The sequence below is a fragment of the Haplochromis burtoni genome, unplaced genomic scaffold, assembly GCF_018398535.1.
Source record: "Haplochromis burtoni strain Fernald_Lab_line unplaced genomic scaffold, NCSU_Asbu1 Contig_289, whole genome shotgun sequence".
NCBI lineage: Eukaryota > Metazoa > Chordata > Actinopteri > Cichliformes > Cichlidae > Haplochromis > Haplochromis burtoni.
Genome location: NW_024582650.1, coordinates 635,291 through 707,379, shown reverse-complemented (window position 1 = coordinate 707,379; position 72,089 = coordinate 635,291). Strand labels below are relative to the sequence as shown.

The 72,089-nt window shown below is 41.7% G+C and overlaps 2 protein-coding genes across 8 annotated transcripts in view; one reads left to right on the top strand and one right to left on the bottom strand.

Moving 5' to 3' along the window:
- Positions 1–16,329: 16,329 nt before the first annotated feature.
- On the top strand, positions 16,330–29,075 carry irs2b (insulin receptor substrate 2b). Its single transcript, XM_005948834.3, has 2 exons — positions 16,330–19,988; positions 26,645–29,075. The coding sequence occupies exons 1-2, from the start codon at positions 16,682–16,684 to the stop codon at positions 26,647–26,649; spliced, it is 3,312 nt and encodes a 1,103-aa protein (XP_005948896.1). The 5' UTR covers positions 16,330–16,681; the 3' UTR covers positions 26,650–29,075.
- Positions 29,076–56,457: 27,382 nt separating this feature from the next.
- Positions 56,458–72,089, bottom strand: part of myo16 (myosin XVI) — a 105,547-nt gene continuing 89,915 nt past the window's right edge. For 4 of the 7 annotated variants that reach the window (XM_005948832.2, XM_005948833.2, XM_005948831.2 and 1 more), the window contains exons 32-35: positions 71,620–72,089; positions 69,418–69,570; positions 68,381–68,466; positions 56,458–59,828 (exon numbers count right to left, since the gene is read on the bottom strand). The exon at positions 71,620–72,089 is cut by the window's right edge and continues 760 nt beyond it. In XM_005948832.2, coding sequence (XP_005948894.1) covers positions 59,658–59,828; positions 68,381–68,466; positions 69,418–69,570; positions 71,620–72,089 — 880 coding nt within the window. In that variant the 3' untranslated portion in view covers positions 56,458–59,657. Of the gene's footprint in view, positions 59,829–63,189; positions 63,306–68,380; positions 68,467–69,417; positions 69,571–71,619 lie in introns of all 7 variants that reach the window. The other 3 variants (XR_317470.3, XR_317471.3, XM_005948830.3) reach the window with 3 other exon arrangements.

The window sequence follows — 72,089 nt, the reverse complement described above, 5'->3', positions numbered from 1 at the left end:
TGTCTAGTCTGTGTTCATCAAAGGTTGACAGAGTGTAACTGAATAAAGGCAATGGTGCTGATTAAAAAACTGTGAAAGATGGTGGCAAACTCTTCTCCAAGTACCGTCACGCACGAAAGCTCAGATCATCGGCCACTTAATTTCTCGCATATCAAAGCTCCCTTCACACACTATCAGTGTCAGGACTCATCTGGCGAGGATGCAACCTACGAGACTATTATTTTTCAGATTCTAAAGACTGTATGTCCAATGACTTCGCTTCATAGCTTGTATGTAATTTAGTATGTACATAAGGGCATCTATGCATTGACCAAATGCAGATCTCACTTTAATAATTTTCTACACATCACACAGATACACTCTATGCTCAACTGTGCTTTCAGTTCCATCACCCACATACATGTAAATATGTACATACACCCACGAATTCATGTGCAGAAAAACAATGCGTTAACTGAGCAGTTATTAATGTTATTATCTTGTCAGAACCCAATTAAGCAGAGAATGTAATGAGTGAATTGTTGGTATATAATTAAATATAACTGAGGAGCACTGATACAGCCTCGCTCAATCCGAATGGCTACAGACGTTTTCAGTGCTGTGCTCTCTACAAAAAGAAAACATCAATGATGTGACACTCGGGCTCCCTGCCCCCTCAAGTCAAAGCCACAGATGGGGTTTTGTTTACAGCCTGTTCCTCTCTTCATTCTGTTACAAAATCATTATATCGGAAAACTAGAATCGCGCTGAAGGCACAATTAGGCCCTGTCTCATCTTAATTAGTTATGGTCATATAAATGAAGCTATTATTGAGTAAATGATCCAGTGTCCAGTGGTAAATGGATCTAGGTTATAGAATAGTATAACCCATATCCATTTACCACACTGCAGGATGTCATACCTATTGCCAAGATCATCTCCATAATTTTTATTCACTGACTTAAATAGTGTGTCTTTAAAATGACTTTAAAACATAATAGAATGATTAGATAATTTTATAAATCTGACCAAATTTAGCAAAAAGACTAAAACCAGGAATGTGTTGATTAAATAGAAAACCTGTCCACTTACCTTGGCTTTTCTATGGTTACAGCTAGGGATGGGTACCGGTATCCGGTGCCATTATTGCCTGTTATCAGACCCGGAGTTAGCAACATTCCCCAAAAACCCGAAGAATAGAGTCCTGGCCCCTAGCCCTGCCAGTGTAGCAGAAATGATGACGGATGATGATGGCAGCAGCAGCCGTTCTTCTCTGCGTGAGTAGCTTAATGTTGTTCGTGTGTAATTTACGTTGAGTAGGCTAACCACGTTATTACATTAATGCATGTAAGGTGAACTAGCAAACATCATCATAGCTACATGCGGCTGTCTTCTTGTTTGATGGCAGATACTCCCTTCACCCTGGCCAAAAAGGCTAAAATGACCAAAGAAAAAGTGGGAAACAGCTAAACATGAGAGGTTTTTGGACAAAGTTTGTGTTTTCCATTGATTAAGCACTGCTTCCAGCCAAGAGTGATACCATAAATTCCCTATAGCTGCAGGAAAGGCTAACATTGTTATCTTTGTACCAAAAAACAGCTGAACATGAGAGTTTTTTGGACCAATTTTGTGTTTTCCATTCTTTAAGCACCGGTTCGAGCACCGTTTAAGCACGACACCATTTCAAAAGTACCGGTTTGGTACTGGTATCGGATAAAACCTAAACGATACCCATCCCTAGTTACAGCTGAGGACGTAAAGTCTTTGAAAACTGGTTAGAAAAAGTTCATCTTTCTAAGGCGAGGACAGCTGTGCACTGTAGTTTTTGGCAAACCTTTTGTTTGTTAGTGAAGGTTTTGATGGAGTGTGCGGTATTTATGATTTTCACAAATAACATTACCATCTGGTGCAATGATGTGGCTCACTGATGCATTTTTTGGAAAGCAGCGTCAGCCAGTCAAGTCACTTCACTTTGGATCTGCCTGAAATATCTCAACAATTGGTTGGATTGCAGTTAATCTCACTGACTTTGGAGATGCTGTGACCTTTCAGCTTCATCATTAGGCCTCGGTTTGTTTTATAAACCTTTAAAAGTGGTGGTCTGTGTCAGAGTGCTGCTTTACACAAGCAAACCATAACCATGCACTCTTGCTGTTGTTAATGGGAAAAGCAGATGCTATCGATCCAAAAATTATCAGTTCAAAATCTAGCCCAGAGAATTCCTTCACAATAACACGTCCAGCATCTTAAGGATTACTGACTACCTGACAGACAGACTGCAGTACGTGACACTGGGCAGTGCTCTGTTTGGTTTGCTGTGCTCTCTCCATTCCTGTTCACCTTCTGCACCTCTGACTTTCTGCACAGCTTCGAGTCATACCACTGACAGAAATACTGGTTGGATGTCTTAGTGACAGGTAGGAACAGGAGGAGCAGTGGATGATTTTTAACCTGCCTCTGCATATGAATAAGACCAGAGTGATAGCGATCAACTTCGGAAAGAAGAGGATGGCTGCTCATGTTGATGTAGTGAAGGAGTTCAAGTACCTGGGTGGCCACATCAACATCAGACTGAATTGGAAAACCAACATCAAAGCCGCGGTACAAAAAGACTCTACTTCCCAGGGAAGCTGAGGTCCTTCAGTTTGTGCTGCAAAATGATGTAGATTTCCATTTGCAGGTGTATTTTACTGTTGTCCAAGAATCCGAGCTTATGCCACCAATTGACTGGAAAGCATTAGAAAGGCTGGCTCTGTCAATGGTGGCAAATAGGACACTTATGAAGGCCACTGAACAAACTGCTATCCATCATGAATAGTCCCGACCACCCTCTCCACCACTCACTGGACAAGCAGTGAAGCATCTTCTCTATCAAACTGATTCAGCTCTGCTGGCACAAGGAGAGAAACATATTCATGTCACAAGTATAAGCCTCTATAATAGAATATGTCTGTCTGGCAGAGAGACATTTTATTCTTATTTTTAACCTTAACTGCTGTAACAAATTAAGATCCCAAATACAGGCGATCATATCAGTATTTAAAGTTGAATCATTAACTGTTTGGGTGTTTGTGGATGGACTCATTCAGATTTACTGCTCAAGTTGTTCTCACAGATTTCAAGAATTCAAAACTTCTCAGACTTGACTGGTGATCTTTACATTTTACTACAGTTAATGATCACTTGATATGTATGGATGTTTTTCATCAACCAGCAACAGTTTTACAGATTGAAGACCATCAAAGTTGTCCGTCCCACAGAGAGCGTCCAACGCCTGTGGACAATATTTCCTGTGTTCTCTGGTAAGTTGGTCCACCTCCTCATGTCCTCCACCCCCATGGTTCCACAATCACTCCATTACTCCTCTAGTCGCTACCCACACAGACAGCCTCTGACTGACGATGAGGCAGGCAGACAGAATGTTTTACCCTACTACACACATGTGGTCCTCTGTGATCTCCACCCACCACATGCTGAGATAAATATGCCTTTGAATCTTCCAGACTGTTTAAAGATAACGTGTAAGAAAAATCATCTTATTTCTCTGTATGGATGGTGAGTGTCTGGTTCACTGTATGGAAAAGGAAGATGGATGCCGATAATTCTGAAATGTTAAATATTTAAGAGCTGCAGGCCTCTGAGCAATAGAGGTGAGGGAAGAGAGGAAATGGGGGTGGAGAAGTGAGAAAGATGAAGAAGGAGTGGGTATTAAACGCCATCCGTCTAATTTCAGTGTGAACCTCATAACGCATTCATGTGATGGTGTGGTCATTATATATTATGGAGTCCAGCCAGTCGTCTTACATATCATCGTCATATTAATAATTCTAATGCGACATAAAAGCAAATATTCTCACTTTTTAAATTATTTGCTTGAATGCTCTCTCTGGAGTGTTGGATGAATATATTTGCATATGTATGTCTGGTATATGTTATGAGGGAATGAGTGATTCTTTCATTAGCAAAGCTTTCACACATACAGCGACTTGTTTCCATGTGTGTAAATGTGGTTGAGCGCCTATGTGTGTGTGTGTGTGTGTGTGTCTATGTGTGTGGGTGGGTGCATTTTCCACCACATCTGTTTCTCTTCATATACATTTTCATTGCAAATTCTATCAACATCCAATTTATTAGATAGCATGTTGCTGCTGTGTGTGTGTATGTGAGGGACCCTGAACAAATTATTCGTAACACTGTAACAGCATAACAAAGCAATAATGATTATTTTAAGTAAAAAAAAAAAAACAGACTGGCTTGTTAGGTAGTAAGTTGCCTGCCTTTTGCCCTCATGCATATAATGCTGGAGAATAAGAAAATACAGTAACCCTGCTCCTTGCTAACTGGTGGACTATTTTACATGTTTCTGAGACAGTTTGTTCTTCTTTTGGTCGCTCTCTTTGAGCCAAATGTCACCTGTTTGTATTACACATGGTTGTATACTATAAATTCCCTGAGCATTTCAAATGGAAATAAATGGAAATTTATTGTATGTAAATACACTTCTCAAAGAAATTACAGAAAGACTCGAAAGATGTCAATCATGCTGTGTTGGAAATAAAAAGATGCAACACTGTTTGATGGAAATTAAAATTATCAGAGGGTTGACTTCACAGACATCCTGAAAGTCAAAGTGAAAAAAAAAGATGAGGCAGGTGAGTTTATCTTACTGGAATTTCATTGGAGCAACTCAAAATTGTACTCAGTAGGTTTGTACATGTGTGAGCCTCAAACTCGGGTCCTCTAAAAGAGTCCTGATAGTCTGAGAGTTCTGTGAAGAATCTCAGCTGTTCATATAACTTCAAAGCAGCAGTGAAGACCACACCACGTGCCACTCCTGTCAGGTAAGGGGAGATAACTGAGGCTACAGTTCACACAAGCTTAATAAAACTGGACAATAGGAGGCTGGTAGGTTCAGAATTTGCAATAAACATGAACTGTTGCCTTGTGTCAACAGAGTGATCATGGTGGTGTAATAGCAGGGGGGATATTTTCTTGACACACTTCACAGTCACCAGATCCTGATCCAACAGAGTGCCTCTGGGGTGTGGTTTAATGGGAATCTCCCATTACACCATATCCCAGAGTGCCTCTGGGATATGGTGTAATGGGAGATTCCCATCTTGGATGTGGAACTGAAAAGTCTCAGATAAGCTCTTCCAAAAACCACGCTGCTTTTAAAGTGACTTTCTTATATTGACTTTCACCATTTTTCCTCATTCTTATTCTCATTTTGAACTTCAGCAGGATGTCTCGACCAAGAGAATCTAAATGAATGCCCTGTGACTGGCTGATTAGATATTTTAAGAAGCACTTTAACAGGTGTAGCTACCAAAGTGGTTAGCGAGTGCAGATATAAATGCACACACACAATCCATTAACTTGTACAACCAACTTTAGCAGCAAGAACTTGGGGTAATTGTTTCCCGTATGACTTTATAAGTCTTTCATATGATCATGGAGGAATTCTGCTGACTCTTCTTCACAATGTTGCTTCTGTTCATTGAGGTTTGCAGGCACTGATTCACACTCAGCTCTCTAAAGGTCTCATCACAGCATTTCAATTGGGTTTAAGTCTGGACTTAAACGGATTGGACCATTACAATATTCTTGAGTCTTTTCTTTTTCAGCTCTTCTGTTGCAGATTTGCTCCTGTGCTTGGGATCATTGTCCTGTTGCAAGACCTGGTTTAGGCCAAGCTTTAGCTGTCGGACAGATGGCCTCAAATCTGACTGTAGAATACTTTGGCATGCAGAGTAATGCATGGTCGACTCAAGGACTGCGAGGTGCCCAGAACCCATGGCTGCAAAGCAAGCTGTATTCATCAAGCCTCCATCCCTGATCTTGATAGCTGAGGTGTTTGTGCTGATATGGTGTGTTTGATTGTGCAAAGTGTGGCGCTGTGCATTATGTTATCATGACTTTTGTCTTGTCTGTCCAAAGGACATTGTTCCAGATTTCTTGTGGTTTGTTTAGATGTAAACTTAATCCATGCTACCATGTTCTTTGGTAGCATGGAGAAAAAAAATACTTTTTTCTGTCAACCCTTACAAAAAATAAAAATAAAAATAAACAAGCTATTAAGTCTTTTTCTAATTGTACTGCAATGAACTTTAACATTAAACATGCTAACTGAGGCCTAAAGAATCTGACACTAGGTCTTGGGGTTTTTGTGATTTCTCTGAGCACTGCATAGTGCAAGTTTTCTGAGTCAACCACTGCTGGGGATATTGTGACACTGTTAAAAGACACCTGAGTGCTTCAGACCAGCCAGAACGTATGTTTATAGAGGTGATTACGCTCCCTGATGATCAGTTTATCTATTGCATATGATTAGCAGTAACTAGCTGCTTCTAATCCTGTTAATACGCATGTAAACCATGAGGTTGCACTTAAGTCAATTTACCTAAACCTACTGCTGAGTTAAAGACGACCAATCATCTGTCAAAGGCTTACTGTGGGATCACAAATGAAAGATGTACTGTTAAATCACGTGCCTTTAGGAAATAAGTGGCACTGACGAATGGGCTGTGCTCAAATCAGAATGTAAGTTAGTACAAGTGAAAGCATTTTTACTCCTTTCACTGGGCTTCAGATCATGTGTTTTAGAAGCAGTCTATCCTGGAGCAGTCTAGGCGACAGCGTCCTAAACGCCGGGCAGGCATTAAATGTCAATTTACCAAATTGCCTCACTGTGACATTTGCGTGCAAACAAATATATTCTGGTGCATGTAATACTTTTAATGTGGAAATGGGAATGCTCGATGGGTTTTCTTTTTAGTTTTTTGCTTTTATTTATTTATTTATTTTTTAAATGAAGTAAAATTAATTCAAACGTAATGGCAATGTCGGTGAGCAAGTTCCTGAATGTGATGAGGCTGTAATTAAAGCAATATATCAGACGAGCTAATAACCTTCTAATGACATCATTAAAAAAACAAAACAAGAGCTAATTTAAGATAAAAGCATTAACAACATAGTGTACTTCATGATTACCACTTTTTGTTAGTGGGACGGAAAACACGTGCACGAGGCAGATGTAACTGTGTAGATTTCCAGGATGATTTTCTTTATGTTGGGGAAAGCCCTCTTTGACTTAAGACTGCCGTGTTCTCATTTGTGACAAAGACCCATCAACATCTAATAAAAACACTTGATTGGCTAATTACACAACATGCATAATTTAACTTTATGGCCTGTCTCTTTCTTTTTTTTTCTTCATTAAAACTAGGTCCACATACACATGTGCAGGGGTTCAGTGGATTGTAACACCATTCCTGCGCGTAGCAATACATTAGTTTAATTATCATGCACATATACACACATACTGTATAAACAGATGTCGTGTTTGAACAGTGCACTATGTGTGCATTATGCATGCCTTATGGTCAGCAAATTCTCATATGTTTATGCCATGAGCTACATCGTTTTAATATGGTAGCAGTAAGTGAAGGTCACAGAAAGAGCTGGTGTGAGTGAATGCCTGTGAATATACACATGTATGAAAAGCAGGGCAAATGTGGGAACTCAACAGCCTTAAACCCCTTGTAGCTTTGAAAAACCTCAGAAAACTCAAAACCAAAACGGTGTCCTTTTGCCCGTTATGTTCACTAGGAGGCCTGAGGGAACTCGTCTTCTTTGTTTGAATTAGCAAATAAACAATATATTCATGTTCAAACCAATAATCCTGACAGCTGTTGTGACTGGTTAATGAAAGTAACAGAGTTACAGAGTTGTCACAACGAGCACTCCATATGCTGACGCCTTAAGCCTTCAATTGTACATCTGAAGCATCTAGAGGTGGTAAACCTTGACCTTTAACATCATGAGAGCCTAGCTGCTGAGATCATCCTTAACTAGTGCTAACCAGCATAACCTACATGTCTTTTTTGAGCAAACTGCTTGGTTTTACAAGCCTTAGACTCTGCACTTAACTCGTGGCTGCCAAACAAAAAAAAAGCTGTAATCCACATGCAACACTGTAATAACCTTGCAATGTTCCGCATTTTATTATGTTTTTGTGTCTACAAGATTTATGGTAACTGGGCTAAAATCATAACGGAAAAACAATAAAAATATACCTTAAAGTGCAACTTCCCACAGAAAGACCTGAATCATAGTTTCTGTTTTGAACCTTTAAGACCTTGTCCTCCATAACTGTGTACATAGTCATGTTTTACACAGCAGCGCAAAATGAGCTAAACCTTCCATCTACAACTCGAATGCTTGTTAAATGTGTCTCACCAGATCATCAGTAATTGATTGCATCAGTGAGAAAATGGGACTTTCACTTCTAACAATAAGCAAAGCACATTTGCTCTGATCCATTTATCTAGCCAGGGGGTCTGTGGGGATAGGTTTCGCGTGAACACAGTTGGGTCTGGGGGTCCTGCATGAGGTACAGGTTAAAGCATGCTTAAACACTCATTACAGTTGACGTAGTTGCGTTTGAGTGCAGGGGATTCAGCTGCTTTCGTGCTACATCAGTAGCTTATTGATGGCGACTGATTTAAAGAGTTCTTTTTTGGAAGAAAAACTATAAAAACGAACAGAGCAGAGGGCTGACATATGCAATTGCATTATCACATTCCTTCAACAAAAATAACACGGAAAACCAGGATTGAAGCGTTTAGTTCCACAGTCACTACCTGCCTGTGTTTTTCCATTGTAGTAAAGCTGAGGTATGCTATGACCTGCCACAAACAATCAACATGAACTGACATCGAGTATTTTTCCACTGCACCTCACAGCAAGGCAACAGTGTTTACTCTGATTACACGTTGGGGGTGTACTAGTGACAAGCCGCAGTAAAAGCTCGCCACCTGTGCAGCCCCTTCAGCTTTATTAATAATGCTGTAAGGAAAACAAAGCAGAAGACTCCTGATTCTATCACAGTATTTAAGCCTTCAACTGCAATGATAACAGCACTGATTGATCAGCGTTAAACACATCTGTGGTGAACATGTCAGTGTTAAAGACATTGTATTTGATGTGTGGTGTATCCTCAACAGCATCCATTTCTCAATCAAAGGAGAAAGTAGTGTTAACTGTGAAGCAGCAACAGCAGGGAAGGTTTCATATCAGCCGTAACTTCACACAGCTTGGAAGTACAAACAGGAACACAAACTCCTAACCACGAGGACTCACTCAGGAAATATAAAAGTAGTGAGTAGCTGGACACAGACAGAATTTTTAGAAACAGACCTATCTCTCTCCAGCCTCAGACACACAGAGAGCACAGACGCACAAGCGTAGCTGCTGCGGACGCGGCTAAAGGGGTAATCATGGGTTTGTCGTAATCTGCTCCTGCTGCCAAGCAGGACCACGGGAGAGTGGCTCAACTTTCCCCTGCTGTGAGGCTGTTGTGTAAATGCTTGTTATTATGTCTGGTTTGGCTTAGCACGTTGCAGCTAAAACGGATTGACCCAGACCTGCAGAAGTCTGACTCGACTTTGATGTCAAAGATCAAAGTTTGAATGTCATCATGCTACTCTGTGCCCAATCACACTGTAAAGGTGTACAGTTTTTTTGGCTTTTATTGTCCACACCAACACAAATTTCACCCACAACCCACCTGGCTAGCCAGATGTGAGTTGCTGCAACTTTATCCACTTCCCTGAAATGTCACTTGTTTTTACATTGTGTCGAGTGGAAAGCAAAGATATGTCTATGGGAAAGAAAAATACAGTCAGCTGCATCATGATAGAAAATAAAAACACTTGTCAGGTTTCTTTGTACAAAAGTATTCAATTAAAATCTATTTTATTTATATAGCACCAAATCACAACAACAGTCACCTCAGGGCGCTTTATATTAAAAGACAAAACCCCAACAATCCAACGACCCACTTTGAGCAAGCATTTGGTGACAGTGGGAAGGAGTAAACCCCGTTCAACAGGAAGAGACCTCCAGCAGAACCAGGCTTTGGGACGGTCAGTCATCTCAAAGATACACTGTTATTTTCTCAAGAGCTACTTTTTTCTTTTATACTTTTATACTCTTTTTAAAACAAGTATCTGTGCTTCTACTTGAGTGATAATTTGTGTGCCTCTGATGGCAAATGTAACAGCTCAGAATGAAACTTCCTGGGAGAGTTAATAAGTAACAGGAGAGGTAAAAGTAGCCCAGGGACACGACCTTTAGGGGAATGAATTTACATAAGTTCACAGAATTTATTCACAGAACTTTTTTGGTGAAGTTTGCAAACTTTTTTTATGTATTCAAAAGAAAAAAAATTTTGGTGAACCAATTTGCATGCGCAAGTCATTCATTTCGACAGGTACACTCACACGGAGGCCACAGTGGAGCTGGGAATAAACAGTCACCTTAGCAATAAATTCTTCACATAGTTTCTTTACAAAGTTACACCAACAGAAATGCACATCTTTAACTTCCTGGTTGTTTTACAACCAATTTAACATCATCTGGAAATGCTGAGCTGGTCCATGTGAGAGGAGAGTGCTGAGACTCATCAGCGCTGTGATTTACTGCTACAGGAGAGGCACATGCTCAGTAATTTCTTCACTGAAAGGGGCACGCAATGAATATGAGAAGTGAGTGAGAGTGATTCAAGCTGAATTGGCTGCAGCAAGTTTAAAAGCCAAAGCAAACTGTCAGTCAAAAAGCTACAAAGTTATTCACGTCCAGGGTTCATCAACAATACTGAGAACAGGAAATTTTATAACACTGTATTACATAATAAAAGAATTTATCATGTTTTAAAAGTGTCAGCATTTCCTTGTCTGACGTCCCATTCATGAGGAATAAACACAATGCAGTCTTTCTTCAGGCAATTGCTGGGAACACCTTTAAATATGCAATACTTACTGTAATCAGCTTTATTCATATCTGTGCTTTTGCAATTTGATTAGCCATGACACAAAATACTTGTTTGTCTGAAAATAAACCCCAATGCATATCCCTCTATATATGTGGGTAGGGGGTATTTATATCCTTCAAGCTTGGGCCCTGGGAGCTTGAGGGTCCTGCTCTTTGCTGTTCCTAGGACTGCACTCTTCAGGACAGCGATCTAGGAGTTCTTCCTGGGATCTGCTGCATATATACGATATAATATATCTATAATATATATAATATATATATATAGATATATATATATAATATATATATATATATATATGTATATATGTGTGTGTGTGTGTGTGTGTGTGTGTGTGTGTGTGTGTGTGTGTGTGTATGCATAATGTTCTTCAGCATCTTGCTCTGCTGTACTTCCATCTTCCATGTTTATTTATTCATGTTTCACTTGAAACTGAGTCTCTGTGGGATTTTGTCCTGTTAAATAAAGGTTACATTCCAATGCTCTTTGTTTTGGCGGTACAACAGCTTATACTGGGTTATGGTTGGCATTTCTCTGCTAAGATATATGTTTGTAAGCATTTGTGTGCTTGAGTGTAGCATGAATGTGTTTGTAGAGTGAAAAAACAAAACAATAGAGTATGTGTGAGAAAGGAATGAATATTAGATCCGTAAGTCAGTTGAGGCTTAGTTGAAAAAACAATCGATGCATGCTACGCTCTCACACACACACACACACACCACACACACACACCAACACACACACAACACACACACACACACACACACACACACACACACACACACACAGAAATATATCCTCAGTTTATCTTCTACACAGTTCCTTTTTAAAAACTGCTCTGTTCATTTTTGAATAATGTGTACCCACTGTACATTCATTTATCCTTCATTCACTAATATACGTGTGAACTCTCTCTCACTGACCCAAATTAAACAATATCTGCACACTGATGTGTCGTTACGCCATTAGAGGATGACGAAAAGAAATATGCTCCTATTAAGCAAACAGGCCTTCAGCTAATCAATAAATTGCCACATATCACTGTCAGCTGCCTTACTCTCTGGCCTCGGATGATCCAACTGCAGTCTGTTTTCCAAAAAACTGATGATACATTTTCTTGCATGTGAAACACACACACGCACACACATGCACACACTTAATCTGTTTATTTAAAATCCTCCTTCTGTCACAATCACTGGTTTCCCCTGTTCTGACTGAGGCAGACAGACTCATGTATCATTGTCATTTATATCTAAACAGCGACTCCTGATAATGTATAATTATGACAAATAACTGATGATGACATTGCATCTGTTTAATCAAAGCTAAACACAGCTGAGTTTTAGATGGCAGGCCGTGTGTGGCCACAAGAGTAATTTGCCGGGGGACGTGGTGCTCGTTAATAAATATGTTGCCTATGTGTCTCCGGCCTACATAAACATATTATCACTGGTTTCTCTTCTACTCACATATGCACGCTAGAGCTGCGTATGCGCGATATGGCTTCTGCCCTTTCTAATTAGCATAATGAATAAATACCAGTGTCAGTGACCTGTGAAATGAGAAAAACCCTTGTCATTTCTGAGTATCTGCACAACTGAGGTTTAAAATGAAGTCATAACAATGTGTTGAGATAGGGCAGGGATCGTGGCAAAGAGGGAAATTTTCACTCTGCCGTGGAGCGCCACGGTTCTTCATCAAACATGCACAAGCAACATTACACAACACAAGTGGCACATTGATTTCAATATAGCAATCTAGAACTCGAGCGCCACTCTACACATCCATGCATACCCTGTGTCCAACTTGCAGACTGATAATAACAGATAGAACAAGTCCATACCGATGAATTGGCCCACTGAGGTAATCAAAACAGTAATCACTTTTGCCGTAGCTCAATAACACAAAGATTTCCATCAGCGCACGTCATCCTTCCTACGGGTCAGCCCGCCTCAGATCAATCCCGGCAAAAATTAAGAACAAGAGAAATTTCAATTTTACTGAAATTGCTGTATTGATTAGAGAATTGAGTAAATTACTGGTGACAACATGAGACTGAGTGCAGCAATCTATACGATGTGCACCCGAGAGGAGAAAAAACAGCTTCCATTATCATTTCTTGTTAAAAGCATTGGGTTTAAGAAATTAAAGGATCAGTCGAGAATGATGTTTGTAATTAAAAGAAAGGGCAAGTTACCCAAGCTCGACAAGCTAAGAAAGTGATGACCAAGAGTGTTATTTTATTTTATTTTTAGATATTTTTTTAATTTTTCAGTCATTTAAAGGGCTTTTCTGACCTCGTTATGGTAAATATAGTGGCCCCTTCCCCTGTCGCCAACACACCTTTCTCATTTGATGGGCAACATATACCACAGAGGTCTTTCAGTTCGTGTCATGTTGCAAAAGAGACTTATGAACAAATGCTAACTGATGCAGCAAGATAAAATTCACCTCAGGAGAAAGCCATGTGAAATATGACTTTCTAATTGTTATAAAACTTGAATAAGAAGTAGATCTATTCACTGTCTCATGAAAAATAGATTAGCAGATGAGTCTCAGTCGCACGAGTTGGAGCAAAGCTCAAAGTATTCAGTGGCTCACACAACAACTCATGACAAGAAAACTAACAAAACTAAAACCAAAGAACTGTCCTTTACTATGAACAATAAATGACATCAGGATTATATTCAGACCACAAAAATCAAAACAACACCGCCACAACAATATGAGCCAGACACTCCGGGCTTTGACTGTTCATCTGTTTTGCCTTTTGACAAATAAGATGAAGCAAAGACCGGGTGAAGAGTGTGTGTGTGTGTGTGATGTTTAATAAACAGTGTGTGTTTGTACTGTTCATTTGATCAGCTCTTATGTAGCAGTGACTGGAGTATGACTGATCCTAATCTTTACCCCCTCCTCTCCCTCTCCCCCGATCCCTCTCCAGCGCTTGCCCTTAATCCTATCTCGTCATTTCGGTTATTGTAATCTACTTTATGAAAGCTTATGAAACTAATCGTTGCACATGGTGACAGTGCTGGGGTGACTGAGACATTATGAGCTTCTTACTCAGCAAGGGGGCCAAGCGAAGCTCTTTGTATTTGAAGGTGAGCTGAAAGAGTCTAAATGAGATTAGGTCCTCAAAGGCAGTGGCTTCTGAGTGAACTCAGACAATCTATTAGACATATACTCTATAAACTAGACTGTATTATGTCAGTCTTTATTTAACCTCTTGCTGTTGCTTGCTCACTGTTTACACGAGGCAAGGAATATATATCCAGAGGAGAAAGAACCACTCTGCTTGGAGAGTCACGACCTTTTCCATGCCTAAATAAATAAAACTATAAAGATACAATAGGTCCATTGCAGGAGACGATGAGAGGGCCCATTTAAAGCTTTGTAAATCTGATTGGGTTGGCCCTTTAATTAACTTGTAAATTAATGCACCGTGCTGTGTAAATTGGAAGGTGATAAATATTCATGTAGTTACCTAAGAAAAAAGGGCAAGGACATACCACAGACATCACCAGATTGAGTTTGTGAGCAGCATGCTCGGTAAACACCCCTACTGGTATTTTACAGACAGCTAATTTGCATTTCTTATGCTTCATGGGTTATGCAAAAAGAAAGAGTCACTCTGTGCCCCTGTAGTCACTTCATACCACCCCCACTCGGCTTCTGTTTATCTTTCCAATGTCAGGTCAAGCTATTATACAAGGAAAGCTGTCCTGCACTTGAAACACTTCTGAGACTCGATTCATAATTTATCTGAGATTTAAGCAACAGTAAATACTGTAAATGTTACTCAAATTGGCCGTGAAAAGTGTCCATTTGTGTGTGGAGTGTGTGAAAGTTCAGAACCAAGTGTGTGTCTGTCATGTAGGAAACCTAATATCAAGAGCCAGGGAACCCTCCTTATCCAACTGGGAGATATTTGAGCCTAGGACGTTCAGACACTGGACGCTGTTACATCTATTTATATCTATGTCTTCATAGCTGAGGTAAACACAGTTTAGAGTTCAGATAATGAAAGGAACTGCACGGAACACGCACGTTAAAGGTTATTTGAAGGACAGATCACTTGATTTGGCTGCCTGATTGGAATCTTCTCCTCGTGGCAGCAGTAAAATAATTTATCCTGTTGGCATAATTGACCTCTGCAGGGCACGGTAATTGACCTTGCCGCTAAGGAGAGAGTGTTGCTGAGCCAGCACTGTGGGATTTGCAGGAAAACGGGAGTATTAACATGAGGTGGGGGGGGGGGGGGGGGGGGGGGTAGATTTCAATAAGTTATCATCGTGGGATGTGCAGCTATTCAAAAGTGTTACTACAGTGTCACTTTTTACTGTGTTGGCCCAGGATACATAGCTGTCAGGACACACTGTACCTTCTCTTGGCAGCATGACGTTCCTGCTGGACGAGAAAAGAGGAGTTTCAGTCCCACAGGATGTCAAAAAGAGAATGCTGGCTATCCGCAGCAAACTCAGATCACCATCCCGCCACGGTACCCAGTTTGCTCCCGCGTTTTATCATTACGCACATTACCAGCCGCTGACGCATTGAGATCAGGAGAATTTTTTGCGTCATCATGACTGCTGTGTTATATGACCATATATGGGGTACTTTTAGTTTCGTGTACAAGGAGTACTTTTAAGATTTTGTACGCTATAACCTCATATCGCCTTAGATATTTTGGGCATATGTTCACCCCAGAATAACTGTTTTCACACCGCCACGCTCTGTTTCTGAATGGGTTAAGACAAACACAGAGATGAAGCAGTAAAAAACCCACCAAAAAACAAACAAAAAAATTGTAACTGAGCAGCTCTGGCAAACATGAATAAATCAGCAAGCGACCGCATTATGCAATAAAACACACTGCATTCTGTGCGCTCTTGTCATTTCTTGTACTAGTTATTCCGCGCGAACAATTGGGTGCTTTCGCTTAAGAGTAAAAAAGGGGAAGAGGACGGGGGAGAATCCGCTTACACTGTGAATGCAGGCTTTTCTGGCTGAACGGCTAATGGGGAATATTAAATTCATGTGCCAGAGCTGCAGAGTCGACCAGGTGATGCTTGTTTACCAGTTGGAGAACACTGGAACGACTCCCTCTAGAGTTTAAATATGGTCAAAGTGTAGTGAGAGAAAAAACAAACACCCATGGTAAGAAAATTTCCGACAGTGAAACAATACCTGTAAATTATACGTGTATAAAACCAGTTACGCGTCATATATTCGGTCTGTGCATATATGACGCGTAACTGGTTACGCGTCATATAACCTGACCTATACTCAGGTTATATTTTTCATAATCCACCCCGTAACGCCTTAAATGACGCGAATGGTGGTTTTCTGAATCGGGGACATCTCGTTTGAGTAGTTGGGACCGGGCTATATCCTGCTAAAAAAACGTACACTGAAGCCAAACGATGGATCATAGGAATAGGGATGCTATAAATAAAGCTACAGTCCTAACTGACTACACGCAAATGAGTCGGAAGAGGGCAGTGATAGTAGGAGGGCTCTCTCGCTCTCGCTCTCTTTCCTTTCTCACTCCAGCATTCATCCCTTTTCCACCAATAAACCCAATGAGCTGAGTGCGCACCGCCCACTGTTGGTGAGTGCGTATTTTTTTCGTCTCCTTTCCCTTCTTTTTTTTAAAGCCGGAGCTGAATGTGTAGATCGTCACATGTTGTTTCACCCTCTTCGGCCCGGACACCAGCAGACATGTGTTATTTATCGCTCGGCTGTGGGAGAAGACGAATTAACGTGAAACCGGCTCTGGAAGTAGAGGATTAAAAGAAAGCGAGTCGTTTCTTTTACAACTAAAGGGAACGGAAGCATTGTGTCTGATAAGAGGAGGACGCGAGAATGGCGAGTCCGCCGAACACCGGTGATCAGTCGTTATTGGCCAGTAACGCAAACAGCGGCATCAAGAAATGCGGATATCTGAAAAAGCAGAAACACGGACATAAGCGCTTTTTTGTTCTAAAGGAGCCGAGCGAAGGTTTCCCTGCCCGGTTGGAATACTACGAGAGCGAGAAGAAATGGAAAAACAAATCGGCCCCGAAGAGAGTCATCCCTCTGGACTGCTGTCTCAATATCAGCAAGAGAGCGGACGCAAAATACAAATATCTTATTGCTCTTTATACCAAGGATGAGTATTTTGCTTTGGCGACGGAAAACGAGCAGGAACAGGAGAGCTGGTACCGGGTGCTGACGGATTTAATGGCAGAGGGGAAAGTATATGACGGCTCGGCGTCTAACTCTGCGTCCTCGCTGGTTGGCTACGACGAGTCGAGCTACGGTGTAATAACGCCTGTGACCGCCGCCTACAAGGAGGTATGGCAAGTAAATCTAAAATCTAAAGGTCTCGGACAGAGTCGAAATTTAACAGGGGTGTACAGGCTGTGTCTCTCCAGCCGGACTATCAGCTTCGTTAAGCTTAACTCTGATGTTGCCTCAGTCACCTTGCAGCTGATGAATATCCGGAGGTGCGGCCACTCTGACAGCTTTTTCTTCATAGAGGTTGGCCGATCTGCATCCACGGGTCCGGGGGAGCTGTGGATGCAGGCGGATGACTCTGTGGTGGCTCAAAACATTCACGAAACTATCTTGGAGGCCATGAAAGCCATGAAGGAGCTGTCGGAATTCCGCCCGCGCAGCAAAAGCCAGTCCTCTGGTACAAACCCCATCTCTGTACCCTCGCGGAGGCACCTGAATAATCTACCCCCGAGGCAGACCGGGCTTCCCCGGCGGTCGCGTACTGACAGCATGGCTGCGACCTCTCCTGTGAGCAAATGCTCCTCGTGTCGGTTACGCACTGCGAGCGAGGGCGACGGCACCATGGCACGCACTATGTCAGTCACCGGGAGCCCCCTTAGTCCAGGGGTCCACAGGACCCTGCTGAGCAGATCTCATACCATTACTGCACGCCCTTCTCTGACGTTTGAATCTTCCACCCTCCAGCATAGTAAGTCCATGTCTATGCCTCTGTCTCCTTCTCCACCTGTGACCACTGCTTGTCCAAGCCATGCATCTTCCTGCCAAGACAGCGGTGCCCCTCGCCCCTCTAGCTGCAGTGCATCCTTCTCAGGCTCTCCCAGTGATGCTGGCTTTATATCATGTGAGGAATTTGGCTCTAGCCCTGCGGAGGCACGAGACCTCAGGTTACCGCTTACTCTCCGCAGCAACACTCCAGAGTCCCTCAAAGCAGACACCCCCCCATCCCGGGATGGCAGTGAGCTTGATGGCTACATGGTAATGGAGCGTCAGAACCAGAATGGTTACCGGTGGTTACCAGAATTTGACAAGGTGTATCGAAAGCGCACATACTCCCTCACCACCCCCCGTCAACCGAGGGGTCCCCCCCAAGTATCTTCAGCCTCCCTGGATGAGTATACGCTTATGAGGGCAACATACACCAGTGGAAGTCAGTCTTCTCGCAGGTGTCACACCGTGTCTCCTAAAGGGACAAGTCTGGAGGATTACAGAGATGTTCAGATTGCTTCAAATGGTCACCAAGGCGACAGTGGCTATATGCCCATGATGCCTGGTGTGGCTCCTCTCACACCCGGGTCTAAGGATGACCCCTACATGCCCATGAGCCCTATGTGTGTATCTGCTCCAAAGCAAATCATCAACCCTTGTACAAAACCCTCCTCAATGGGGCTGGCCCCGCGCATACACTCCCCCGGGGGTGTTTCTCTGGAGGACAGTGGGTACATGCCCATGTGGTGTGCAACCAAGATGTCAGTGGACAGCAACGATGGGAAGCTCGCCAATGGAGAATACCTGAATATGTCTCCTGTTGACACACAGGTGTCTTTTACACCCCCAGATTATATTCTCAGTCCTACAGGAGATCCCAGCCTCCCGCCAAGCCACAGGCAGCCTTATTCTTGCAGTTCTCTACCAAGATCACTTAAAGGACATTTGCAGCGCAGTGGGTCCACTGACACAGATCAGTATGTGGTGATGAGTTTACAGAGACAACGGATAGAAGAGGAATCCAACTACTGTTCTATCTCTTCAGGAAACTCTGCAACCAATGGCACTGTGGCAAGACCAGCCACTCCATCTTCTACTCCATCTCCTCTCAGAGTGGCTTGGATAGATGGAGGTCTGGTACACCGGAGTAGAGTCTGTCGGCCTACCCGTTTGGCTTTGGAATCCCTTAAAACACTACCATGCATGAGTGAGCACCCTCTTCCTTCAGAGCCACGCAGCCCCGGAGAATACATTAACATAGACTTTAGCAGTGTTAACCACAACACAACCACAGAGTCAAAGAGTCCTGAGTCCTCTGTAACCGCAGAGACGGGATCCCGGTCACTCTCAGGCTATGCTAATATTGATGTCAGCTCCACGGTTCAGCAGGTATCACACCAAACTAACTGTACAGACACAGCTGAACTGTTGACATGCCATAGTCTAGTTACCACTCAGCAGGAAACACAGGGAGTTGAAGAGGAGGAGGTGGAGGAAGATAAAAGCACAGAGGGACAGGAAAAGGAGAGGGGTGTTCCACAGCAAGGAAGCCTTAAGTGTCAGCCTGGTTCAGTCAGTGACGACTACACTGAGATGACCTTTAGTCCTTCTGACCCTTTACCTGCTCTATGCACAACTCCCCGCCCGACCAGCCCTACTGCTTGTGTCCAGAGACTCAGCCTTGAGAGCAGCATAGTAGATGTGGTGCCCCCTGTGCCCGTGGACTCTTTTCTCAAGGGAGGTCCTTCATTATCTGTTACAGTTGTAGATCCACACAGGGGGGCCAAAGTTATCCGGGCCGACCCTCACGGACGTCGTCGTCACAGTTCTGAGACCTTCTCTTCCACAACCACTGTCACACCCGTGTGCCCATCCTTTGCCAACGACACTAAACGGCACAGCTCTGCCTCTGTGGAGAACGTATCTCGCACAGTTCGTAGCTCTGAAGGACTCGGTGAGGAGTACAGCAGTCCCATGTGCAGGGAAACGTCAGCTGGCTATCAAAATGGACTTAACTACATTGCCTTAAACTTGATGGAGGGAAACCTTGGGGGATGCCGGTTAGGGGGCTGTGATGAACTCCTGAGGTTCAAGACAGCTTGTGGCTGCAAGGGGGGGCTGAATGGTTTCAACTCTAGCCCCTATGCCAGCCTGGGATTTAAGGAGACTGCTGCTGCTGCTGTGAAAGGTGAGCATTGTCACACATGTCCCACACACTCATTCATTCAGTGCATTTTCATTCATGAAGGGAGTGGCGTCAGGGTTGGAGTAGGATAGAGATCCGCCTCAGGGCAACTGTGTACTCTGCAGAGATAGGCCACACGTAATGTTGTTTGCAACACTTCTGGGCTCATTTTCAGTCCCAAAGTTGATGATAATTACCTCTAGAGAACAAAAACAGCCTCAGTGGTTTGTCTGCAGGAGTGTCTGTGTGTCTGCCCCTTGCTGTCAGTTTGTCCTTTCCACTGCGAGTTAAAAAGCTGACACTTTATTTTTCTTGAAAGCTCTTTTGTGGCCATATAATCGTGACTGACCATCACTGCAATATCCGAGATAACAGCCTACAGATTTATGTAATCCGGTGTAGTAAACTACAGTAGCTTAGAGAAGCAAACTAGTTGTCAAGATTGCTATTGGGTGTAGGCTGTAATGTTTAGACAGGATTAGTCACCTACTTGTCACACCCAGGACACGCTGACAAATCTCGAGGCTGTGATGTTGATCCTGTTTTTAAAACTGCTTTTATTTTTCTCTCAAATAAAAGCCCTGAATTAGACGATTGAATGAAAGCGGTGCGGCATGCTGAATAACAAATGCATTCTGTGGAGCATGTTGCCTCCTTGTCTTCCTCCCCTCCACACATCCCAGAGGACGCAAACTCCCCTTTATTAAAAAGTAATCTTTCTGCATCATCGCATTTTTTTGAAACTGTTTTATTTTAAAAACTTATGGTTATCTGCCTTCACGTTTGCTGTTCCGTTTATGTGAATGGTCTGTCCTGGTTTCCTCTCAGTGACGCAGTTTTGCACCGCGTCAGTGTTTCAAAAAAACATCTGATCTGATTCAGTGACGCATGCAGCGCTACACATGATGCCTCTATGGAAGCTGCTCGAAGGCGGCAAAGAGCACTCGCTATTAGTAAATCTGAAACGGTGTGTTACACAGACCTCAGAGAACAAAACGAATAAGCAGCAAAATCCCCGAGACTCGAAGGGGAAGAGTTGTTATCAAAATATTACCTTTCGCCTCATTTTCTTTCCTCTTTCCGCTGCATCAGGGGCTTTTCATCCATCTGTAAATGCCAGGGATTATTTACACGGATGGATGACATGGCAGGGACATGTCAGAAGTTGCTGTTGTTTCTAAAGAAAATACAAAGTGTTAAGATCATAGTGACTCAGGAGTCAGTGTTCCTGATGGTGAAATACAAGAGTTTAATTGCTGTTTGCAGTTTCACAACTAAGTTGTCTCTTTGTCTCAGCTGGCTCCCCTGCTGTGAGAGCGCAGCCAGTGTGGAGCTCGGTGCAAGTCATCGGGTTCCCCAGAAAAACAAGTGAGTCAGTTGTTTATCAATTGTCAGGTACTGGGTTTCAGGACTGGAATGTGGGCAGTGTGCAAAGGTTGCTGGGAGAGGTGAACGCTCACTTGTTTTTCTAACCTGCTGGGATGAAATCGGGAGGGGAGGGGTTCTTTCTTTCACTATGAGCAACTTCACAAATTGTCAAATGAGCTGGTGGTTTTGTTGTTTGTTTCTTTTTCTTTCTTTTTTACACAGGAGACTTGTCTGAACACATGTGACTCGTGTGCACCTGAGGCACGCACAGGTATCCGTGAGAATTCGCTGTGATCTGTACGTTTATGGGATTTATGGAATTTTTTTTAACCCGTGGTGCAAGGCTAGAAGAGCAGGGGTGGACGAAGGAGGGAGGTGAAAGAACAATGGTGATGGATGGTTGACTTGTTTTGTTTTTCATGTATAACAAAATGGACTATTGAGCTGCTGGCAGAAGGCAGAGAGTGGGTGAGAAGGAAGAATGGAAGAAAAATGCTGAATGACAGAAAGATCAGTGCCTTCCCAACAAGCAGCCGCTGGCCTTTGCTTTGGTAACTTTAGTACATGTGGCTACAACAGCGAGGAAAGTTGTTGATACTCGCATCCAAATACATAGCATTCCGATACGAGAGGAAAAATAGGGCCCGTCTGTTTACTACAAGATGGCAGGCTATACCACATTCTCACCTTATCACTGAGTGAACCATAGTTTGCATTCCCGGTTGTATATCACACTGTCACAGGTAGATTACGAAATCACCTGTCCTCATTTGGCACTGTGGTGTGAAGGGGAAGCTGAGGGAGGGCGTTATAAAAATGCTTGACTTTCTGTATGAAAATCCTAAAGTATGGCTCAGTTGAGTTTGTGTATTTTAAGCGTTAGAGAGGGAGCGAGAGAGAGAGAGAATTGGGTGGTAGTGGCGCAGTGTGGTGCGTGGCTTTCAGTGCAAGCTTTGGACTAGTGTCAGCTTCTTGAACTTTGGGCTAGTTTTTGTGAGTGGGGGATGTTACCACTGGAGCATTACCACTAATCTAAAGAAAAAGAGAGGCACGTGCACTCCTTTTACAGCTTTTTTTATTTTTGGCTCGTCCTCATATCTACTTTTAGAGTATCTACACTGCCACTTATCATATCACTATAAAAGCCTCTTTATTATCCGCCTGCCGTCTTCTTTTCCCTAACCTGTCCTCATTTATCGAGTGCTCGTCTCTCTGACTGTAAGCAGTCTTGCATGAATGCAGACAGCAGAGAAAGATTCACGCTTTCCATTTGTGGGCCCAGACCCCCCTGCAACCCCCCGAAATACAGACACACGCATTTTGACTTTGTGTGCCTCTCCCATGTGCGTACACACACACACAGGCGTCAGCAGATGGTGGAGGGGTTGGGTGTGGGTGTGCGGTCAGGGGGTTTGCACCTGCCTCGCCAAGCAGTGCTCACTGGTTATCTGGCCCTTCAGAGGAGAGTGACAATACGCTAATGACTGGCCGCCATCTGCTACGACAGCTACGGGAGAAGGTTGTGGGCGTGGCCAAGCACTCTCAAGGAGCTACCAACCCCACACCCCCCCACCCCCCACCTTATCCAATGCATCCCTCCCCCAACCCAAACCCCTTCTTCCTCTCTTCAAGCATTGTTTTTCTTTTCAGTAATCATGTGACACCCCACGGCACACACCTTCTCCATATTGGGGCGTTCACAGGCCTTTTGTTTTTCCTGTTGTTTTGCGACCTTAGTGGGCCGTGTCTGATTGCTGAAGGCCATAAAGGATTACCTAACAATGCACTAAAAAAATTAGCTAATCATGTCTGAGTAGAGCAGCTGACAGGACACTTTACTTCTCTTGCTGCTCGGGAGAAATCCATTACATAAATACTGCAGTTTTTTACGACTTTTATGGCTTTTTTTTTTGTTAATTCCAGTGCATTTAAAAGATGTCATGTGTGGCTCTGGGAAACAGTGGTGACTGTTTTCACTATGAGAAAGAAGAGTTAGTCATAAAAATAATAAACAGTTATAGCCTTAGGACTATGTTATGTTTATGAGCTGGTGGAAAAGTATGACATCTTCATGTCTGACATTTTTTTTGTTGTTGATAAAATTAATTGTGAATCATCATATACATAAAGAATTTCCTGTAGAAAGTGCACAGAGAATACCTTTACTCTGGTTTTTGGCTCCACGCAGCATTTTGAGGAACCCACAGTCTCTGTCCTCACCTGTCCTGTACACCCCTCCCATCTCCTCCCCACGCACATACGCACACAGACACACATGCACAGTGCTCCAGGCTGTCTGATACATAACTCTTTGAGCAAACTAGGGCGGGATGTTCTAGCACTAGATGAAAACAAAGTTAACCTCCCGTATCCTCAGTTTAGCTTGGAGGTAAGAAGGATTACATTCACGTCAGGATTAAGCATTGTTTAGTAGCTTGTGTTTTTTTTTTTTTTTTTTTAGCTTTTTGTTTTTAAATGCAGAGGAAGAGACAGATCCTCTGTGACTGTGAGTGGACATTTTATGGTAATTATACCCACAAGGCACATTAAGTGAGTTTAGTCTTGGCTGCTAGCTAATTATACCTTTTTTCTTTTTTTTTTTCCCCCATCATAAGCAGACCGGCTACTCATGAACTCTTTCCCAACTTTCTGACCTCCCCACTTGGTTTGTTAATGCTCCTCTGTAGAGCTGATAGTCGTACCATTAGTTTCGTTATATTCAGTGGCTTAATTATATAAGCTTTATTTTCTGGTGCTTTTATAAAGGAGTAGTTGAAATAATTCACAAACACGCAGTTTCATATTCTCACAATTATCATTATTATTATTATTATTATTATTATATTCGAGCTAACCGTAAACTGAATGGTTTTGCATTTTTGACATACTAAGCAAAACATCCAAATGTGTCAGCGGAGCTTAGGGAAACTGATTTGCTTTGGTGGTTTTTTTTTCCCCTCCACCTTTTTTTGTAGACCAAATGATTTACTGAGGAACTAATTGCCGGATTAATCAATAATCCACGTGAACTGCTGCAAGTGGATAATGTGACACGATGAGGAATGCCAAAGCTCTGTATGCAATAGTGAGTCAGCTGGATTGCAGAGTTGTGCAGCATTGTTTTTCTTTTTGTTGTTGTTTAGCTGGTCAGACAAAGGTGTGGGAGGTCAGAGGTGAAGTCAGTCAGTCAGTGTTTGTTCACTGAAGATTAGAGTGGAGGTAGTGGGGCAGGAATGTAAACAGAGCAGATCTGAGCCTGCTGATCTCTCCTTGTTTGTCTTTAGGTTCGTTTCCAGTCTACCCCACAATAAAAGCAAAAACAGTTTGCAGTCCACTTCCTTTCTCTTGAATGTTGCTCAGAGTTGCAGTTTGGAGTAGTTCCCTTTAAAGCCTGTTCATTTATCTCATTGACAACATCAAGCTACTCAAGTCTGTGGTGGTTACAGACAGAGTAACTTGTTTACTCTGACTCTGAAGCTCTAGAGAGGAGGCTGCTAATACATGCCTGTGTGTATGTGTGTGTGTCTTATTCCTGAATGGAGCATAGCTAAATTTAGCCTGTGAGAACTAAATAAATAATGAACAGAGCCCAAGTCTATGTGTGTGTGTGTGTGTGTGTGTGTGTGTGTGTGTGTGTGTGTGTGTGTGTGTGGGGGTGTGGTGGGGTGGGTGTGTGGGGGGGGGGTGGGGTTGACAGGGCACAGACAAGAGTGTTTGGGGAGGGGCGGAGGAGGAATGTGTGTCTGTGCTTCAAAAAGAGGAGGGGTAGAAGCCATTGGGTTCATTCCCCCACTAGACCTCTGTCCTCTTCTCTCAATAACATCCCCCTCCCCAAATCTTCCTGCCCACCCACGCTTTCTTCACTCAGATTCTATTTAAATCGCATGTTTCGAACAGAAAATGTGTGTATGCGCAGTCCCTATATGCACTTGCAAGATTGTCCACAAACAAGGAAGTGTGTTTATGTTCATGGCTACACCTGGTTGCTAATCTGAGCTGTTAGTGATTCAACACTCCTTCCCGGCAGATCTCAGTCATTCTCACCTATGTGCCTGCCTATACAGGCCGTCGACTGGCCCAGCCCCTCCAGAAACAGACACACACACACACACTTGACTGTTATGGTCCATCGGTCCCATGACCTCACTGCATTCCCGTTCCTCTCTGTCAGGTTGATTCTGTTACTGTGTTTTTTCCACCCCGTCCCAACACGGCCTTTCCGCTGTATTCTGCCTCTGACACCCGTGGCGATAAAGACACAGAGCTCGCTCAGCGCCAGGTAGCCTCAAGAGTGAAATCATCTCCTCTGTTATTCAAATGAACTCAGTGGTTCCACGGTTTTGCATCACAGACGTCCCCGAGCAGCAGTAAAGGTGCCCTGGCATTAGGTTTAGTTTTTTTTTTTTTTTTTTTGAAGCTTTTGATTGGACATCAGGATCAGCATCAATTTACATTTATAGCCAGTATGTATAGGGAAAAAAGCCCAGAACAGACATGTGCCTGTTTGCGGTGAGAATAGCTGAGGAGGGGGGCTGCAAGGGCTGAATGAAAGGTTTGTTTTAGAGAATGACGATCACATCCAGCTTTGTGAAAACGGCTCTTGTTCACGACTGGGGAAGAGGGAGAGGAGACAGCAAATGAGGGAAGAAATGCAGCCACAGACCGTGTGTGTGTGTCTGTGTGTGTGTGTGCGGGTCACCCAGCCAAGACTTCCGCTCCCATTTGATAGCTCTGCATGCAAATGAAACCTCACAAACATGTACACAGGGGCAAGGGTCAGTGCAGCTTTCCACTGGGAGAAAAGCAACACTCTCAAAGACTCTGGGTTCATGGTATTTGAAAGTACATAGCTGCGGTATGTGTGGGAGCAATTAAGAATACCTGTTTGTTAGTGTGTGGGAGTGTTGTTGGCGTGACGTTTGCCATCACTGGCCTGTTTCAGCTGCACAGTGCTAAATGCCACTCTGCTTTTTTTTTTCCCCCTGCTGTAAAAGCACCTGCCACTTGAGTGTCTACCAGCTGAGGAATACACACACAGACACACATACTCATACACGAAAGCAGGCCTCTTGAAATGCACTCATTCCTTACTTGGTAGCAGAGTGACCTTCCCCTCCCCTCGATTGTTCTGTCCTACATAAAAAATGATGCAAACTGTATGTACACGCTTAGATTAAGTTACTGGGGGGAATATTGACTTTTTTACTTACTTTTCATTTCATTTCTATAAATTACATGATAAGAAACTAACTCTTTTCTTCTTCTTCTTCTTCTTCTTCTTCTTCTTTCAGAATGAAGACTGATGGGTCTTCCCAACTTGCCTCCCCCCCCACCCCTTCCTCCTCTTCTTCTTCCTGTGAATGTAGGATTTCACTTCAGCCAGATGCCGAGGTCGCCAGAGCGACAGCTGGACCTTGCGCTGTAGCCCATGTCCTTTGACCCTTCTGCCGCCTCTGGGGGTTACGGGGACAGCCATCGCCATGGAAACACGGACATTTGACCCTCCCTCCTTTTTTGTGGCACCTAAACATTCTGGTGCCATTGCTGCTGTAGTGCTAGATTTAAACAAACAGAAAACTAAAAACCGACTTTTAATTCTAAGCATAGTTAGGTAACTATGTGTCTAGGTACGTCAGCCTGCAGTATACTATGTTCATCGCTGGTATTGTTATTATCAATTATACAATTTCAACTGGCTTTCTAATGGCTTCAACCAGTAGTTGCCAGACATTCACACCTGAAAACCTGTGAACCAAACTTGGAGAGCATGCGTGCGCAAACATGCACGCAAAACCCTTCATGCATACAGATGACATGTATTTATTTATTTATCGTGTATGTGTGTATGCATTCATTGAAATGTGTGAGAATTTGTAAACAGATTGTACTGCAAAAAGAGACGGCATTTATGAACATATTTAAAATCAAAGGTAACATTTGCTAAAAAAAAATAAACCCTACCTCAGCACCAAGTTACACAGTAGAATTCTATATATATATATATAAAATATTTATTTTCAAAGGTGAATGTTTTTTAAAAAGTCACCGATCCAAAGCCTTACTCCAGCCATCAGCCCCCACCTGATGGATTTTCTTTTCTTTTTTTTTTTTTTAGGTTGGACCTCTAAACACGCAGTATATCAAAGATTTAACTGATCATCACAGTGACTGAATGTTCATTAGAGCCGAATGAGAGCCGACCTCTCTGAGATTAAGTTCCCTCTCTCCCCACATTTATGACTAGATTATGTATTAGAAATCCAGAGTAATATATTTATTATTGTACCTTTAAATGGAGGTATTCATACACACTAAAATAATACTTGGAGGATGTTGGAGAAATAGGTGACGTTGCATTGTAAATGCATGCAGCTGTGACAAATGTAACTGCAGCATGAGCCAGGTCCACCTGGACCTGATCATGTGAAATGTGGCCTGTCTGAGTAAGAGTCTCAGCACCTTTTAAACACTACACCAACTCACCCGCTGTTCACCTAAAATATCCTGCACACCTGACAGGACAAGGGACTGAAACGTGAATGTTTGAAGTTATTTATACAGAGCAACTGGACAGCCCAGTGTCTCACATTTTCTCACCTGATGCCTCATTGTGGAGCTCTGTCACACCACGCCAGGCAGCACTGAGCAATGTGGTACATGCAGGACTGCAGGACTGAGTCTAACTGGCTGTTCAAAAAGCCACTCGATAGCTTGAATCCATGGCCTCCACTGCATGGTCTTGCATTTACAAACTTGTCTAGATTGTAACACAGGACACACTGAATGTAGTACATGCTGTGTTCCGAGACTGGGAGCGCGCAACCCGACAAACACAACAACAGCAACAGTGAAACATGCAGAGGTACCGAATGGGAACTACAACACAGACACAAGCCGAATAAACGAAAGAAACCAGGGGAAGTATCTTATTATTTATCTGAACTCACAGGTACTTAACCTTTGCCTATATACTGTAAATAGCGCAGCGTTACATCGAAAACGTGTAAGCAAATCCTGAGAAACTTCGAGTGTTAAGTTAAATAACTTATGTTATTTTTAATGTACATAGTTAAATATTTGAGTGAACTTTCTGATACAACAGAAGCATTAATTAAGTTATAACGCTAACCAGTATGGTTTGGTTTTGATTTTTTTTTAAAAACTGATTTGGGATGGTCTTGTAAAGTGGATGCCACTATGACGACATTTTCTAATGCTGTAATTCTAAAAAACAAAAACAAGAAAAAAAAAGATTTTAAAGAAATCAATAATACTTGACATAATTAATTCTTGATACTTAGGTACACCACAAATGGCTTATATGCAATATTTACACTTTTAAAAAGAAATTAGTTTACAAGGACGAACCAAATGTATAAATACTGTTAATAATGTTTGTTAAACCTTAATTCAAATTTTTGCTGTTTGTACATTTTTTTTCCTTCAATTTTGAAACGGAAACTTTTTCCTGCTTGTTTTTGCTAATCGAGCCTGTTGGTGTTTTGAGCAGTGTTTTTTGCATTTGGATAATGTTTCCAGTTTTTAATTCAGCATCAAGGTTGCGATATGGGCAATGGCTTACTCTGCTGTGGCTTTTCATTGTAAATATTTCATATCATGCACATTGTGATACTACTAAATGATAATTTAAACTTAGTTCATTGCTTTAGACTGTGTTGATTCGTTATAGACACATGCAATAAATAATATTTAAGAAAGCTATTTCTCTCTGCTGCTGTTCTCTTTCACACCCTGCACGAATAAGCGCTTGTCGGCGAGACTGTTTCCTGCCAGTTTAACAGGAAAAGCTCATTATAAATGAGAAAAGTGAAGAGTGGATACTGTATATCTCACTTGTCTTTCACTTCTCCCCTTGTGTTCTCTGAGTGTGTGTAAATCCATGCTTCTCTTTGAGAAAGACTGCGTCAGAAACCGGGTGTAGGCCTAATCTGGTGTTGCCTCCAGCATTAGCATTGTTATTGTTTTTCTATGCTTGCCTCCTAGTCCCCACCCCCAGCTATGGTAATTAGACCAGCATGTTGAAACAGCCCCCCTGTAACTGGGAGGGGATAAATGACACAGTAGTAAAAGAAAGATTTCTCACCCTCAGCCATATGCTATCGGATTATACATTCTCAAAGATTTGCTAATTAAATGGGTAATTAATGCTGAGAAATAGGTGTGATTGTCTACTGTGACGAGTCATGTGTCTGGAAGAGAAGGGGTAGTTGTTTGTGCAGTTGTAGGGATATGACATGTTTGCAGAGCAAGTCATAAAGCTCAAAATTTGAATTTGAAGAAGGGGCGGGTTACAGAGAAATGCGCAGGTAGACCGAGAGAGGGAGAAACAGAATGATAGCCTGAAGGTAGATTGCTCGTCCCAACAGCATAAGCAGAGGCTACAAGGCTAATGAGAGCAAAATTGTAGAGACCAACGTGTGACATACACTATTCCCTGTAAATCAAATCTCATCCATCACCGAAGTGCTCATTGCTCCTGTTTTCCCTCTTGCTTGACTTGCTCCTAACGTTTAATTAAAGACTGTACTTTATCTCATTAAATAGTAAAGAAGGGATAAAGCGTAAAGCTGCAGGCCAATTGTCCCTCCCTTTCTCCTCTGTTCTTTGCTGTCACAAGAGTCATGTTGTCACTTGAGAGAAGGAGAGGGGAAATAAAAACAGTCCGGCTTTTATTACTGTGTGCTGAAAACGCTGTACACGGAAGAAAGCCTCTCAGCAATACGGGAAACTGGCATGTGCATCCACGATAAAGATGCAAATCACAGTTACAGTAAGATAATGCAAAGTCAATGAACTTGTTTGTGAATATCATCTGCATACTTGCCCTGTGGGTGCATGTGAATATGCATTCGTATCAGCTGGGGTTGAGGCAGCATGTTTGTTCAACAATCAATAGGTCCATATGAGTAACATAAAATATCCAGTTACCCCAGGGAGTCATCAGGCTTATGGGCAGGGACCTGCAGCCGCTCCACAGGAAATGGCTCGCTTCCGGAAAGCTGTCCGGGACACCACCGCTGCATTAGTGGTCGTGTGTGGGTGATTTTAAAAGCTTGCACAGTTTGTGGCCATTTGTGGATGTGTCCCCCACAACGGTCAGGCTTTAATTGGTTCATGTGACCATCTTTGGCCAACATGCAACATATTTTCATGTCAACATAGACAAAAAAAAGAACAAAAATACAGTCACAATGTTACCTAACTAGAAGTGAAATCTATGCAAAACAGAAGCATGTCACATAGCAGATGCTTCAATAAATTCAGTGTCACTAGCATGGCACATGTATTCACGCGTGACATGTGTTGACTGCATGTCATATTAGTGATTCGTGTTTAATAACATGTGTAGTGATCTGTTACAGGCTGTATCAAGGTATGTCAGACGAAAACAAGGAATACCTAGTGCTATAATGCAAACCTGTTCACTCATTTACTAAGGTTGGATTAGCCAGTGTACTCTACTCATTAATGATAAACATGCAGATGACTAATTGGTTTGTAGGCACGGAACATTACAACAGTCACATTTATGCAATTTCATCTAAATAAATGTTTTGACATTGTTTTTTGTACCTTTCTCTGTTTTTTAAAGCTCCAAATCTGTTTGTTGTTGTTACCATGTTTTAAACGGTCCTTTCCAAAGGGAACGCTGGTGTGCACTGTTAGATATTTAAGATTTGTAATATTTTCTCAACTCAAACTTTTAAATACGAATCTCTCTTCTGTAATTATCACTGAACTATTTGGATTTAATCAGTCTTTGTCAAGGCTCCCTGTAGATGCAGTCAGGTGCTGCATGGATTCATCCATATTCAACATCCTGGATGTTTCCCACAGATATAATAAGAAGGAATATGCACGTCTGCATTCAGCAATATTTTTTTTACCATATTTGTATATTGTGTGAAAGATAATAGATGACAGGCTCACGAGAGAGACAGAGTTCATACTTCGAGTTACGGCGCTCCCGTTTTACACTTGTGAGTGTTTAACTGTACGCTTGGAGCCCTGGAACACATTAACACAGTCGAGTCATCCTCTCTGTGTTTTCTGCCAGCAAACCTGCAGTAAACAAGGGATTACTTCCTCTTTCGAGTGTAATGTGAGAATGCAGAAGCGGTTTCTTCCCATCCACTTTATTTACCGTCACACAAACAGCTAGAATTGACATCCTTTGGTTTTTCTTGCCAACTAGTCAAACTGCAGTTTGCATCAATGACATAAATAAGACATTTTTGAGAAGTTTGGAATTCTTCAGTTATATTCACAAAGATGTTTTCAGTTGAGTTGAATCAGTTCATCTTAACAGTTGATGCCAAATTTGAAGAAACGATATCGGCTTCTTTAGAATGAAGAGGACCATTAAACAAGCTGAAAAACAAAAAGTAGCTCCAGCCATCACTTTGAGCATAAAAACAAATGTATACTGTAGAGAACTTGTGTCAGACTTCATATAAACATATAATCAGTATTTGAGACTTTGCAAAACCAGCAAAGTCTTCATTAAGACAGTCCAAGTGTAGAAGGAGAGGGTATAGTGCTGCTAGAAAGTGGGAGTTATTTGTGAATTAGTTAACCCATAATGTTGTTTGGTTCATTCAGAATAATTTCTTTCTCAAAATTACAGGAATTAAATGAAGTTCTGTGCCTGATAACTTAAAGAGAACTTTCCAAGAGGTTCCCAGACTGTGATACAAATAATAAATGAGTCAGTACGGAAGCACCAGTTGAGTTTGACCCAGCATGTTTTGTATAGGACTCTGTGTGTGTGTGTGTGTGTGTGTGTGTGTGTGTGTGTGTGTGTGTGTGTGTGTGTGTGTGTGTGACAGAAGGGGGTTTGCCTGTTGCTTACTCTTCATCTTACTATGCATGTGTGCTTGGTCAGCTTGTTCACTAGAAATTCCCAGCTGTTTTCCAGGTAATGTTCTCACGCTTCTTTTGCATCTCCTGTTTCTCACACTGGCTGCTTTGACTATAATCCCTTCCTACAAGCACACATGCACGCATGCACGCACGTCCGCATGCATGCACACACACATGGCCCTGCCTTTTTAACTGGCCACCAGGTGAACAACAACAACCCACCTCACACACTCAAACAAACTCACACCCTTTCCTGCCTCTGATGATAGAGAAGAAGCCACAACCAAAATGGGATGGGAGCGGGGGAATGAGCACACAAACAAACAAACACACGCACGCAAACACACACACACACACACACACACACAATGGGGGGAGCAAAATGTGAAGCGGGTGAAAAAAGGAAGAGGCAGATGGGAAAGGTGGAAAGACAAAGACTGGGACAGAAGAGAACGTGCGGGAACCAACAGGATGAGCTCATGCCCTCTCCTGGCACTGCACACTTGGTGTGACTCATACCAAGCAGGTGTGTCTGCATGTGTGTTTACATCTGCCGATCAGCTCAGGGTGTGTCCTCACATTATCGTGCCGGTGAACATGTTTTTTCAAGCACAGGTAGAGCTATTCATTACATGAGTGTTTCAGCGGGTTGACTTGTTTATCGTCACTCCGCCTGCATAATCAAAGTGACAATGAGGATAAAGAATGGCTTTTAAAATAGTTTGTCGTTTTCCCCAGAACACAAATTTAGAAAAACAGCAGACCAATGATGTAAGGATTACCAGTTTAGAAACCCCTGACTACTATGTACTTCCTTGAAAGTAACCGCATCCTCCCCGAGAGCAGCAGTATGAGAGAGAGTTTTTTTTGGGAGTGGGCCCCTGCTAAAAGTCTCCTGTTCCCCTCCCTGCTTTTGCCTCAAAGTGATGGATGTGGTTGGTGGAGACAGCACACAACCTGCAGGCAGCCGCCAGCTCCTTAGAAGGAAACTCCATCTGCGTCCGTGGTCGCTGAGTGTCAGCAAGCAGCACGTATACATATGCGTTGAGAGAAAGTTTGATAACGGCACAAGAATCCAACGTCTGCTGTTCATGAAGTGAGTAAATTTGCTGCTCAGATTCATCCCATGGGAAAACGAAAAAGTAATTGTACGACTCTTCGCGGATCACCAGCACCGATGTGTTGAAACCCCAAGTCACGTATACGGACTTCAGTGCATCTCTCAGCACAAGATCAACCATGATGAAATTCCTGTTGGCTAACACTGTGATAATTCCATGTTTTACACACCTCGATAGCACTCATTTATTTAACATCAATATGAAAAATGCATGTTTTCTATTGTATTATAATGGTACAACAGAAAAAGAAGCAAACAAAAGGGTGCACACACCACTGCTAAACCTTCTCATGTGCAAAATGGGATGTTTCTCTTTGATGTTCGAAACACTGAAAAAGGTGTACATGCTAAAGTAACTGCAACAAACCTTCTGTATAAATTCTTGTAAAAAGCTACTTCAGGACTGACAGGACGACCGGAAATAGAGATTGACTTAACTTTTTCTAACATTTCCTGTAGATAATCTGGACCATTGTTCTCGCTTTTTCGGCATAACCTGTAAATAAAATGACCACTAATGTTTCACGTCCTCTAATCTGCATGTCACCTCCATCTACAGTTTTCTTTATCTCTGATGATATTCTGAATTCTCCGGGTTCGTGTCTTATCTCACCCGGTCTCGGCATGACGCACAGAGCTGAGCAAGGTCATACAATTTCTATGCCACGCTGAGATAATGTCCTTGAATAGGAAATCTCAGAATAACTCCATGCTCTTGCTGAATGTTTCTATATTTGAGAGCAATGAATGGACAGCAACAGAGATAGAACACGAGCGAGAACCGAAGGACATTAAATGCGTTCATGTGTCGATTTATACGTTTTTGACTCCTCTGGTCAAAGAGATGTATTGAGCATGTGCTGGCCCTTATGCAAGGTCACTGGTGAGCATGTGACAAAATCTTCTACAAAAACATGAATATCAAACCAGCAGTAAACACAGTAGGTAAGTTGATACAGAAAGCAGAGCTTGTGGCGTGTTAGAGGAGATGTGAGGGGGATGGGAATCTCATTTGGGAATTACCTCATTACTATATGAATGATGTAGGCTGGTAGTGGTGAGGGTAAGATAAATAATTAGCGAAACACACAAGTGAACACAAAAAAGGCTTCTTGTTTTTCGGATTGAAGAGCGAAAAGAGCAAAATCGTTTATAAACCAGAGGGAAGGATTCGTTTTCTCACTGACAAAAGCATTTTGTTATTTCACAGTAACGAAATGGCTCTAGATACAAAAGCGGTTTCCTTGTTTGGCTTCTCCTGTGTCGGTGTAACGAAAGCTGCGTTCCATCAGTGAAATCGCACGACAGGTTTACAGAGTGCTCCAAAGACACTGTCTGGAAGTGGGCCATCGGTTTCCTTCAATCACCTCAACGTGTAATGCCACGAAGCTGACAGCCGTCTGTAGCAGAATGATACCCCCCTCCTGAGCTCTAATAAACAAACACAGTGCCTCCCCGGACTCCCCCAGGTGGTCTCAGTCAACACTCTGAATGGAGCATCTCTCAGTGAAGGATCAAAAGAAAGACCATGTGCCCATCACTCATCTTATCCCTCCACCTCGTCCTCCCAGCTATCCTCTCATTCTTTTCAAGTCTCTCCCTTTCATTGATCCACCTTATTTTCGTTTAGCCTCTGTCTCATCCATCTTGGGTGTTCCTGCCTTTCTCTAAGTTCCAGATGGGCTGTGGGGCTGTAGCTGTCATCCCTCACCTGGCTTTCCCCGCTGGGACTCATGGCTCCCTGAGCATCCTGGTAAAAGACAAACCCATAACACATAGAAACATCTTTTTGTAACTTCTCCTTTGTCTTGAGCTCTCTAGCATGCACTTTTGTTTAGATAAACTAAACACCGGATCTACTTCAATTTATTGGGCTGATGGAAATTTAGGGTCCCAGATAAAGGATCCCCACATAGCAGTTACACCTGCTAAACATTTATCATCCCACCTCTACACTCAGGGTTAACATTATTTCAAATACAGCTATACTGGTGCTTTACTTCATAAAGAAAACCATAGTATGTAACACATGGATGAACTTCTGTGCGATCGCACCAAAGCAGAGTCAAAACAGTCTATCACAATCTCAGAAGAAACACGATGGTATTTTATTCCTGTAGACCAAGATAACACAGTCTGTCATCAATCGTTAGAGTGCTGAATCAAGGCCAACAAGCTCAACCACCAGAAAAAAAAAAAGCAAAAACAAAACACGGACCAAACAAGTGTGTTAAAAATACATTTGCTGCGTTAAATTAAATGAATGAGGTTAGGTCACCTCGGTTGCCTTGGTTACAAAAATAAAGCAAACCTAGTCAGACTGAAAGAACATCTGATTGTTGCTACCTGATTGAACAATGTAAACAAACATTTGTCCATCATGAAAAATTCCTTCTCAGTCCATCCGTTCTGATCTCTTCCTTTAGCATGAGCTGGGACACCAGTTCAAGAATTTAGCCTCTAAAAACACCAAAATCATACCTGATTTAAATTTGATCAAGGTCATGTTCATCTCCGCAGGCCATCTTTTTCCCTTTCACCTACAATGCACTCTGGATTTCCTCCAGTGTATCAAAAATGGTAATCCGTCAACTTGATTTTCATTTTCTGGGAGCTGATAAAGTTGCAGGAAAGCAAGTGAGCAGGGACTGTGTCGGTGCTGGCAAAACAAAAAGCAAAAAAGTTTAAATCCGCAGTACTCGGTTGTTCTCCTGTTACTCCAGTTTTCTCCCATAGTCCAAAGGCATGCTGTTCATGGGGATAGATTGATAGGTGATTATATTCATGGAATATATTACAGAAGGATTTGCAGGTTTCTCTCTATTGATTTCACTTGCAGAGTTTACAAGACAATAAGGAATGCAATAAATTACGTGAAATCACCACTGGCAACTTGTTTTTAATATGCCTGTGTAAACATTAGACAATTTTAGCTATTTTATTGTTTCTGTGTTATTGTTTCTGTTTTATTATGCTTGCCTCTCTCACTTTCAATGGGATTACCTGTATCGATAAAGGTTAAATTACATTTTAAAATGTCCATATGTGTAATCCTCTCGCCCTGTGTCAGCTGGGATAGGCTCCACTCTCCCCGTGACCTTGAATTGGATAAGTGGAAGAGAATCGAATGATGGATGGATGGAGAGGAAATGGGTATCAAAGATGATTGTGTTTAAAGAGGTCTAATGACATCCATCTGAATAGAGAGTCAACTAGAACCACCAGGGCTGGACAAACTAGGAGCATATCTGGGTAATTACGCTTCAGCCAACGTATTTCCCTTTACATGTTTACACCTTTAGACTTAATATAGCTGCATTTCACAGTTGTTTGTAACATTCCCAAACAGCCCAACACTCCAAAGCCTTGTGGTGTCTGGTGAGCAGTAAGAAGCTGAGAACATGAGCACTGTTTAAGCGGCTCTCAGCAAGTGTTATTTTTCGTTCTTCATGCAGATATTTTGAGTGCAACATCGTGAATGCTTTCAAGGAAAGCCTGTGTTGACAGCTGGATGTAGGCCTCACATTTCAGTGCTGCTGCTCGAGCTGATTTCCACTCAGTACTTTGAAAGTGCATTATATATAACTGTACATTAAGGTAGAGAAAATCTAATAGGACCAAAGTTTAGACTAGCAGCCCAATAACAGGCAGGCAGTTATGCAAGTGCTGGCATGGCTGAAGCACAAAGCATCACAACAGCTGTAATGAAAACCAGAAACAGACAGAGAGAGAGAGAGTGAGAGAGAGTGAGGGAGTCAGCCAGTAAAAAGAAGCAAACCTTCCATCACTACTCCAACCACAGGGAAGAGATTTCACTATCCCCTGGTTTACTCTTAACAGTAATGCGCTGTTTGTCTCCAAGTAGTTTTTCCCCCCACTTCTGCATTTCTTTAAGTCCCTATTTCAATCTGTTTCTCCCTGCATGTCTCTCTTGTCTCCCCCTTCTTCCTTGAGCATGATAGGTTGATAGGTTTTTCTCCCTTTGAGCGCTTGCAGAGCAACAACACATTCCTGTCCACATTCCAGCCTCAGGAAAAACAGTGTCCGGAACATAATAAAAGACCAAGCACGTCATTTGTTTTCAAACCCACTTGCACTCATTGGAACAAAACTGTGCTTAGGGCAGGATTGGGCAAATGTGTTTGTGCAAAACAGGCAGTGAAAGGGATGTGTTTGCGATTACAAGAAGCTGTCTGCGTGCGCGTTGTCTGTTTTCCTCTGTGGTAATGAGAATACGATGAGCTTATCCCTCCACTGACAATATATCACACAGATTCCAACAAGTCACAAGAGTACAAATGAAGTACCAATGTTTAGATGAAAAAAAATCGTGGCAGGTTTAAAGTCAATTTGCACTTTATCGGTTTTTGACTTCCATCATCCAACTTTAATTTCGTAATGCACCTTGAGTCACGTGTAAAGCCCCAGGTACACTATGACCTTGTATGGTCTACCTGTACTTTCAGTTATTAGCTGTACAAGCATGCGCACTGGACACCACACAAAGACGAACAGACACACACACACTCAGATATTTGGCTTTACACACAGTAATTACCATTGGGAAGCTGATAACAGGAATACTGGACATTTCGGCGCTGTGTGCACTTTTTGTATTTGTTGCAGAGATGACCTTTCATATCTGCATGGGCATACACACTAAAACCTTGATAATTATCCATGCAAATAACAGTCTCTGACAGTGGTGGCAGGTTCAAGGTTAGGGCAGTTTTAATGTTTTGGCATACTGGCTGTAGTGTGTCCTTGATCAAAGAGCCTCTTGACCTAAAACAATATTGTGTTCACTTCCTCCAGTCTACTTCATTTTCCACAACCCTCTCAAAACTCTCCATTTCTGGCCAATCCATATCACCGCTGACCTTAACCTGCCTTCTATGTGTGCTGCCCCACCACTGCCAGTCCTATCAGCTCTTCAGGAAGCTAATAATCTCCCTCCTGTATCTTACACGTAATGTGGTGTCCAGCAGCAGTGCACACGTGTGAATAGTGCATGTGTCAATGCACATGTGTGTGCGTGACTGCGCGTGTGTGTGCAAGCCCAGTGCACACAATGATTATTCAGCCATAACGGAAGTCATAAAGACTTCCGCTGATTGCTATCAGGGCAGACAGAGGGAGTGGAGAGATCATACAGCCACAGGGTATATACGCAAAACTAGACCAGTGCTGCACAGACACCGAAACAAAGCTGAAGTCTGAGCGGTTAGGAGACTCCACGTGCCATTCATATTATTTGTAAATGTCCCAAGATGACAGTTATAAAATGCTAATAAAAAAACATGGCGTGATAGCTAGGTGGCTACATAATGGTATCATTAGTACACTGCCTTTAAGGTTTTTGTTGTTGTTAAAATACAACAGGTTAGTTGTATTTCCAGTTCGCACAAGCTTACATGGTAAAGTGGCTAAATTGCTATAAATAATTGAAAATAGATAAATAAATAAAATTAGCACAAAAAGTAAGGACATTTTTGTTTGGGTGAGTATTTCTTTGTTGTAACAATGCCAATAAATCTTTATACTGATGAAAAGTCTTTTTATTTATACTTAAATGGGGCCACATTTGTAAGGAAAATGCATTTGTTGGTTCAGTAGCAGAGTTGAACATGAGCTGCGCCCATCAAAACTTGTCAAATCTTCTCTGCCAATGCCAAACATTAACCCTGCTACAGCTTTCAAAGCACGCTTAGCAGTCTTGTCCATTTGCAAATGACCTCAGAGAGATGTCGCACATAAGAAACATCAAAAGGCCAGAGTTTAACAACCCACTAATAAACCAGCAGTTCTTACAACCTGCTTTTATATGACCGCCATATTACACTACTGTGCTATTAGGACTTAAGGGACCAATAACTTGTCATTAATGTCCACAGCTTATCCTGTCTATTGACCTGGACCTCTATCATAAAAAAGGGGGAAGAGAAATCAGCCCCACCCATTTTCTCCACCTTTCAAAGCCAACTCGACTACCAAAACATAACCACGATGTTTCCTGAGGTGTCTCACAGACTCGCAAAGAGACCACATCCGATTAGAGGACATCAGAAAGCTAATTGTTGCTAGGCAGCATCACTTCTTTATTGTTATCGATAACGCCTCTTCCTTGGTTGCAAAAACTATCACTTATATGACTTAATAGTGAACAAGAATAAAAAGATGAAAGGAAAGAAATGAGTATTTGTGCTTTTTGTTTCATTCAGTCTGTTTCCTTCAACCATTGACCTTCTGGTTTTCTTGTAATGGTCTCGATGTCGCAATCCACACCTGGACAGGCGCCAAGCATGTCTGCAGACACCTGTGTCAGAGCTAGTGGGAAAAACAAGAGTGAAAAGAAGATCCCACCCTTACCCCACCCCCACTTACTCATGCTCACTCTTTCTCCCTCTCTGTTTATCAGGGTTTCTACCTCAACTTGAATGGGTCATGTGACTTCCTTCCTGTTGTTTTGACCCTGAGGTCATTCTCCCTAAGGGTCTGTGCCTCCCCCCGACTCCCCACCCCCACCTCTTACAAACAGATGCCCCACCCCCGACCAGCACCACTCCTCTTGTGTATTAAACACAACCTGAAAATCCCAGCCTCTCTCTCCCTCTCTCTCCAGGACACACACACAAAACACAGGTATGAAATGGGGTAGGCTGAGGTAAGAGGCGGGCCCCTGCTGAATCTGATTGAACTTTAGTAGAACTTGATGACCGCGCTCTCCTCAAGCTGATCTTTCTGCCTGTGGATTGCAGCAGACTGTGGGGTGCTGGTCGTCTTGTAATGGCTAACTTCAAAAAAAGAGGACAGGTCCAGACACTGACTGAGCAATAGAGACTTCTATGAACATCAGTCACTCTCTTCCTTTGCACAAACCGAAGTTTATCATCAATTATCTGCCACTAAATGCAGGTCTTTGATGTCAGCATCAGTTGTCCAGTCCACCCATTATTTTTAGATGGTTTAGAAGTCATCAGAATGTAAAGTGCCCCCCAAATCCCTCTGGATGTTTGGTATGTAATCTCCTGAGTTATCAAAGGTCCTGCTATCTCATAGTATTCCCACAGCAGCAGCAGGCTTCTGTTCCTGTCTAAACACCATTCACAACACTTTGCAGATTCAGAGCAAGCGTCAGAGGGGCCACGGTGGATCAAGTATGCTGTCACAGTTGCAGATAAGACTGTGTTATCCAAAAAATTCTAAACAGGAGAGCATCCACTCATGGAATTTCCTATTGCATCTGGTGCCCTGTGGAGCTGTAACCCAACTTTGTTTTTCAGGTAAACTTTATTATTATTATTTTAAACAGAACGGGTAAAGGCAATAGATATTGTTAATTTTTTTACACATTACACTTTAAATATGCAGCAGGAGAGAAATTCACATCTGACAGCAGTCACTACTGACCACTTAAACCAGCACAGAGATGTTGTAATCATCTTTGGATCAAGGCACCACAGTGGGGAATGATTCCTGTTGGAAAGTCTCAGCTGACCAATCAGCATCCTTTGGAAAAAAGCTAGAAATGTACAGCCAAAATCAAGTTCCCTTTAAGAAAAACAAAAAGTCTGCCAAAGAGTGTAGTAATGCAGAGAAGACAGAAATGCAGGGCACCAAGGCAGAGACAAGGTAAAACAAAAATAGCAAGCCAATACCTGACTGATTTAAAAAGCCTCAAAAAAATAAGCAAATGCCACATAAATGGTAATGAAATATACCAACGGGAGATGATCTGACAAGGACAAAGTGGGAGACGATTTATACACTGAGACAGGACTATTAATACACTGGGAAATTAAAGGACACGGGTGTTAACAATCAGGGAATCAGAGGAAGTAAAACAAACATAGGATATCAAAGAAAATTACGTTTAAAGTAAAACAAAAAGTTATCAAAAAACAAACACTAGACACACAGGCAGGACTCACACTCAAACGAGGGAACGGCACTAACAGAAAGATGAGGCAGAGGCAGGAGCAGACAGTGAAACACAGAACTACCGCCAATCAAAATTAAGACAAGCCACATACATTATGTAGCGATAAAACCATCACTAGAATGAGAATTATTATATGTGATACTATATAGCCTATTTGTGGAAAGTGAAGTAGGTGTAATGATAATTTTAGATGTTTGTATCCATTTGCTTTATTCTTTTGGGTCTTTTTCACAAGTAAGGATAATTGAGGAACAATGGGGACACTCACTTCAGCTATGTTCAGCACATGACTGTAACTGTAAAATGGTTTATATGTGTAACTGCCATAAACTTCTGTGTGCACGTCATTAGTGTCAGAGGCTGCAAGAACAGATCTCTCTGCACAATAAAAGCATGCTTAGCAAAGTTTATTCTTATTCCCAGATTTGTCTCTTGCTCCTGTTCACCTACAGGAGCATGGAGGTGAACTACAGGAGTTCACCTCCATAATCTCTCGATGAAAAGCATATCTTCACTTATCAAAAATGGTCCTGTCAAGAGCGGAGCAGTATTTCCCCTGACAGGGGAAAACTCTGTCTTGTTCTGTGTCTGCATGTGTTAAGGGTGAATGCTTCTATCTATGTAGTTCAGCCGACTGAGAGAAAGGCATCCTCTCTGTGCAGCTTTGACAGCTCTGGAGAGCACGGGGTGTTAAGCAGTCCAAATTAAACCCGCCTTCAGCTGCATAACGTTCTGTTCCCAGCCTGGGTACGATGAGCCCCAGGCACAGTGTCAGACGCAAGTTTGAGTTCTTCTCAACACCTCATCTGACCAGAGCAAGGTGACCTACTACTGTCATGTCAGCCAGTTGTGGAACAAGGAGCGATGGGAAAACTTTCTCTCTGTGAATGCAAAGGGTGTGTGTCTTATCACTTTTGATAGCAAAGCAGAGGGAGAGAACGAGTAATGTCAGAGACAGATGAGCTCTTTTATAAATGTGTTAAACTGTACAGTTCAGACCATAAGTATTTGGACAGACACACAGCTTATTCCAGTTTGTTCTTTTAGCTCATTCATTAAAACCCCAATATCTCATTTTTAATACATTAACATTAATAGAACATATGTCACATACTTAAAATGATTCTATGCTGAGCCTAAAAAGCAAAAATTAGGTAATTTTTTTATATGCAGCCCTTTGGACTATATCTATAAAAGCAGTTATTTTCAGGTTATGAACTATGTTATGCAATCCTGGAATAGTTTTATGCAACAAGACTGGATTTAGAAGGTCAGCTAAGAAATGCAACTTCCAGATTTGCCAAGGACCTTAGATAAGGAGGCACTTAAACCGAGTCCTGCTTGTGACATTTCATCTTGTGTCAAAGTTGCTTAATATTTCAATAACCTTTTTTTATTGGATTTGACTAGAAAGCCCATTAATGTCCGTTTCAGTCACAAACACATTAAAGTTATGGCTCTTTTTCCATTTCCTTCACGTGGCTTTAAAAGAAGTTCCCAGATGTGATCCTACATGGCTTACAGTTTCTTTAAGGAAACACAGGGGATTCTTTCATTTCAGTTGCTCTATACATGTAAAAAAAAATAAAAAACCAACAACAACAAAAAACAGAGATGCGTGCCTGTATTAGAAAAACTGTAACAAAAATGCATCTCCAACTCGTCCAACAAAACCTGAACAAATACATAAAACATATGCACACTGCATGTCACTACAGCCAATAAAGTAGAAAGGAAAGACTCCTGTCTTCATTAAGGTTTCTCGATGGTGTGCAGATTCGGTGAACTCAAAAGTGCTGCTGAAAACACTGAAGCAGTAACTAAGATGATGGAAAACCTAGCAACCCAGAGAGTGCTGTGATTATTATGCAGGCAGAACTCAATACACAATATACAAAGCAAGATAACACTTTCGAAAGGCAGACTCACACTTAGAGAACACCATGTGTACAAACATTTCTTCATTTGGGTACACAAACGGGTGTGTGTTTCTTTAATTAACCTCGCTGTTAGTGAGGTATGCGCCTTGTTAAACCCTTCTGTGTTATCAGCCAAATATCTGGCACTGTCTAGAAAAGAAAAAAGACATAGTAATGCTAATTTCCTTGCAAGTGAGCATGCACTACCAACTGTGATGTCTAACAGTTATTTTACTGTGCGTGTTTGAAAGTTTCACACATTATTTAAGCCGTCATCAGTGCAAATATTTCGGGAACTAAACCTCTTAAAGTAATGGAACTTAGTAATGGAACAGTAAGTATTAACTATTTGTGTGTGTGAACACATACACATGCATCTAATATAAAACAGCAAAACACAGCAAATCCCACATAAGTATTTAATCCCAATGCCTTTTTTTCCCCCCACCAATACCCTAGAGAACAGGCATCACAATGTGACACAAATCAGATGACAGAGGATTTTGTCCAGCTTGTGTGTATGTGAGTGTCTCTGTGTGGTGTCCCCCACCTGCTTCTCACAGAGAACTCTTGTGCCATGCCTTCTGTATACTAATACACAGATCTAACAGAGAAACAGAGTGTTCTCATTAGAATATTTGGATCGTATGGGGAGGGGGTGAGACCTATCAAAGGGGAGGACTCGAACTGGGTTGGTGCCAGAAATCCCATCTGAGATGCAGAGTGAATGGATGGACGACTGAATGGTTAAAAAGAAAAATAAGCCTTATTTAGTTGCAGTTTAGTTTGCTTGCTGTAATGTATGCAAACATGTCTTGTGTGTGTTTAAATCTGGATGATTGCATTTGCAGATGTGTACTCAAGGTTGTTATCTACTAAATAGATTTGGCTGTTTTAAATTAACACTGTTATGTCTTTTTTCATTCTTGTATTATTTAACAAAAGCAGAAATCTTCAAGTATAATGAGCAGTAGTGTGCAAAAGCCTCAAGTCACCCCTCATTTCTCTGTATTTTTCCCCCAGGCGCCAGACTTTGGTGAGCTTTTTTTTTAAAGTGGTCTTGAGCAACAGTTTTACTTTGTACACTGGCTAATTTTTCATTATTTTTTGGTCCAGTGTTTGCACTTGACCATTTTTAGAGGAATGTTTTCTGTTTGTTTGTTCACTTAATGCTGAACTATGAATCACATCTTTATATAAATTTGGTATAAACAGGTTATCGCAATTTTTTTTAAAAATTTGTTTCCATTTTGTTAGTTGAAGCTATGAAAAATATTTCAAATAATACAGTTTAACATGTCTGTGAAGGTTCTCAGTCATCCAGGTCATCGTAGTCAAAGGAGCTTGCAAAGAAAAGCGTCTGGACTTCTTTAAGTTACTTGAAGACGTTTCACCTCTCATCCGAGAAGCTTCTTCAGTTCTAAGGTCAAATGGTGGAGACTCCCAGATATAAACCTAGTGGGAGTGTCCCCCACAGAGGGACAAAAGGACCCCCTGATGATCCTCTAATCCCCTGAGCCAAGGTGTGAAACTGGGTGTGGGTCCCAATCAGCCAGAGTTTCGGGTGAGTTCATTGTGAAACCTGGCCCCACCTTATCATGCGAATTCCTGAGATCAGATGGCCCAGGATGTGAGTGGGCGTTAAGGTGTCTGGGAAGGGAGTGAAAGAAGCCATCTATGTCCACTGTGAGCGACCATCTTTGAACAGAGGCGGGTGTTTACGACACCAACTCTCTGCCATCTATAATCCAGTTTTGAGATCCCTTCCCAGGCGCCTTAACGCCCACTCACATCCTGGGCCATCTGATCTCAGGAATTCGCATGATAAGGTGGGGCCAGGTTTCACAATGAACTCACCCGAAACTCTGGCTGATTGGGACCCACACCCAGTTTCACACCTTGGCTCAGGCGATTAGAGGATCATCAGGGGGTCCCTTTGTCCCTCTGTGGGGGGATACTCCCACTAGGTTTATATCTGGGACTCTCCACCATTTGACCTTAGAACTGAAGAAGCTTCTCGGATGAGAGGTGAAACGTCTTCAAGTAACTTAAAGAAGTCCAGACGCTTTTCTTTGCAAGCTCCTTTGACAGTTTAACATGCATACAATTATGTTTTTGCAGCTACAAGGTGATTGTCTGAAAACTTAGCATGTCTCAGCGCGGTGTGGAGGGTGGCCTCAGAGAATTTAACTTGTCAAGTGAATGACAAAAGAAGTGGAAGGCCTACAAAACTATCTACAGCAGATAAGCAGAAATGAAATTAATGTCCTTAAAAAAGAGGATAAAAATCCAACAAAGACCCGAGACATGACCCGAGAGCTGCATCTGCACCTGCATCTTCTCCAACAGGGACAAAAGGCTGATATATGCCAAATTACACACGAGCTGGACTGAAACTCATGGCCAACAGGTCATATGGAGTGAATTCAAGCATCTGATTATTTTTCAACGATGACCCCAAACATGCAGTAAAAATGTATCTAGACAAAACAGCAAACAGTGGAACGCTGTCAGTCATGCATTGGCCTCCCCACAGCCTGGACCTCATCATTTCTGAAGCAGTGTGGGGTCATTTTGACAGAGAACAGAACCAAAAGGCAGTCAAAGCCAAAGAAGAGCTTTCAGTGTCTTTCGAGAAGCCTGGAGAGCTATTCCTGAAAACTACTTAAAGAAAGCTTGCGTAAGAGAGTTCAGGATGTGTTGAAGAACAAAGATGGACACTTTTGATCTTATTCTTGTATTGTATAAACCTTTTTTTGCCTTATATACTATATTTCTCTCTAAAGTAGCCATCTTACACCTACTGCCCTACTCCCGCCCAGCTTTCCACTTAAATGTCATCACATCAGATAAAATGTTTCATATTCATGAAGCTTGTTTGGAGCTCTGGGATTAAGTATGGGGCGGGCGGTGTCATTATTCAATCTCTACTGAATAATGACACCGCCCCAATACAGAAATACGCTTTAACCTAAGCTATTTTAATATTTAATATAAAACATTTTTTATTTATTTAGTCATCATCCAAAAAAAACAACAAAACAGTTCCACACAGTGAGTCACAACCTTTTTTCTGCTATGGGAGAGGTTTGTATACATTTTTACATGTCAGAACTATACCAGGCTGTACCAATGGGCACTTTGGTCCACACCAATTAATAAAATCACAAAATGAAAATATGATGCTGGCCCACAAAGAATATCTACACCTATACATATTATTTCACTAGCTGGGCCCACGTCATCATTTTAGGTTTGACAGTGTTTTAGTAGGTAAAAGTGAATGCTTTGACATGAATTGAGCTGCGGTTTGGGGAAGGCCTCGAAGGGGATTGGCGATGGCTCCCGGGCCTGGCAGTTGCCCACGCACTAACTAGAAATGAAGAAGTTAAAGAACTGAGATCAAGGAGGGAGGGAGGGTGGGGCACATAAACGCGAATGAACACCTTGCAGAACTGGGGGAACCTATATAGATGACAACCGGAAGGAGTGTGTTTGGAGGCGTGATATTGCTCCTGAATTTCCGATACATAATCTCAATATATAAACACACATATTGGAGGTATTGCACACATGCAATACCTCCATGTACTGATGTGCACACATTCTTGTAATGTTTGCTTCTGTGCTTGCCATCTCCTTGTCTTCAGTTTTCTTGACAGATAATAAATGCAGATGACCTACAGGTGACTCAAAAGCAAATTAGGATGGACCGAGCTGCCCGTCATTGCACCACTCTGCATTTCTCCTTTCACCCTTAAAGACAAGCCAGCCATGCTAATTAAATCACTTTTACCTATTAAGTAGGGCAATTACGAGATTTAATTAGTTGGCAAATGGTTGATTAGATAGTTAACTAATAGTTGATTAAAAAGCGCTACAGCACTGTGTGGTTCTGATTGTCATTTGCATTTCGGGGGTGGTTAGTCAAGGGAGGCTGTAACTCAAGATCTTTTTAGGTAAATATGATCAAAAAGAAAATTTCAGGGTATTTCCTACCCACATTTGTCATTGTGTCTCCCTCAGATGTTAAATATAAATGATGTGGGTTTTTCTCTTATCTGTCATTTTGCTGGTGACAGCAGAGACAAATGAAGGATGAAAGCTTGGCCACCACACAAAGGCGAGGTCCACGGAACAAATCGGAGAAGATGGTTTCTCTCTCGTTGGCTTAGCCTATTACATGTACCTAAGATTTTCATGCATAAATATCTTTTCTGAATTCAACAATGCATGTTTAGTCTTACCTCTATGTGTATGTATCCACTGATTAAATAGGCAGTCTCACAAAACCCCTTTTGGGTACACATGTGAGCTGGAGTTACAAGTGCATTTCCTTTGTTTCCACTCCACATAGTCATATAGACTATCTCATCAAGTGGTATGAGTTTACTTGTGGAAGTGGGTTTTTAATGTAAATTTAACATATAACAAACAGAGGCAAAGAAAGGTCCTTAGAAAAGTGACCTGAGGGAGAAAAGCACCATTGCAGCACTGTGGTTACACTGCACTGACAGGGCCTTCAGTTGCTATGGAAACAATACAAAGGTTATTGACATAAATTCAGAGAGTTTCCAGGAATGCTATCTTCAAATTATTTTGCAAGCTGCCTTGATACTAATATAGGGGAGGTGCTCTAGAAGCGCCTGCTACTACCTTTACACAGTTTTAACATATATAAAACATTTGAGCAACTGTGAAGTATCAGACTGGGAGCAGAAATCAGTTTTTAAGTTAACTGCGTTTAAGTTTGTCCTTATTTAATTCACACTACAGTCAGAATGTTTGCAGCCACATTATATAGACTTTACAACAACCCCAACTGGTCACAGCAGATGGTTCTGACAGATGTTTTATCCTGTTAAAAAGGAGTTTTCTCTTCCCACTGTTGCCAAGGGCTTGGTCAGAGCAGGTCATACGATTGTTGAAGTTTTCTCTGATTTAATTTAGGGTCTTTACTGTCACACTGTTTGCTGCTACAGCTACACATGTTTCTTTTTCAGCTATTTATTTATGAGTGAAGTATGTATGTGTATATATGTATATATTGTACTATTCTTATTCTTAGTTAGTGTATTGTCTGTCTTGTCTTAATGTTGGTTTAAAATGGAGCACTGTAACAAAAAATAATTTCCCCCAGGGATTAATAAAGTATTCTGATTCTGATTCTGATTCTGATTACCTTGTTTATATAAGCGAATATGTGTGTCTGATATTGTCAGGAGTATGGAACTCTGTTAACTGCTTTGTTAATCAAAGACAGTCTTAATCTCTGCTGACTAAAAAGAACATAAAAGGAAGATGATTCACTTACTGCCATCTGGATTCTGGGAGGGCGGGGCAGATAGTATTCATCAAGTATTGCTGATTTAATGTCAGTGATTTATCTCTTTGTTTTGCTTTTCTGAAGCTTGAGCGCGTGGGACCATTGTGTTTTTACATTAGAGAGTTAAGTGTATGTTGATCAAGTTTAGATGGGGGAAAGATTTTCTGTGCTGGATATGTTTGATGGAGCTGTTGGCACAATGCATATCTCATCACATGGGCTGATGGAAACCGTGCTTGTGCAATGGTGACATTTCACACTAGCTGTGTGGGTGCTTCAGTGTTTCATTTGGTCAGTGTGTTCCCACAACACCCAAACAGGATTTGGGCTTCCCTGGGCTCCCCACTGTAGGGGGACAATCTAAGACAATCTTCCGTCTAAATACTGCTAACAGTCTGGAGCTCTGATTTAGCAATGAAAAAAGCAAACAAGGAAACAAATGGGAAAAAAACCCCTAGTGATGACTCTTGTCGAAAATCCCCTTCATCCTTGTGAAATCGCCTACTTTACCACCACCTCAAAACCACTGCTTTTCTCATTATTTTTAAAATGCCCCCCACACACCTCAAACTAATTTTTTCTTTTTAGTGGGCGGTGTCACATGCACCTTTTTCTGACCAGCATCCTGGAGCTGCCTGTTCTCATTTGAAAACATGCAATGGATGTTTCTCAGTCTTGATACTTTGATGTGCCTCTCCCAGTTGTCCACTGGGTTCCCTTTTCTCTTTCTGTTCTGGTTAGAAAATACAGTGTTATAAGAGCAGAGTTGTGGTTCATCAAACTAAAGCAACAAAATGAATGTATGCCACTAAAACACTGTATTATTGTCAGGTTGTTCACTACAGGGAACCCTTTTAACATTACATGGACTGTTGCTCTACTGCATGCATAAAGTATTCATAAGTTTACCTTTAAGAAACTTGTCTTAAATATTTTTTTCTGCAGGTTGCATCTTGCAAATTGGGAGCCACTTCATGTGTGTTTGTGTCTAATCTCATGTTTCAAAGGTTGATGTGATGGATGTGTCTGGAGAGACAGACCTCTGAGTCGTTAATTGAAAATTGAGGCAGTGTTGAGATGATGGTATTGATTTTCACGCTCTCAGCCAGCAGTGCATTTAAGGCTATGCCAATGCGTGCGTTGGGTGAAGAGGTGAAGAGGCAACAAGAGTTGGGTCAAAGCAGGATGGTCAAAATGGGATGATGGGAAGAAGAGGAGGTGAAAAATGGGGCTGGCAGCAAAGTGAAGTTGTAAATGAACACTGAAGTGCTTGTCTGTCCTTTTTTATTATAACCCTATAACTAAACCAGGCAAAGAGTCCATTCTGAGTGAAAAACTCACACCAGTGCCTTTTCTTTGTGGCATCGATCAGACTGGAGCAAACCAGTCCCCAGGTTGTTTATGAGTCAACATAAACCTAAAAGCCCCCCCACCAGTGCTCAAATAATCAATAGAGGTGGGAATTGTGTTTACTTCTGTGTTTCATGGCCTTTGAAATGTTGCAGATGGAAGAAATGCCTTCACCTGCTTCCTCTCCACAGATTTCCCCCCCCCCCTTTTTTTAAATTAAATTATATTTACAGATCACCAATTTACAATAACAGTCATCTCATGAAGATCCCCCCTCCTGTTTTTTGTTTTTTTTGCCTCAAGAGAAAACACAAGCACAAACAGACCGTGGACAAGAAATATGACAAAATACTAACTGATACTATCACTTTATTAATGACGTCCGACAGTAAAATATAAATGCCTAGAGTAAAAAATGAGGGGATTTCCCAATTTTAACGATACTGCAGACAAACAAAGGCGGCACTGGTTTAAGATTTGTGAGTTAAAAGGCATAACCTTGTTAAAAAATGACTGCAGGGTTCCTTACAGCAGTACAGGGCACCAACTGGAACCAAATAAACCCACAGACAAATAGTCTATGTGTCCATGGTTGTGGTTTCTAGACTGAAACAAGCATGGATAATCAATCTCTCCTTCCCATTGTGCATGCTACATACGGTAGTCCCCTATTTCCCACCACTCCCACACACTCTGTTGAGCAACCACTCAGTGCTTCCTGGGAACAATAACAATCTGGCATGAGATGATGCAAACATTTTATGCAAATACTGATTGCTAGCATCATTTATTTGTGTTGACTAATGGACAGGGTCCAGAATACTGCGAATGGGAACTTTGTTTTTGAGTTCAGCCAAGCACATACAAAACACAACTCTTGATATGCTCAAAAACAAACACAGCAAAGATCTAAAGTTTATTTATTCAGTCTTAGCGTTGCTTGGCTTGTACTTTTTTGTGGACATTTCCAGGACCTGCAAGTGAACAACAAGATGGAGTCACAGATAAGTTCCAAAAAGTTATCCGTTCGTTGCGTTTTGCTTTACATTCTGTCACGTGTTCGGATGTAAACGCTGTTTCTGGTGTTTAGTTGTTAAACTTGTGTCTCTGACGGAGAGGCAGTCAGCATCCTCATCGCATGATTGATATGTAACATGGACGAGACATGGAACCACATCAGATGACTTGTATTGGCCTTTAACACATTTTTTGCATATGAACATATGAAAAAGTGGTACGATCCAGTACATCCTGGCAGTGTGACAGTGAACCAGGATGTATTAGGACCAGGAACCTGTAACTAAAGTTGATTTTATCCATTATTATCTATTTATAGAGGACACTCTTTTGTACGAGCAGCTGTTTCACAAGCTCAAGTAACTCGGTGCAAAATCTAATACAGCATTTGCCTCATAAGATTTTCACTTGCTTCGCTGAACTTCGGTATTTCGTCAGGCAGACATTTTCCACTTTTGTCCGCATTTAACTGTATTTCTCTCACATACAGCTTGCATACAAACTAGCCAGTTTGGATATTGTACTTTTACCAAATTTTCCTAGATCCAAAGCTTGTTCTTTGATTCCTGTTGAGCAGTGGGATTTAGTAGAGGGTCAGTTGTCAAAATTAAATGTATTTTCTGTCGCTACTATACTTGAAAGTGTCAGATGGTTACCCTGGCCTCACCTCAGTCAGGTTCTTCGCTTGCTGTTGTTTTTAACAAGCCACAAAACTCAGACAAATACTACTATTGGCCATAGATGGGTACAAATTGATCTTCAGGGTATCCTTTGGGGAATAATGAAGAGCAAAGTGAATAAGACAAAACAAAGGATAAATAAAGGCAAACTTGACCACATAGGGACCTAAATGGGAAACAAAGAAAAGGAGGCTTCTTTGATTCAGTGCTAGCTGGTGTACTGTCGAAGGGCTGTTCAGTCTAAATTGCCTCTGGGTCATTTATCCCCTCCTCCCATGTGATGGTGGATCTTTTCAACCCTGAAAAAATAACGGAATGGCCCTCGTGCCACTTATGGTGGAAGAGATAAATTAGAGAAGAGACCTCAGATGCTGGGGAGTAAGATTTAGATTGATGGTCAAACAGTGGATGAGAATACCTCCATTGCCCCTGTGTTAACTCTTAAAGTGGATTTTTTTTAAGAAAAGAAAGGAAGACAAAAAAAGTTGTTTTGCACATTATTGTTGAAATAGTCACAGAACATTAAAAGCTGAGGTTTCATGCATTTTTATTTTGTTATATTACAGAGCGTGTGAAATGAATAATAATGATTTTATTTGTTAAAGGATAATTACAGCAAATGTTCTATAGTGAGTGTGCTTATAGCGTACCTCTTTTACTCATCATTTTAAAGCTTCTTTAGCAATATTAGCATCATAGAACTGTCTTGTGTTTTCTTTCAAAAGCAGAAGTTGAAGTGGTAATTACTATGTTACTAAATTATCAGCTAAGGGTACCTAGCTTGGTTAAAGCAAGCTGCACTAAAATACTGTATGGGGATAATACATACTTTCTAATTATTACTAAGTAACAGACTAATAAAAAACTGGAACACAACTTATCCAAAGTGAGGCACAAACTTCTTGGATGGCTTTACAACACAGCAAGATACAAAAAAAAATTCAGTCAGATAATCTATTGAAATGTTCCAAAAGACACCAACAGCACATATACAGTTCAGAACTTGAGTTTCAGGCATTTTTGCATTGGCTGTGTTTTTTTAACTTCTGAGGTTTTTCCTTGGAAGGTACTCAAGGAAGAAAAAAAATGCCTTAGGCAGAAACAGACTCACTGGAACTTGTCATCAAATGCTACTTGACCTCACATGTACAACGAGTCACTTCTAAGTGACTTATTTGTGATTCACTTGTTATTAGAAATGCCTTTTCACTCTTCAGCATGTTTTGCACACATATAATCAGTTAAAATGGTTCAGCCTGAATCATCCAAACACAAACTGTTTCCCAAACCTTCCAAATCTGATTGTAATTCAAAGTTGATATTTTATCCCCCACAAAGTGGCAACTACAAACATTTTCCGGTTTTTCTACAGGATCCTGCAGTGTGCAAGCAAAAGTTTGTTGAACTGATAATATTTTTGGAGGAATATTCTAGCAGGCATACAGTATGCAAGTTATATCAGGATAAATATTTACAGTTACCATTATCCTTGCGTGCATTAGAAGCAACTAAATGAGCAAATACAAATGAATGTGTGTTTTTCTAAGAGGTTAAGACTGTTCAGTATTCTGCTATTCTGATAAAGAAACACTTGATAAGATCTTCTGCATGACTAAAGAGCTTTGTGAGATTTGTAGGGCTACCATGTAAATATATGTTAAAATATATGTTAAATATAAAACCTCAAACCAATATCTAAAATTGTTTGTATTTGCGTTTGTATGTTTATACGATTGCTACAGAATGAACGAAAACCCCAATGCAGTTCTATTAACAACCAATAATCCAACTATAATAATCCAAAGTTATGCCAGTTTGTTTAACTGGGCAATATAAATTTAATGTGACTTGATGATGACGTTTCTAACTCCAGAGTACACAGTTGACACACCTGGCAGTGCGTGTGTTAGTGCCCTTTGATAGAAGCCGTCTACAGTGATACACACTAAGGCATCAACTTCAAACGCTGGCTCCCCCCCTCTGAGGTGAAGCTTTCCAGTGACGCTTGAGGCAAACACTTTTTTTGGTAGATTGGAAAACAAACAGACAACTGAATCCTGCTTGTCTTGACCTGATTACTAACTGAAAAACCACAGGTTAGTAAATAGCTAGAAGCACACCCTCTCATCATTGGAAATGTCACTTCAACCAAGCATTATGCTCAACACTGCATGTATTGCGCTCCTCTTGTCATAATGTGTGCTTCATGGAAATATTAAGACACACACACACATGCGCACACATAAAAAAAGCCCCACCAAAGTACATCACTGGAAACACTGGACAAATATTGGACTTTAATTACTAATCACTGTATTACGTTGTACTTATACTTCTTTACGGATTCATTGCTTTTATTTGCTTACTTAAGCAGCTACATTGCAGCATTGTGGTCATACATAAAAATGTTTAACTCACTAGAAAGTTTATAAAGTATCAGAACCATCTCAACTATGTTTCTGGTGCCTTTTGGAGCATTTTTACTGTCATCATTTGACAAATAATATGGCTTGCTATGGAATCCAAAAAGTCAAAGTAATTTTATTGGTGTGGTACTTGTCACCAGCTAGTGTCTGTGACACCCAGGACAGGAATTGACAGGGGAGTGCGAGGGGATGGGAGGTTTCCAGCACAAAAAAACAATAAAGTGAGAAATGACTATCACTTTTAATATCTGGTGATCCCTTGAGAGCAGAGAGGACATGTCAGGGGTCTGGGATGATCTGTATCCCATTCTGTTCACATTTTTCATTATGTCACCCCACCACTACTACTTTTTGAACTTGAAAACTACCCCTATTTAAATAAAAGAGAAATCAACAGGAATCATAGTCAAACGTGACTAAATTCCATAGAAAGTTGAATGCTGTAGCTTTTTATTTGAAATTGCAGTTATGCAGAGCATCTTGCACAGTTTGTTGATTTCGCAAGTGATGGAGTAATGGGCTGACAAGAGAGGAACTGTCTGGAGGCTTGCAGATGTGGGTTTAAAAAAAAAGGTTACACATTGTAGCAAGCGGAAAAATCTTTTGTCAAAACAGACTTTTTATTTTTAGAAATATGCTTTATCTGAACTTTTATTTATTCTTTCCTGAAACTGATTTTGTGCCGATGCTCAAGTGACAATGCAAGTAGAAGGGAGATTTAAATCTGGCATCTTAAAACAGTTGTACAGGGAGTGCAGAATTATTAGGCAAGTTGTATTTTTGAGGAATAATTTTATTATTGAGCAACAACCATGTTCTCAATGAACCCAAAAAACTCATTAATATCAAAGCTGAATGTTTTTGGAAGTAGTTTTTAGTTTGTTTTTAGTTTTAGCTATTTTAGGGGGATATCTGTGTGTGCAGGTGACTATTACTGTGCATAATTATTAGGCAACTTAACTCATCACTGCAATTGACGTCTATAGGCATTGCGTGAATGTGCAGGGTTACTGATTTGAAATGGCTGTGCAGTAATTAGTTAAACAAAAAAAACAAATATATACCCATTTCAATTATTTATTTTTACCAGTGAAACCAATATAACATCTCCACATTCACAAATATACATTTCTGACATTCAAAAACAAAACAAAAACAAATCAGCGACCAATATAGCCACCTTTCTTTGCAAGGACACTCAAAAGCCTGCCATCCATGGATTCTGTCAGTGTTTTGATCTGTTCACCATCAACATTGCGTGCAGCAGCAACCACAGCCTCCCAGACACTGTTCAGAGAGGTGTACTGTTTTCCCTCCTTGTAAATCTCACATTTGATGATGGACCACAGGTTCTCAATGGGGTTCAGATCAGGTGAACAAGGAGGCCATGTCATTAGTTTTTCTTCTTTTATACCCTTTCTTGCCAGCCACGCTGTGGAGTACTTGGACGCGTGTGATGGAGCATTGTCCTGCATGAAAATCATGTTTTTCTTGAAGGATGCAGACTTCTTCCTGTACCACTGCTTGAAGAAGGTGTCTTCCAGAAACTGGCAGTAGGACTGGGAGTTGAGCTTGACTCCATCCTCAACCCGAAAAGGCCCCACAAGCTCATCTTTGATGATACCAGCCCAAACCAGTACTCCACCTCCACCTTGCTGGCGTCTGAGTCGGGACTGGAGCTCTCTGCCCTTTACCAATCCAGCCACGGGCCCATCCATCTGGCCCATCAAGACTCACTCTCATTTCATCAGTCCATAAAACCTTAGAAAAACCAGTCTTGAGATATTTCTTGCACTCCAGCTGATGTTTGCAGCTCTGAAATATGGCCAAACTGGTGGCAAGTGGCATCTTGGCAGCTGCACGCTTGACTTTTCTCAGTTCATGGGCAGTTATTTTGCGCCTTGGTTTTTCCACACGCTTCTTGCGACCCTGTTGACTATTTTGAATGAAACGCTTGATTGTTCGATGATCACGCTTCAGAAGCTTTGCAATTTTGAGACTGCTGCATCCCTCTGCAAGATATCTCACTATTTTTGACTTTTCTGAGCCTGTCAAGTCCTTCTTTTGACCCATTTTGCCAAAGGAAAGGACGTTGCCTAATAATTATGCACACCTGATATAGGGTGTTGATGTCATTAGACCACACCCCTTCTCATTACAGAGTTGCACATCACCTAATATTCTTAATTGGTAGTAGGCTTTCGAGCCTATACAGTAAGACAACATGCATGAAGAGGATGATGTGGACAAAATACTCATTTGCCTAATAATTCTGCACTCCCTGTATTGCTGCATTTGATTGTGAGTGTCTGAAAAAAGGTCAATGCTAAAACTGAAGGTTCACAATTAGGTTTTACAAACAATGGGTAATGTCACAGTGGCTACTTAAATATAGACACACACACACACACACACAGACACACACACACAGAGACTCGCATTGACACAATTGTGCTTTATTGCTGTACAAGTACAGTACTTAAAAAATTGGGAACATAATAATTCTGAAATATCACAATCATTTTTTTCTTTCCACAAACACATATGTATGCAGATTAAAATATACTGTATGTCATGTACAAAAGAAAGATTACAATAAAAAAAAAAACCCAACAACAACAACAATATGAAAGGCAGTGCTGAAATATCATGTCTCTCTGGACAACTATAAGTGGACTGGAGACAAGAGATGGCCATTGTACACTGGCAGTAGCACCAGAGAGGTGATCTCAGAGCAGAGGATTTATAGATTCCTGGCTAACGAATATGACTGGCAGTATTTTGGCTGCCGGAGCTTACTTCAGAGTGAGCGAATTCATCAAGATTTGTATGTGATGAAGTGGACATATTAGCAGATGGGTTTATGTGGATATGGATGGATGATGTGTTTAGCCGAGACAGTGGGGGACAGTGGAGTGATTCACAGTGCAGAGGGAAGCAGTTCTTCACATTAGACAGCCTTTATCTTTTCTGCACGAGCATGTTATACGGGGAGGACACCCAACATGTGGTCATGCAAGGTAAAAACCACTGATATGCTTTAAAATACAATTTAAAAATGTCCTCATTTCATGACTTCCATAAACATAAGTATACACAAAACTGCACACGACCAACCATAACTCTGATTATACTGAAGGATAAATACCAAAGCTAGAAATTCTTTCAATGGCATTAGCAAGGTTGACGAGCTTAGTCTTGGTTCCTGTCTTTTGTTTGATCGCAGATGAAACACACAACTACTTGTGTGAAAATGTTTGATATATTTCTCCATTGCAGTGCTCATGCAGCCCCAAATCACAGTGCACAAGGTGTGATATATGGGGCAAATCAATACCTTATACTTGCTTGAAAAAAATGAACTGCATACACAACTTCTGAAGACAATAATCACATTAAGCAGTTAGGTACACTGTTTTGATTCAGGCGCATGTTCCGGTAATAAGATACAAAGAGATTCAAAGATGTGCACAGGATGGTGGAATAAAAATTTTGCATTTGTACATTCAGCCAGTCAGTCCAAAACACAACTGGGCAAGTTCGCCTTCAACGGCCTCTTGAATATTTGTGCACCTTCGCACGCCGACAACAATCGAGATCGATCCTGCGATGGCGCTGCTAATTTGCAAATCTGAACCAATTTAAATGCCTTGTGGGTGATCAGTGGGAATGAGAAATCTATTAGAGCTATTGATACTTGGAGGCTCTAACAATTCAGACTGGATCTTTAAAGATCGAACACCTTGTCTAGACACACCCAGCCCATTACAGAGGTCAACACAACACCACATAAACATTGTGCAATAAAACATCCATATACATTTAGAACATCTGCATTGCATCAGGGGAGCAGAACAATGGGGTCGAAGGGGAATAAACAAATCATTAAATAGAGTATAAATGAATTTTCATAACCGTAGACAGTCGTTCTAAAAAAAAGAAAAAAAAAAGAAAAGATATTCACATCTTAAAATAGACCTCTTTCTCTCAGCATTGCATCTAACCCAAGACATTCTTCAATCTCAGTTTCACCATACACAGTATTATATACTCATCCTTGTCTTTCATCTTCAAGGTCAACCGCCGTGCTTTTCTTCTATAGTAAAAGCTAAAACATATGACACCATTCACTATTTACACTGTGGCTACCATGGAAACACCCGTAAAGCCGGTTTGATCCACTGGAGGAGGTGGGGTGGGTCAAGTAGGGGAAAGGGCAAGGGGGTCTGTTTGTTTTGGGTCAAGTACGGGAAAGGAAAAGAAGATGAGGACAGGACACAGAAGGTAAAAAATTGGCGCCTGCGAGGACACAACAACGAAGTAGGGATCTGTACAATAATCAGGTTCATCTGTGCGTGAGGTCTCCTGAAAAACGCATTAACCTGTTCAGATGCTGATGAGACACGTTAAGAGTGTGAACAGTTTTATACCCATTTTAAACACTTTTTAATGTTTTTAGTCCACACAGGATCACCAGTGAACTGCAACAACAGCTATGATTTGGTCATTTGTCAGTCTGTACATACAGTATACAAGCATAAGGAGACTACCGTACGCATCAGTTTTAATAACTATACTTGTTAGTTTAGATATAGCTTTCACACATTGTATCACTTTGGCACAGAGTTTCATGTTCAGAACATGAACTAAATACCTATCGGCTAAAGCTTTTTTTTTCTTTTCTTTTTTTAAAATCTCAGCTTTACCTTTATACATAAAGCCAAAGTATGCTCATTAGTTGGATCCCCGTCTCCTAGTAAAGGTAAGTGCAGTAGTTTAGGATTTGGCCAGAGGGCTTTCTCACAGGCTGGTGGTAACAAGGGGGAAGAGAAGTGCACCTTGGGATAATACTGAGGTTACCCTGACCCCGGGCCCCTTGCTGCCAGGGCTGCAGTAGCACTTAGAGCCCACACATGAGATGCTAAATGAGAGCTGTGTACCTGAAAAAGGTCCCATGTCTAAGCCAGTAAAGTGTTGTTCAAAACTGAAGGTCTCCAGAGGCGTTGGTTGACTTGTAAACTTTCTGAGACTCAGGTGTACACATATGAGAAAGCATCACACGGGAACATCACAGCACGTCAAGTATAATCAGCACCCGGTTTTAGAGTGGAGCTCATTTTAATGCAGCAGCTCATCTTATGAGGCCATACGATCCAAATCAGATGGCCATTCGGCATCTAAACCTCAGGTCAACTACTTTGCTTGTAAATTAAGCCTCCTATTGATCAGCGTCAGTCATTTCATCTTAGAAGAGCTGAAAATAAATAGACAAGTCAGTGTTTTTCTCTTTTTGATCATATATGTCATCACAGACTATCCCGCATCTATTCTTTTTCTGCTTTGCAGTCATTTTTCATGGATATCAGTTAGTATCAGTTAGCTGTCACATGGTGCTGAGTTTCTATCACATAAGTAAGGGAATCCCCCACAGTTGAGTGCAAAGGGAAAAAGCAGGACCTTCACCCCACGGACTAGGCTCATTCTTGGAGCTTAAGCTTAGTCCATGGGGACAGAGGTTAACAGAAAAAAAAAAAAAAAAAAAAGGGAAACGAATAAAATTGAAAAGCTCGTGGAAGTGTGGCTGAAGAAAGAGGGAGGAACTTCATAGCCAACGTATGTGACTTTATCAGAAAACCTCCATCATGGAGGGGCCTTCCTGTTGGTCCAGAGCAGTGTGGGGGGCAGGGGTGGGGACTTAGGTGGGCGGCGCTTCCAGTCACTCCGCCCCTCACACTGCAATCGCCGCCATCGCAGAAGCTCTCCAAGGGCGGCGCTCTCATCCCCGTTGGACAGACGTAGCCGCTGGAACACCTGGGGCACAGAAGGAAGAATACAAGGTTAGGAAAGGAGGCTAGGGTTTGCTGAGGAGATGCAGCACACTGAAAAATCCAAAAGATTAACGACAGGAAGTCCACATGACAAGCCATGATCGGAGCGGAGGGGTGGGATGATAAACAGTGACTGCACAAGCATCATAAAAATAATAACATTAACAGGGCAAAAACAACAACAACAACAACAACAACAACAACAACAACAACAACAAAAAAAAACAGGCACAACTTTGGCTGATTTTACATCTTAATAAAAAGGAGAAGAAGTCCATCTTCTACAACTGGGTCACTTTTTCTCATGAATGATTCTAATAACACAGAACTGAATGTGGGTCTGACACTGAGTCACCTTATGGGAGTAGATGCAGCAGGAATCAGGATCCCAAACTGACATTTTAACAGAAACAAATTTCCATATTGTGTCACTTGAGTCCAACTACATCACCTACAAGAATATATTATGAGTTAAATGTTAAAGTAGTTCCTCTAGTGTCTTACAGGCACTCACAAAAATGTACATGCACATCTGCAACAGTCTGTATAGAGCCTCATCAGTCATCTGCGAGTCAATATGCAGGTAAATCAATCAGAAAGGAATTCCAAACTCCCTCAGTGAGTAACACCAGCAACAGGAACGACGCCTGGTCATCCAAACCTGATTAGAAACTGGGAGGTAGGGGTGTTATGATGGCAGCTGGTGGCCTAAGAAAAAAGAGCTCAAAGGTGAACGCTTTTAAGACAAAGATCCAAATATCCCACTGTTGTTTTGTTCATTTTAATAAATACTAGGAAAACACTCTCTCTCTCTCTCTCTGTGATTTCAACTTTCCTTAGCCCCACTGCTGCACCCTAAACCTACTGCTTGCTACTGACGATGTAAAGCTTAAAAAAAAACCTTTAAGTGCTCCCACGGGCCCTATGAAACAACTATTAACAAAGTTGTTTCTCTTCACACCTATCAGTTTTTCCACTCTGCTGAAGTACGAGCAGTGAGCTAAATCAGCTCAGTAGTACCTATAATGTAACATTTTCCAAGTCAACTGCCAAACATGTCATGTGTTTAGTGAGGGAGTCATAGGCTATGCCACACACACACACAGACCGGGGAAAAAACATTGCACCGATTGGATACTCTGACAAACATACCTGCACATACCTACTATACATGCACACCCAAACGCTCAAACATACATTGAGATAGATTGCCTGCACTAGCACAATACTCAACAAGCTAATCCATAATTTACACCTCCCTGCCAGGCTATTCTTTGCACTGGCGCCAGCGAGGAACACCGGCTACTGGAACAGAAAATAAGTAGGAACACTGTGTCCCTCTGCAATGCATGACTGTACTGTTCATGGACACACACATACACAGAGACACACACACAGTAAACATCAGATACAGTTTTTTTCAAGTTAATAACTGTGAAACATTTATGGTTTCTGGCCTTGATGTCTGAAATGTAAAACAGTTTAATGCTTGTCTTCAAAATGTCATCATGACATCGAGGCGAGATGACAAAGTTAAGTTTAGAAAATAAAATCGCTTTTTGACATTTCAAAGCTGTCTGATGGCGACTTTACTCCAGATAACAGCACTCTGAAATCTAAACCACACCCTTCTGTGTTGGGGGAAGTGGTGGGGGGATGGGTTTAGATCCATACCAACATGTGAATGGATTGTTATGGTAATAGCATGGTAATGTGGGATAGTAGTCATTCCAAACTGTCACTCACAGGAAGGATATCCCGAGGCCACAAAATATTCCAATAAGCTCCGAGCTTTTCCACATAAAACGCACACATTCCCAGGTGTAAACAGCTACTGCATGCACGCTACTGTGTATACACCCTCAGATACAGAAAACTAAAACACCGCGTTCTCTGATTGTTTGTACCCACAGCACTAGATATGACTTAGAAAGGATTTCACAGAATATAAATTGCATTTTTTATTATCTGACAAACAATAACACATGAAATTCCAAAATAGTTTCTTTTATGTGTTAGTCAAAGCAGATAGAAAAAAAGAGAAAGGTCACTAAACAGCTAATATTTCTATAACTGGGTGGCCAAGGACAGGTCGATCATAGAGAATAAAACAAGTAGAATAAAAGAAACTGCAGACAGGATGATATGTTGCTATCTCGGGATGACTTATGTGTGATGTTTTCCTTTGATATTCCCCTGAATAGTTCCTGTGGAGTCATGTAAGGATCTCTGTCTAGTCTGATACATTTTAAGAATAGGTGTCACATGTCACATGTTCCCGAGTAGCACATGTGACCACTCCTATTTCAAATGCCCTGCCAAGTCATTGTCTGAAGGGATAAACAAAAATATCAATCTTTGTACCATTCAATCATTTAGCAGTCTGTCAAGTCTTTATATAATTAGTCTAGACTGCTGCTCGCTATTCACGGCGAAGACCCAAACAAACCAGTCCATTCATTCTTAAATGAGCTGCCCATTCATCTTCCTTCATCCTTTCCTTTTTATTTATCCCAGTAGTTCTGAGAAACCTACATAAAAACGGTCTAGCACAGAGTTATTCCCACCTCACGATCGTGTATAAACTCACAGTGATGAAGGTGATCAAGAAAGCGAAACACCGGTGAACAGCGATGATGCAGTGATGCCAGAGAGAGTCTGAGGAAGGGTTAAAAGGGAATCGAGTGATGGATTCAGCAACGTAAAAATCCCAGCAGATGAAGAGCAATAAAAACTGCAGCTCGAGTTTGAGACTCTCAGGAAAAACACTGTATAGTGACTTTTTGTGCTGAGGAGGACAGCAACAAAAAAGGAACAACTGCAATTGCCTAAGGATTTCTCCACATGTGTGGGTATTCAGATCTATTTAACCTGTGAGCTGCAGTTTCCTTCCAGAAATGAGGGATAAAAAAAGAAGAGCGTAAAAGTCATCGACTCAGGATTCCTCTGACTCCTGAGAGCCGAGATGATGTCCTGCAACAGCAGTGGTTTTCAAAAATGCTTCTCCAGTGACCCATATTTTCAGAAGATTTGATTTTTGATTTTTTATGACAACTGCCAGAAATTCTGATTAGAATTTTTACATCTTATTTTCAGCCATGAGTTCAGACTTCAAATCCTGTGTAATATTAAACTAGAATTAATTTCAGGTAACCGCGGCCACCGATTTCCATAAAAGCTAAAACAACAAATTCCCTTCTTACTCCATAAACACATTTTTGCCATTTTAATTTTGACTCAGACAAATCTTCTGGAAGTTTTATGAATCATTACTGATTTGACTGCACACTGGATTGATGAAAAACACTGTGATTAAGGGCAGAGAGGGGCACGGCATGACGTACACTCACCACATCCCTACATGTGCACGAGGGCTCACAGCGAGCCCACCCCCTGTGCCCCCCTCGCTGTTTTAGAGGGCAGCCCCCGCACCGAATGGAGAAAAGTTGAGATGACCCCTCTGGAAAATATAGGAGGCAGTGAGAATAACAGCCAAGCTCATTAGATTCATAGAAAGAGAAAGAAAACAGGCATTTATGTACAAGACAACAGCCTAGTCCAAAGTAGATGGTTACATGTGCTTCACACTTTAAAATGCTGTAAGAAAGGAGCACTAAGCAATCACAAACAGGCTTCAGATACTCAATGCACAAGGTGAACTCATCCAATTCTGAATGGAGCGATAAAATATTTCATCAACCTGAGGATTGTCAAGTGGGTACACAGCGTGCCTTTACATCTCTAGTGAAGTTTACCTACAAATAGCGTGCACTGAACTCTTCTGAGAGTGGAACAGAACGTCCTTTGCTTCTTTGTGCATTAAACACAGAACAACTCAAAAGAAAGAAGCCAAAAAGAAGCCAGTGTTAAGTTTTTGTGTGATATTGGATTTAAACCCTACTCTCTCAAGTGCAAAGTTTCTTTCTTCCTGTGCGGCTCTTCCTGCTGCTCACCCAGTCTGGTCTGAAAAGACCAAGACCTATATGGTATGTTCAAGGCCTGATAAGAGAGCCCAGACAATGATTATAGGAGCTTCCTCGTTCTCCTTTTTTTGTTCTCAAATGCATAAAATGTTTTTTGTACGTAACTAAAAGTTGTCTAAGGCGCTTGGAAAGAAAAGCATCTGGAATTCTTTAAGTTCTTGAAGACATTTCACCTCTCATCCGAGAAGCTTCTTCAGTTCTAAGAGAGATAAACGCATAAACGCAACATAGAAGAGCCACCTTGACAGCACAAGACTCAGATGTACACCTGCATCTAAAGGACAAAGGTCACTCTTTCAAGGATGCCAGTGTTCACATTTTGGACAAAGACAGATGGTTTGAAAGAGGAATGAAAGCCATCTATGTCCACTGTGAATGACCATATTTGAACAGAGGCGGTGGCTTACGACACCAACTGTCTGCCATCTACAATCCAGTTTTGAGATCCCAATCCAGGAGCATTAACGCCCACTCACACCTTGGGTCAGTTGATCACAATAAGTCACATAATGTTCTGAGGCCATGTCCACACTAATACGTTTTTATTTGAAAAAGCATCTTTTTCTCTCCACTTTGGCTTTCTGCCCACACTGAAACGGCGTTTTTGGTCAAGGAAAATTGAGCTTTTTGAAAACGCTCTCCAAAGCGGATACATTTGAAAACGGCGTTTTTGCGGCGCAGTGGAGACTGCATAAACGGAGACTTTTTAAAATGATGACGCATTTTAGTCATATGATGCAGTCATGTGACCAGTTAAACTGAGATGGCGGAGCGCATTATGCAGCAATTGATTTGTTTGCTCTCAATTTTGACAGCCCTTTTAAAGATCAATATCAGTCTGTACATGGTCCAGATAGCTTTTCTTCAAATTCTTTAATTCTCACTCGCTTTTGCAACTTTGTACTTTTGTGTTACTCGCAGCAACAACTCCACCTCATTGTTAGTCCATTAAAAAAAACTCTGTGCTTTTCCTCAACCTTTTGCTGCAAAATTTCAAAGAGCCGGAAATGAGCAGGTCGAATCGTCTTACATTTCATGCATGCGCAATACAGGAATGTAAGCATTTTCAGTCATTCCAGTGTGGATTTTCAAATTTAGAAGAATTAGTCGACTTAGCATCATAATGGGTTCACCCAAAACCTTGGCTGATTGTGACGCACACTCGTTTTCACATCTTGGCTCGTGTGATTAGTGACCCTCGTAGGGACACTCCCTATAGGGCTTAAATCTGGGTCCCACCAATTGCTCTTAGAACTGAAGAAGCTTCTCAGATGGCACTTTTCTTTCCAAGCTTCTTAGGCTACGTTCACACTGCAGGTCTTAATGCTCAATTCCAATTTTTTGATCAAATCTGATTTTTTGTCTGCTTCTTCACACTACAAATAAAATGTGACAGCAAACGTGCTCTAGTGTGAACCCTCAAGGCGGCCCACATGCGCAAAAAGAAGACGTCACACACAACGCGTGAGTATAGGGGTGGGATTTAATAAGTTTTCTTCGTCCCACTCCTTTTTCAGGCAATTTTTGTTTTTTGTTTTGTGCATTTTATGTTCAATATAGGTAGTTGTTGTGCCTGGAAATGAACAAATAAATGAATGAAAATGAAAATGAATGAACGCGCTCTGTTTAGACCCAGACCAAACAGTCTTGTTTGACTGATGGCCGTTAATATAAAGACTTGTTTCGGATTTTACGTTTCCCAATTTTGCTTTAAGTTATTTTGTTATTTACATATGGCCTAATAATGATCCTTATTGCTGTTTCAGAGAGGAGCGGTGCTTCAAAGGATAGTTGCAGATTTCTGTCAGAATCTGCAGATTATACAGTACAAATAAAATAGTCACGTTTCTCCAACGCTGTCTTCCCAACAGTTTCACTGGATGGCCAGGAATCGTTCACGATGTCTTCTCGGGTGCTGATAATTGGCGTCTGTCTTGTGTCAGTGACGTAAAAGACGGATTTAATGCGACCTGACCGTTCAAACAACTGTCGCTTTCTGAAACATCAGATATGCATCGGATTCAGTACCACATACGAAAGTGACCCAGATCGGATTTGAAAATATCGGATTTGTGCCGTTCACACTGTCACACCATGATCGGATATGGGTCACATAGGGTCAAAAAAGTCGGATTTGATGCGCTTTCGCCTGCAGTGTGAATGTAGCTTTAGACTACGATGACCTGGATGACTGAGAACCTTCACAGACATAACGAAAACTATAGGTATAGGTGTTGCTTGTTTTGGACTGATTTGATTTGTTGCCCTTTTTTTCTCTCATCTGCTATGTCACTTTTTTTCTGGTAGTTTAAATTGGTTTTATTTGTTATTTTGATAAGTTGCTTTATTTATTCAGTTGAGTTCTTTCCTGCTAACTTTGGTACAGGCCCCAAACTATGATGTGGGTTTTTTTTTTAAACATGTAAAATAAAACCAATTTTTCATCTGTGCTCCACCTGTGTGCATCATCTTGAAAGTTAAAATTAGACTTTGTATGACACACATTCATCAGTCAGTGGTAAGGCTCAGTTTTCAAAAGGCTCGTCTACAACCATACGGTAGTTAATGAGCTCAACATAATGAGATTCAGAGTATGTGCATTCATGTAAGCATGTGAGTGCAAAAAACTAAACAAATATAAACCAAAAATATTTTATCCTGTAATTATACACCTGTCCTTGGAAGCACAAAAAGCTCACATCACAAGTGATGCATGCCACTGAAAGAGGCCACTTCCCTGTCCACTTAAAATGTCAACAAACCCAAACAGAAACCTTATACAGGGAGTGCAGAATTATTAGGCAAGTTGTATTTTTGAGGAATAATTTTATTATTGAACAACAACCATGTTCTCAATGAACCCAAAAAACTCATTAATATCAAAGCTGAATGTTTGTTGGAAGTAGTTTTTAGTTTGTTTTTAGTTTTAGCTATTTTAGGGGGATATCTGTGTGTGCAGGTGACTATTACTGTGCATAATTATTAGGCAACTTAACAAAAAACAAATATATACCCATTTCAATTATTTATTTTTACCAGTGAAACCAATATAACATCTCCACATTCACAAATATACATTTCTGACATTCAAAAACAAAACAAAAACAAATCAGCGACCAATATAGCCACCTTTCTTTGCAAGGACACTCAAAAGCCTGCCATCCATGGATTCTGTCAGTGTTTTGATCTGTTCACCATCAACATTGCGTGCAGCAGCAACCACAGCCTCCCAGACACTGTTCAGAGAGGTGTACTGTTTTCCCTCCTTGTAAATCTCACATTTGATGATGGACCACAGGTTCTCAATGGGGTTCAGATCAGGTGAACAAGGAGGCCATGTCATTAGTTTTTCTTCTTTTATACCCTTTCTTGCCAGCCACGCTGTGGAGTACTTGGACGCGTGTGATGGAGCATTGTCCTGCATGAAAATCATGTTTTTCTTGAAGGATGCAGACTTCTTCCTGTACCACTGCTTGAAGAAGGTGTCTTCCAGAAACTGGCAGTAGGACTGGGAGTTGAGCTTGACTCCATCCTCAACCCGAAAAGGCCCCACAAGCTCATCTTTGATGATACCAGCCCAAACCAGTACTCCACCTCCACCTTGCTGGCGTCTGAGTCGGACTGGAGCTCTCTGCCCTTTACCAATCCAGCCACGGGCCCATCCATCTGGCCCATCAAGACTCACTCTCATTTCATCAGTCCATAAAACCTTAGAAAAACCAGTCTTGAGATATTTCTTGGCCCAGTCTTGACGTTTCAGCTTGTGTGTCTTGTTCAGTGGTGGTCGTCTTTCAGCCTTTCTTACCTTGGCCATGTCTCTGAGTATTGCACACCTTGTGCTTTTGGGCACTCCAGTGATGTTGCAGCTCTGAAATATGGCCAAACTGGTGGCAAGCATTTGGCAGCTGCCTATTTCTTCATGGGCAGTTATTTTGCGCCTTGGTTTTTCCACACGCTTCTTGCGACCCTGTTGACTATTTTGAATGAAACGCTTGATTGTTCGATGATCACGCTTCAGAAGCTTTGCAATTTTGAGACTGCTGCATCCCTCTGCAAGATATCTCACTATTTTTGACTTTTCTGAGCCTGTCAAGTCCTTCTTTTGACCCATTTTGCCAAAGGAAAGGACGTTGCCTAATAATTATGCACACCTGATATAGGGTGTTGATGTCATTAGACCACACCCCTTCTCATTACAGAGATGCACATCACCTAATATGCTTAATTGGTAGTAGGCTTTCGAGCCTATACAGCTTGGAGTAAGACAACATGCATGAAGAGGATGATGTGGACAAAATACTCATTTGCCTAATAATTCTGCACTCCATGTATAGTGGTGCTCTAACTGTGTGTGTGTGTTTAACTGTATACATATATGCATCCCATGACAAGTTTTAAACACACCAAGGTCAGATGCACTTCCGTGTGTTACGTAAAGTGTTGGGGAGTAAGGTTGCAAAGAAAAAACTGCACCTGTTGCCATCTGTACATAGCTTCTGATGAAGGCACCAAAAGTGTGTCTGTGTGTTTAAGTGCCTGTCTTTGTGGTTACCTGAGTATGATGACTATCCATGTGTCTGTGCAAAGAGGGGGTGCTGGAGGAGTTTGACTTGCTGTGACTCTCATCCTCCAGCGACCCTGAACACAAAAAAAGAAGCGTTTCACAAACCACGGATATCTGTCTTCTCAAGTCTTTCCACACACAGGCAGGTAGAGTCTGAAGGACACACCGTTTTTCAAACACAAGCAATCTTAGAGAGGGCTAAGAAACTGTTTTCATGCAAAGAAAAATGTTAAGGTAAGAGTATGGTTTGGTTGCAAAACTCTCTGGGTATTTAAGAATAAAGTAACCACTCTCTGGTTCCAGTAAATCCTTCTCAGTTTCTCAGGTCACCTGATTATACCATTTAATTTCCCTCTCGTTATTTGTAACTCTAACTCCACTTACCAATCTTCCCAGCCTGCAACTACTTTTATTTCAGTCCACTCCACAATGAATTGAAGTGATTGTGCGGATCTGGCATTACAATGGCTAAAAGGAGAGTTTGCAGCTAAGACTGGCCTGGTGTATGACTTTGTCACTCCACAGGTAGCGCCAGTGGAACTGTATTTCTTATTTACAACCACATGGCATTTTAACTACTTTTTACTAACTGTAAACTATAAGTAGACTGACACCCATTAATCTCTAGATGCATAGTTACGTACCAACATGACAGTGGTGAAGCTGGCAGGGTCTTAATATATGATAACAGAGGTTGTAAAAACAAAACAAAAAAACTCAGTGTGTCTTTGCTTATCACCTGAAATGTCATGAAGCTGCCATGTCAGTTTTCCTTAATGTCACACTTGAAATTTCTCAAAAACACATTGTAACCTTGACATTCATAAAATATGGAGAACTTATTTGATTCAATCCAGGCACTGTATGTGCACAGCTTTGGATTTCAATTTTTGCCATGCTTAAAAACCACTAGCAAGTCCGCGCCAAGCTTTACCAAAGTAACCTTGAAGAATATAGCGGGTCATTGCTATTTAAAAATATCTTCCTAAGATTGTGAGTGTGAATGTGCAACATTGGGCTGTTACCGTTTGAGATCTGGTTCCCGTTCTCTACAGGGGCAGAGCTTTGTGAGTGGGGAGAGTGGTTGTTGGCGTTCTTGTCTTGTAGCTGGAGAGATGGTGAGGTGGGGGCAGAGCCACAGTCTTCCCTCCCTGGCAGATTGATATTAGAATTGAATCCTGGTGGGAATATAACAAGAGGAAATGCAACTGCATATCGGTGCATGTTACAAACGGTAATATCCATCATGCATAATATCATCAGAATACCCTCTCTTTATATATTTCATAATATCTGTCTGCCTTTCTCCCTTCTGCTGCTCCTTGGGGCTCAAATGCTACACACTGCATGAGTAAGTAACTGTGGGTGCATATGTGTGTGGCAGTGTGAATGAGAATTCATCAGCTGCTGTCCCACACAGAGAATGTTTGCCTCCCGGTCCATCCATGGTCACAAGATGCCTAAATATAAAGTTACCAAACTGTACTATCCCATGGGATAGGTGAGTTTTTACAAGGGACACAAGGCCATGCAGTGAGACAGAGCCCATGCGCGTGTTCATGCTTATGAAAGATGAGTCATTCAGGCACAAAGACCATAATAAAAGCTAAATGAAATTGGAAATTTTGGATGGTGCTGCTGAGGTATGATGTGTCTCATGACTCTGATTTCCTAAAGCCTGCCAAGACCCCCTGCCCTCTTTCCCTTGCATTCCTGTGGTTTTCTCATTCCCTGAAGATGAGGAAAGGCGGGTGGAGAAAAGAGCGTCAGCTGCTCTTCACTTCATGTCCGGGATAGCAACTGCAACCCCTGGGCAGTCCCACAGCGTCAGGTATCACATTCAGTTATTTAACAGCCGATAGGGAACGGAAGTAGAGCGCTCTGTTAAGCCCACTGGCATCTCTCTACGCATGGATCTAAGAGGGCCGCCTTGCTTTGCCCACTCAAAATACACCAGTGCTTGGTTCCCCTGTCACACACACCGTTTCCATGACGCCAGCACTTTTCCCGTACAGTTGCAGGTGCTGACGAGCGGTCAGACGCAAGATGTCATGTGATGCAAATGCGTAAGCATGTTCACTTGCCCTCATACCGTCTCTTATAAGGAGTTCAACTTTTTGCCCACTGAACTTATTGTATTTATAGAACTATGAGACAACAGCTTTGATCACAGCTCAGCTAGCTTCACAATCAGCCTCTAGCATGGTGTCTAGCTGATGCTTTCACCTGAATTCTTGAATATGCAAATAATAGTCCAGGACGTGCTGTTCAATGCTGCGAGGCAGTCTCGCTCCCTTCAGTAGAACCTGAGCGAGCTGTTAAATATTTCATAGCTATCCTCTTGGTTCTCCTGCTCATGTATTATTAACCCAGCCACAACTAATACACTTTGAGGAAACAGAGCCTCAGACAGTAGGGTGCGACAGTTTCTCAAGGTGGTATATCAGTGATAAGTTTACTTTTCACGCTCTCTCTGTCTGGGTTTGAAACCTTTGACCTAAGGGACCGGAGTTCATTTCATTCACTATGTGTGACAAATACTGTTTGTTCTTCTTTTGTAAAGGTCAGCTTTTTCATCACTACACACAGTTTCTATGTACTTTACATACGTGCAGAGCTATAGCACACAATAACAAAGCTAAAACATAATTACAGTGCAGTGTGATGCTAAGTGATTTACACAAGCTGGCTCATTACCTAACATATTAGAAGGCAGCTGCAGCAGCCAAAGGGCACTACACAGGAGGCTGTAACAAATGGGTTGCCTCAAGTAGGCCAAAGGGGGTTGCTGGTTACAACATCTGATCTAATGTAAGGGGTTTCCAAATGTAGGTCTGGATAACAGCGCATCTTACCTCTCTACTATTCGAAAACAAAACAAAATCTGTGACAGATTTATTGACAAAAGATATTGTTATTACCTATCTAAGCACGTAAAACTACTCCTGCTGTACAGAAGGTAATCAGATGGCATGCAATAAATCATCTGACCTAGGTCAGGATGGGATTTTGATCATAACCTCACAACTGTGGGCAGACAACAGCAAGAAACACACATGCATTCAATGAATGAATGGGAAACCCTTTACAAAATGCAAAAAGGTTCATATATTGGTGGTTTGGGAAGCAAATTAATACATATGCAATAATTAAAGGAAAAAGGGGGAAGTGCATGTACTTCATAATGTGTATGTATGTACACGAGGAGTGTGTGTCTACTGACAGACCTCCATCTCTCATCTTGCGGCCAGACTTCCTCAGTAGGCTACGTCCAGAGCTGAACAGGGTGCTGAGTTCATCCAGGGGGCTGGTCAGGGGCCTGCCGTTGGCTGGGTTGAATAGCAGTGGAGACGAGGAGCACGAGTGAGCTCTTCGAGGCTCAGGACGAGACACCTTCACAGGGGAATAGGGAGGAGGCTTCCCCAGCGGCTCCCCGCCTGTTCTTTGTGAGGACGTTTTGGAGGAATCTGAGCTCCCGGTGACAGATGCTGCTCGTGTCAGAGCCAGGAAGTTGGCCTCAGGTGGGAAGGGGAAGTGTGAAGGAGGTCTATAGGGTGGAGGTGGGGCACTAGGAGGAGGAGGTGGAGGAGTGAGTGGAGGTGTGGACTTTTTCTCTGGCATTAGAACAGTGAGGCTTGGGGAGGAATCAGCCCTCTGGCGGGCGTACTGTGGGGACAGGGGGCTGTCTGGCCCAGTG

What these genes read in the sequence shown, in the direction of transcription:
- irs2b (XM_005948834.3), top strand. Translation starts at nt 16,682, where the DNA reads ATGGCGAGTCCGCCGAACACCGGTGATCAGTCGTTATTGGCCAGTAAC.